A 71,569-nucleotide genomic window follows, 5' to 3' on the forward strand; every position below is an offset into this window, starting at 1 on the left:
ATATTGAACACAGGAGAATGAGCTCGAATTGGGGCAGAGATAAGCGTGAGTGAGCATCGTAAACTGCTATTGTATCGCGGTGTTCTGGGTCTGAGTTTTAACCCTGCAGTTAATAGTCAGGGATACAGTATAATAAACCCTGAACAAAGAAAATGTGTGTGTGAGAAGCATCTGAAGCACCAGGAACCAGCTGAACCAGCAGAGCTGAATGTTTTCCAGTGCAGCCACAGTACTGAACATATTCCAGCTTCCAAGTCCACCTGAGAACCAACCTCCTGGCGATTCATCTACAGAAAGCTTCAGAGCCTCGTGAGAATTATTCGTTTCTAAAAATGCTTCACTCCAACTAAAGGATTAGTTCAACACGAAGACAACAGACCTGCAGCGATATGAAGATTGCAGTCTACATTCCATTTCCATCATTACAGCTTCAACTTGATCTGTACCTAAATTCTGTGTATGTGTCAGTGAGTGTGAAAGAGATGAGGAGCTGAGATGTTCAAACATCCAGGGAAATAGTGTGATAATAAATAAACTTTATTCCTTTAAAAATCACCAGTCAGCCTGCTGCTGAAATGTATTTTAAATAAAGAAATATCACTCTGAGGGGAAGAAAATATCACATAAACATCCTGATAGTGAACTGGAAAGGACCACTAAGTGTAATCAAACACTGTATAACCCCCTTCAGGTAGCTAGATAGAGGCTGAACCCTCTCACACTGAATGTCTACGTGATCCACAGACACCTCCAGGCGAAAAAACATCAGCTTCAGCCTGGGAGTGGGTGAAACATTAAAAAAACCTGTTGCCGTTTAACAGTTCGCCGGGCACTAGGACCCGGCTGGGAACAGAAACCTTCAGGCCCCGCCCACTAGCTGCAGCATCACCAAGACGCCTGCGCATGCGCCCTGCGTCCCCAAGATGGCGGCTGTGAACCAGGGCCTGGTTCTGGGAGAGAGCTGACCGGCGGTGATGTGACCTGAGGATCACCGCACCTCAGGCAAGGGGGCAGGTTGGGAAGGCGGTGCCTTCGGGAATAACTGGGAAGGTGATGTTTGGTCAGTTGCTGCAGTCTGTGTAGTGAAGGTGCTGTCACAGTGGTGTGAGGTGAGGAAGTACAGGATTATCACCCAGCAATGATCAATTAAGGGAATGTAAATCCAGCTCAGGCTGCTTTCAGATTGGAAAGGGAGCGAAGGTGTGTCCTCCGAGCTGGTGAATGTTGGGGCTTTGGCACTTTCTCTATAAATTAATTCCCTCCCTCCCTCTACCACCTCTACCTTTAAAGTCGTAGAATTGTACAGCACGGAAAGGGCCCCTTCGGCCCATTCACAATCTTTATTATTGTCACAAGAAGGCTTACATTAACACTGCAATGAAGTTACTATTAAAATCCCTGAGTTGCCACACTCCGACACCAGTTCGGATGCACTGAGGAATAATTCAGAATGTCCAATTCACCTAAGAAGCTGGTCTTTCGGTACTTGTGGGAGGAAACCCACGCAGACACGGGCAGAATGTGCAGACTCCGCACAGACAGTGACCCAAGCCAGGAATCGAACCCAGGTCACTGGCGCTGTGAAGCAGCAGTGCTAACCACTATACTACTGTGCCGCCCATAAGATTATTAGATTACTAGGTCTGCATGAATTGTGTCCCAGGATGCTGTGGGAGGCCAGGGAGGAGATTTCAGGGGCTCTGACCCAAACTTTTAATTTCTGGCCACGAGGGGAGTTGCCAGGTGACTTGAGAACAGCTAATGTGGTCCTATTATTTAAGAAAGGTTGTTGAGATAAGCCAGGGAACTGCAGTCCAGTGAGTCTTACATCAGTGGTAGGGAAACTATTGGAGAAAGTTCTGATGGACTCTATTTCCACTTGGAGAGGTTTGATCAGGAATAGTCAGCATGACTTTGTCAGAGGGAGGTCATGCCGAACAAATTTGATTGCATTTTTTGAGCATGTGACCAGGTGTGGATTTGGGGGTTGTGCAGTTGATGTAGTTTACATGGATTTCAATAAAGCTTTGGACAAGATCCCACATGGAAGACTTGCGGATAACTCAAAGATTGGCCAGATGGTTAACAGTGAGGTTGAGTGTCTTGGGTTACAGAAAGATATAGACGGAATGGGCAGAAAAGTGGCAAATGGAACTGGAACACTAAAAAGTGAGGTGACACACTTTGGAAGGGGTAATGTGACAAGGAAGTATTCAATGAACAGCATGACACTGGGAAGTTCTGAGCAACAAAGGGACCTTGGCGTGTTTGTCCAGAGATCTCTGAACGTGGAAGGGCAGGTTAATAGGGTGGTGAAAAAGACATATGGGACATTACTGTGAGCATTTCTGGTTGCTACATTATAAGAACTAGAACTACAAGCAGGAGTAGGCCATCTGGCCCCTCGAGCCTGCTCCACCATTCAATGAGATCATGGCTGATCTTTTGTGGACTCCGCTCCACTTTCCAGCCCGAACACCATAACCCTTAATCCCTTTATTCTTCAAAAAACGATCTTTATCTTAAAACCATTTAATGAAGGAGCATCTACTGCTTCACTGGGTAAGGAATTCCATAGATTCACAACCCTTTGGGTGAAGACGTTCCTCCTAAACTCAGTCCAAAATCTACTTCCCCTTATTTTGAGGCTATGCCCCCTAGTTCTGCTTTCACCCACCAGTGGAAACAACCTGCCTGCATCTATCCTATCTATTCCCTTCATAATTTTATATGTTTCTATAAGAGCCCCCCTCATCCTTCTAAATTCCAACGAATACAGTCCCAGTCTACTCAACCTCTCCTCATAATCCAACCCCTTCAGCTCTGGGATTAACCTCTTGAATCTCCTCTGCACACCCTCCAGTGCCAGTACGTCCTTTATCAAGTAAGGAGACCACAACTGAACACAATACTCCAGCTGTGGCCTCACTAACACCTTGTACAATTGCAGCAGAACCTCCCTAGTCTTAAACTCCATCCGTCTAGCAATGAAGGACAAAATTCCATTTGCCTTCTTAATCACCTGTAAACCAACTTTTTGCGACTCATGCACTAGCACACCCAGGGCTCTTTGCACAGCAGCATGTTTTAATATTTTATCATTTAAATAATAATCCCTTTTGCTGTTATTCCTACCAAAATGGATAACCTCACATTTGTCAACATTGTATTCCATCTGCCAGACCCTAGCCCATTCACTTAGCCTATCCAAATCCCTATACAGACTTCCAGTATCCTCTGCACTTTTTGTTTTACCACTTATCTTAGTGTCGTCTGCAAACATGGACACATTGCCCTTGGTCCCCAACTCCAAATCATCTATGTAAATTGTGAACAGTTGTGGGCCCAACACTGATCCCTGAGGGACACCACTAGCTACCGATTGCCAACCAGAGAAACACCCATTAATCCCCACTCTTTTCTTTCTATTAATTAACCAATCCTCTATCCATGCTACTACTTTCCCTTTAATGCCATGCATCTTTATCTTATGCAGCAAACCTTTGTGTGGCACCTTGTCAAAGGCTTTCTGGAAATCCAGATATACCACATCCATTGGCTCCCCGTTATCTACGGCACTGGTAATGTCCTGAACAAATTCCACTAAATTAGTTCGGCACGACCTGCCCTTTATGAACCCATGCTGCGTCTGCCCAATGGGACAATTATAGGAAGGATATGATTGGAGACAGTGCAGAGGAGATTTACCAGGATGTTGCACGGGATGGAACATTTATGAAGAGAGGTTGGATAGAACAAACAAAGAACAAAGAAAGTTACAGCACAGGAACAGGCCCTTCGGCCTTCTCAAACCTGCACTGATCATGCTGCCCGTCTAATCTAAAACCTTCTACTCGTCTGGGGTCCCCCATTCTATTCATCTATTTGTCAAGGCGTCCTTAAATGCCACTATTATACCTGCTTCCACCACCACCTCTGGCAGTGAGTTCAAGGCACGCCCTACCCTCTGTGTTAAAGAATTTCCCTCGTACATCTCCTCTAAACTTTGCCCCTCTCACCTTAAACCTGTGTCCCCTAGTAATTGACTCTTCCACCCTGGAAAAATGTTTCTGACCATCCTCTCTGTCCATGCCCCTCATAATTTTGTCGACTTCTGTCAGGTCACCCCTCAACCTCCGTCGTTCCAGTGAGATCAAACCAAGTTTCTCCAACCTCTCTTCACAGCTAATGCCCTCCATACAAGGCAACATCCTGGTAAATCTTTTCTGTACTCTCTCCAAAGCCTCCACAGCCTTCTGGTAGTGTGGCGACCAGAATTGAACACTATGTTCCAAGTGTGGCCGAACTAAGGTTCTGTAAAGCTGCAACATGACTTTTCAATTTTTAAACTCAATGCCCCGGCTGATGAAGGCAAGCATGCCGTATGCCTTCTTGACTACCTTCTCCACTTGCGATGCCATACTCTTAATGGTTCTGCCATTTGCTGTATATTTCCCCACTGTATTAGACCTTCCAGAATGCGTTACCTCACATTTGGCTGGATTAAACTCCATCTGCCATCTCTCTGCCCAAGTCTCCGACCGATTTCTATCTTGCAGCATCCTCTGACGGTCCACATCACTATCCGCAATTCCACTAACCTTTGTGTTGTCTGCAAACTTACCAATCAAACCAGTTACATTTTCCTCCAAATCACTTACATATACTACAAATAGCACAAGTCACAGCAGTGATCCCCACGAAACACCACTAGTCACAGCCTTCCATTGCTACCCTCAGTCTTCTATGACCGAGCCAATTCTGTATCTATCTTACCAGTTCAGCTCTGATCCTGTGTGACTTCACCTTCTGTACCAGTCTGCCAAGGGGCTTACGACCTTCATCAATCATCTCCGTCACTTCCTCAAAAAACACTATCAAGTTAATGAGACACTACCTCCTCTTCACAAAACCGTGCTGCCTATCACTAATACGTCCACTTGCTTCGAAATGGCAGCAAATCCTGTCTCGAAGAATCCTCTCCAACAATTTCCCTACCACTGACGTAAAGTTCACCGGCTTGTAATTTTCTGGATTATCCTGCATTTTCCTTTAAATTTTCTGGGTTATCCTTAGGTTTGGGTTGTTTTCATTGGAGCCGAGAAGGGGGCCGGTGCATGTGTGTGTGTGTGTGTGGGGGGGGGGGGGGGGGTGGGGGGGTGGCGGGGGTGTGTGACCTGATCGAGGTGTACAAGATTATTAGGGGCTTGGACAGGGTGGAAAGGGAGCAGCTGTTCCCCTCAGTTGACGATCAGTCACGAGGGACACAAGTTCAAGATGAGGGGAGAAGGTTTAGGGGGGTTTTGAGGAAAAACCTTGTTACCCAGAGGGTGGTGACAGTTTGGAACCCACTGCCTGGGAGGGTGGGAGAAGCGGGTTGCCTCACATCCTTTAAACACTAGGCACGTCATAACATTCAAGGCTATGGGCCAAGTGCCGGCAAATGGAATCAGGTAGGTCAGGTGCTTTTCATGTGTCGGTGCAGACTCAATGGGCCGAGGGGCCTCTTCACTGTTGCTGTTGATACAAAGTTCGGTGGCATCGCAGACAGACTAGATGATGGCATAAAATTGCAAGAAGATATTGACAGACTCGGTGAATAGGCAAATTTGTGGCAAATGGAATTCAAAGTAAACAAGTGTGAGGTTATACATTTTGGACCAAAAAAGAATAGAAAAGAGTACTTTCTAAATGGAAAGAGGTTCGGTCCAGTGGATGTCCAAGCTGCAAACCATTCCTCCCAATCCTGGCCCTTCAAGAATTTAATGAAGGCCAAGGCAATCATTGGATTATTGAAAGACTTGACGGAGTTGTTGGATACCATTTTTCGGGTTGCAGGATAAAGCATAACGTAATTCACTCCCCACAGCCTTGAGCTGCATTTAAACTTCAACAAAGTCTCGAAGTTTCGTTTGTGTTGCTGCTGAAAAGTCCTGAATCCTCACTCCCTCCTGGGGCCAGGTGCCATCTCACCGTACCCGTCTCCAGGACCTTCTTTCAAGTTGTGGAAATGAAAATGAAATGAAAATCGCTTATTGTCACAAGTAGGTTTCAATGAAGTTACTGTGAAAAGCCCCGAGTCGCCACATTCCGGCGCCTGTTCGGGGAGGCTGTTACGGGAAGCGAATGTTTACAGGCCTGGGATGAAAACTATCCCTCAGCCTCAGAGACAGGATACGATGAACCCTTTCTAATTTGAAACGCCCAGGCTTCAAATCCAGCTGAGAAAACGTGGCAGTCGGTCCTTAAAGAACCTCACGGGAGCCTTACCCTCCACACTAAATGGACAGAAAATAACAGAATTTATGGGCAGCATGGTAGCACAGTGGTTAGAACAGCTGCTTCACAGCACCAGGGTCCCAGGTTCGATTCCCGGCTTGGGTCAGTATCTGTGCGGAGTCTGCACGTTCTCCCCGTGTCTGTGTGGGTTTCCTCTGGGCTCTCCAGTTTCCTCCCACAGTCCAAAGATGTGCAGGTTAGGTGGATTGGCCACGATAAATTGCCCTTAGTGTCCAAATAAAAGGTTAGGTGGGGTTACTGGGTTCCGGGGATGGGGGGGAGGTATGGGCTTGGCTGGGGTGCTGTTTCCAAGGTGCAGACTCGATGGGCCGATTGGCCTCCTTCTGCCCTGTAAATTCTATGATGAGCATCTGACAGACCAATGACTCGGATGTTCTTTCTCTGACCCTCAGTTCTCCATATCCTCCAGGACCTCCGCCACGCCACTCGGCTGGTTTTCAAAGGATTGAATTCTTGTCTCCGTCGAGGAGGCATCTTGCTGAACGTTCAGGATTCTCTCCTCTGGATCATCGAGCCTCTTCATGGAGCTTTGCAGGTGGTGCTCACAAGCTCACAGATATTGAGTCAGCACACTCCGCCTCTGGTCAGTAACACGGATAATGTCGGCAGCCATAATTTTCGCCGCCTCCCAGAGCCCCGGAGAGCGCGGGGTCGAGAGACCTCCTGAGGGTCAGGCCGCCATGTTGAAAAGGCAGCTCCATTCCCGCTGAATCCACCTGCGCTGTTTTATCGACGCATTTCTTGATTCCTTTTGGCAGAATCCTACCAAACTAAACCCTGACATCTTCCAGGGACACGATCACAATATTAATTCAAGGATTAGGTAGATGGGAGCCGGGCAATCAGGTAAGTGACAGATTATAGGTGAGTGGTGCCAGAACCTGCGGAAAAACAGCTACTCCAGCTCCCATCTCACAAACCCGACATCCCCCCCCCTCACACAGACTTCTAATTGATGAGGGTGTCGAGGGTTATGGGGAACTGGCAGGTAAATGGAGAGAAAGCTGAAATGAGGAGGGATCTCTACTCGAAGATGTGGTGAAGCTTTGGAAATCTGTACCCCAGAGGATTTACAGTGCAGAACGACACCATTAGGCCCATTGACTCTGCATCACCCTTGGAAAGAGCACCCTACTTAAGCCCACACCTCCACCTAGCCCCGTAACCCAATAACCCCATCTAACCTTTTTGGACACTAAGAGCAATTTAGTATGGCCAATCCACCTAACCTGCACATCTTTGGACCATGGGAGGAAACCGGAGCACCCGGAGGAAACCCACGCAGACACACCGAGAACGTGCAGACAGTGACCCAAGCCGGGAATCGAACCTGGGACCCTGGAGCTGTGAAGCAACAGTGCTAACCACTGTGCTGACCATTGTGATAGGGGGATAGTGCAGGAAAACAGTGCTGAGGTTGGTCAGCCAATGATCCCATTGAATGGTTCAGGTTCGATGGGCCGAATGGCCGCCTGCAGTTCATATTTGTTGTGATCTCCTGGACAGGAAGCTGTGAGCTTGGATCTGTCAATCAACATGAATCAGCACCTTCAGGAGAATTGGGAGGGTGAATATTAGATACAGCAGAGTGAGAATGGAGGGAGATTGTGTGCGATGGAGATTTACAGCTTTCGCGGAATAAGAGAGAGGAAAAATGTTCCATAGAAACGAGAATTGTCTTTTCTAAGTTTCGATCCTGTACTAACAATGATGAATTTTGTAAATTGTTTTTACAGGATATTAGATGAGGAAGAATTACAGACAGAAATCTCAAACATTACGTCTCGATCTGACAGAGTCACTCGATTCCCTGGAGCCTGAACATCATCGGCCTTTGAATCTAGAAGGAGAAATGTTTACCCGAACTGTCACCTAAAGATTTCAAACATCAGTGTGACTGGAAAAGCACCGAGACCCACACAACACACACCCGGGTGAGAGAGTTCATAGACTCCCAGAATTTACAGTGCAGAAGGAGGCCGTTTGGCCCATCGAGTCTGCACCGGCCCTTCAAAAGATCACCCTGCCTAAGCCCACACCTCCACCCTATCACAGTAACCCAATAACTCCACCCAACCTTTTTCGACACTGAGGGCAATTTAGCATTGTCAATCCACCTTACCTGCACATCTTTGGACTGTGGGAGGAAACCGGAGCACCCGGAGGAAACCCACGCAGACACGGGAGAAAGTGCAGACTCCGCACAGACAGTTCCAGCGAACCTACTGTGGAAAGAGCTTTAACCAGTTCCACAGCCTGAATAAACATAACGTTCACAGCAGGGAGAGACCATACCCGTGTTGTGTCTGTGGAAGAGGCTTCAATTGATCATCCAACCTGGAGAGACACGAGGAGACCCAAATCATGGGGAATCCGTGGAAATGTGGGGACTGTGGGAAGGGATTCCGAGCCCCATCTGAGCTGGAGACTCATCGACGCATTCACACTGGGGAGAGGCCATTCACCTGCTCTCAGTGTGGGAAGGCATTCAGTCAGTTATCTAACCTTCAGGCACACCAGCGAGTTCACACTGGGGAGAGGCCATTTACCTGCTCTCAGTGTGGGAAAGGATTCTGTGATTCGTCCCACCTATTGAGACACCAGCGAGTTCACACTGGGGAGAAGCCATTCACCTGCTCTCAGTGTGGAAAGGGATTCACTCAGTTATCCCACCTGCGCATTCACCAGCGAGTTCACGCTGGAGAGAAGCCATTCGCCTGCTCTCAGTGTGGGAAAGGATTTACTGAGTTATCCACCCTGCGGAGACACCAGCGAGTTCACACTGGGGAGAGGCCATTCACCTGCTCTCAGTGTGAGCAGAGATTCATTGATTTATCCGCCCTGCGGCAACATCAGCGAATACACACTGGGGAGAGGCCATTCACCTGCTCTCAGTGTGGGAAGGGATTCAGTGATTCATTCACCCTGCTGAAACATCAGCGAGTTCACACTGGGGAGAGGCCATTCACCTGCTCTCAGTGTGGGAAGGGATTCACTCAGCCATCCAACCTGCAGACACACCAGCGAATTCACACTGGGGAGACGCCGTTCACCTGCTCTCAGTGTGGGAAGGGATTCACTCAGTTATCCACCCTGAAGACACACCAGCAAATTCATACTGGGGAGACACTGTTCACCTGCTCTCAGTGTGGGAAGGGACTCACTCGGTTATCTCACCTGCAGAGACACCAGCGAGTTCACACTGGGGAGAGACCATTCACCTGCTCTCAGTGTGGAAAGGGATTCACTCAGTTATCTCACCTGCAGACACACCAACGAGTTCACACTGGGGAGAGGCCATTCACCTGCTGTCAGTGTGGGAAGGGATTCACTCAGTTATCCGACCTGCGGACACACCAGCGAATTCACACTGGGGAGAGGCCATTCACCTGCTCTCAGTGTGGGAAGGGATTCACTCAGTTATCCACCCTGCAGTCACACCAGCGAGTTCACTCTGGGGAGAGACCGTCCACCTCTCAATGTGCGATGGGATTCCTTGCTTCAGCGCACCTGCTGTGACACCAACAATTTCACAATTGATTACAGGGGTTGGATTCTGCTGTTATTGTTTCTGCTCTACATCCAGGACTGCATTTTGTTCATTCTGACAGGTGGTCAGTGGGGATGGTTGGAGAGTTTCTTTCTGCTGGACTGGCCGGTCTCACCACTTTGCCTCCAGTGGGCTGATGCTCATTAAGCCTTGTTGCTAATACCTGGCTTCAAATTGCACAAGGATCACAGTGTGAAAGGATGTTTGGAAGTTTGAAGATATTTAGTTCCTATTTCTGTTTGGAACCCCCCAAAGCATGCCACACTGCCATGGAGATGAGCCCTGGTAGTTACATGATTCTTTTGTTTAATTTATCTGGGTGTTCCTCACAGAAGAAAACTATCAGGGTGTGAGGGGCAAGTTGTCTGAGGTTGACTGGAATCTGATTGGTACAGGGAATACCTAATGTTTAAGGAATTATATATTTATCAGGGGTCGGTTAGGTTAGTTGGCAGGATGACTGGTTTGTGATGCAGAGCAAGGCCAACAGTGAGGATTCAACTCCCGTACTGGCTGAGTTTATTCATGAAGGCCCCACCTTCTCAACCAGGCCCCTTGCCTGAGGTGTGCTGACACTCAGGTTAAATCACCTCCAGTCAACTTTCTCTCTGTCAAAGGGGAGAGCAGCCTGTGGTCCTCTGGGATTTTTGCAACTTTTATTTTGCATATATACAACAAATATAGATTCCTTTAAGGAACAAAAATCTAACAGGAAAAGTGATGTAACCGGGGTGAACAAGAAAAGTTAAAGATTCCACGAGATCCATTCGAATTCAGCAAATGAGGATCAAGAAACTGATGAGAGCAAACCGGCGAGAAACGTAAAAACCGACTGGAAAAGCTTCTACAGGAATGTGAAAAGGAAAAGATTAGCAAAGACCAATGTGGGTCCATTCCAGGCAGAGACAGGAGAGTTTATAATGGGGAGTAAGGAAATGGCAGAGAAACTAAACAATGTGTGTCTGACTTCACAGAGGAAGATGCAGAAATTGTCCCCAAAACACCAGAGAACCAAGGGACTGGCAGAGATTAGTATTGGTGAAAAAGTCGTACTGGAGAAATTACTGGGCTTGAAAGTGAATAAATCCCCAAAAGCTGATGATCAACATCCCAGAGTGTTGAACGAGGTGGCTGTAGAGATCTCTATTCCTCATTCTAAATTCTCCTGACTCTATCTGGAACGGACAAAACTTTGCCTGAGCCAAATGTTTCCTTTTTACGTAGCCAGAAAACCTTTTACAGTCTATTTTTATGTATTTTGCCGGTTCACATTCTATTCTCCCTTTTCTTTTTCCTCGGTGCCTTGGTCGAAGAACGGAAGTAAATCCTCGAAAATGAATCCTCACTTGGACAAATTCTGAGACAATTAAGTTTCGACTTCCAGGACAGAGTAACTATAATCGTGGAGTGTGATTTTAGATTGTGTAACAGGACAAAGTTCTAGTTTATAGTTTACTGTGTAGGTTTCCAAGTTAAAGTAGCTTCTAGTTTGTTTGTTGTATTAAAAGTCATAAAACTTGAAGTGCTGTCGTCTGATCCTTTCATTTGTTGACTGGGAGTTTGATTTTTTAATAAGAAGTTGGTGACCTTTATGGGGGTCCAAATCCACAAGTTTTGTCTTCCTATTTGAGCCTCGGGCACCTTTCTGTCTCTATTGCTCGCGTCAATGACAGCCAGGTGATGGAGCTGAGGGCTGACTTTCGCTGAATTTAGCTGAGAATAACGGGGCCTGTTCCCCAGTAGGGGAACTGCCATGGGCGTCGCTACTAGAGCCAGAAAGGTGCTGGAGGCTTGACTGAAATGAAATGAAATGAAAATCGCTTATTGTCACAAGTAGGCTTCAAATGAAGTTACTGTGAAAAGCCCCTTGTCGCCACATTCCGGCGCCTGTTCGGGGAGGCTGGTACGGGAATTGAATCGTGCTGCTGGCCTGCCTTGGTCTGCTTTAAAAGCCAGCGATTTATCCCTGTGCTAAACTGGGAACTGGACCTCCAACCAATCAGGTTTTGGGAGGGGGGTGACAGGGGATGACGATGATGTGACCCCCAAGGTTCAGTACTCCCGTGTCCCAAGCGGGAAGTCACGGGAACAGGGTACAGAGGAGCTGAAGGGAATCCATGTGTGACCAGAACATTGTGAACATCCTGTTACTCTGGTTGTCTTTGATCCTCAAGTAATTTTCAGTTAGTTTTTTTAACCATGTTTCTGTTTCATCAATAAACCTTTAACAGGAAAATATTTGAATTTGTTGGACTTTTCCTGATTAAATTTGTTCACTTTCGGGTAAGTGGGTGAGAGGGCTTGGCAGGCTCTTGAACAGAAAGTGAGTCCCTCTAAGGTAATTGGCAAAGGAGCCAGAGGGGTAGAGCAGATTTTATTTTTCTTTTGACACAGTGTTTGAAAATGCAGTTCAGAGAATCGATCGTGACTGACTAATTTATCAAGTTTCTCTGAGGAAGTAACAAGGGATGTCAATAAAGGGGAACCTGTAGATGTGCTTTATCTGGATTTCCAGAAGGTATTTCCCATTGTGCCACATCAAAGGTTATTACACAAAATAAGAGCTCATGGTTTGGGGGCAACATATCAGCATGGATAGAGGATTGGTTAGCGAACAGGAAGCAGCCAGTAGGTATCAATGGGTCATTTCTGGGTGGGTAAGATGTGACAAGTGGAATGTCACCAGGATCAGTGCTGGGCTCTCACCCATTTACAATCGGTATGAATGTGGTGGATGACGGGATTCAATGGCGGCTAAATTTTCTGATCCCTCAAAGACAGGTCGGAAAGTAATTTGTGAAGTGGATTGAAGGAGTCTGCAAGTCAACACCATAATCCCAGCCAAGCTCATATCAAAGCTCCAAAACCTAGGACTTGGCTCCCCACTCTGCAACTGGATCCTCGATTTTCTGACCAACAGACCACAGTCAGTAAGAATGAACAACAACACCTCCTCCACAATAGTCCTCAACACCGGCGCCCCGCAAGGCTGCGTACTTAGCCCCCTACTCTACTCCCTGTACACACACGACTGCATGGCAAAACTTGGTTCCAACTCCATCCACAAGTTTGCTGATGATACGACCATAGTGGGCCGGATCTCGAATAACGATGAGTCCGAATACAGGAGGGAGATAGAGAACCGAGTGGAGTGGTGTAGCGACAACAATCTCTCCCTCAATGCCAGCAAAACTAAAGAGCTGGTAATTGACTTCAGGAAACAAAGTACTGTGCACACCCCTGTCAGCATCAACGGGGCTGAGGTGGAGATGGTTAGCAGTTTCAAATTCCTCGGGGTGCACATCTACAAAAATCTGTCCTGGTCCACCCACGTTGATGCTACCACCAAGAAAGCACAACAATGCCTATACTTCCTCAGGAAACTAAGGAAATTCGGCATGTCCACATTGACTCTTACCAACCTTTACAGATGCACAATAGAAAGCATCCAATCAGGCTGCATCACAGCCTGGTATGGCAACTGCTCTGAAGCAAGAAACTTCAGAGAGTCGTGAACACCGCCCAGTCCATCACACAAACCTGCCTCCCGTCCATTGACTCCATCTACACCTCCCGCTGCCTGGGGAAAGCGGGCAGTATAATCAAGGTTTAGAGTAGGGAATATACAGTGAATGGTAGAACCCTCAAGAGTATTGAAAGTCAAAGAGATCTAGGAGTACAGGTCCACAGGTCATTGAAAGGGGCAACACAGGTGGAGAAGGTAGTCAAGAAGGCATACGGCATGCTTGCCTTCATTGGCCGGGGCATTGAGTATAAGAATTGGCAAGTCATGTTGCAGCTGTATAGAACCTTAGTTAGGCCACACTTGGAGTATAGTGTTCAATTCTGGTCTCCACACTACCAGAAGGATGTGGAGGCTTTAGAGAGGGTGCAGAAGAGATTTACTAGAATGTTGCCTGGTATGGAGGGCATTAGCTATGAGGAGCGGTTGAATAAACTCGGTTTGTTCTCACTGGAATGAAGGAGGTTGAGGGGAGACCTGATAGAGGTCTACAAAATTATGAGGGGCATAGACAGAGTGGATAGTCAGAGGCTTTTCCCCAGGGTAGAGGGGTCAATTACTAGGGGGCATAGGTTTAAGGTGAGGGGCAAGGTTTAGAGTAGATGTACGAGGCAAGTTTTTTACGCAGAGGGTAGTGGGTGCCTAGAACTTGCTACCGGAGGAGGTGATGGAAGTAGGGACGATAGTGACATTTAAGGGGCATCTTGACAAATACATGAATAGCATGGGAATAGAGGGATACGGACCCAGGAAGTGTAGAAGATTGTAGTTTAGTCGGGCAGCATGGTCGGCACGGGCTTGGAGGGCCTAAGGGCCTGTTCCTGTGCTGTACATTTCTTTGTTCTTTGTATCCCTCCCACCCGGCTTACTCACTCTTCCAACTTCTTCCATCGGGCAGGAGATACAGAAGTCTAAGAACACGCACGAACAGACTCAAAAACAGCTTCTTCCCCACTGTCACCAGACTCATAAATGACCCTCTTATGGACTGATTTCATTAACAATACACCCTGTATGCTTCATCCGATGCCAGTGCTTTTGTAGTTACATTGTATATGTTGTGTTGCCCTATTATGTATTTTCTTTTATTCCCTTTTCTTCTCATGTACTTAATGATCTGTTGAGCTGCTCGCAGAAAGATACTTTTCACTGTACCTCGGTACAGTGACAATAAACAAATCCAATCCAATCCAAAGGACTACAAATAGGTTAAGTGTCTGGGCAAAAAACTGACAGATGGAGCACAACTTGGGAAAATGTGAATTGTCCACTTTGTCAGGAAGTATTAATAAAACAATGTTATTTAAATGGAGAGAGATTGCAGAACTCTGAGGTACAGAGGGATCGGGGTGCCCGATCCCAAGTTAGTCTGCAGGTACAGCAAGTGATTGGGAAGGTCCATGGAATATTATTGTTTATTGCAAAGGAAATCTAATATAAATGTAGGGATGCTTTGCTGCAGTTGTATAATCATAGAGGTTTACAGCATGAAAACAGGCCCTCCGGCCCAAATTGTCCATGCCACCCAGTTTTTACCACTAAGCTCATCCCAATTGCCTACATTTGGCCCATACCCCACTATACCAGCATTCCCACATAACTGTCTAAATGCTTGTACCCACCTCTACTACTGCCTCTGGCAGTTCGTTCCAGATACTCGCCACCCTCTGTGTGAAAAAAATTTCCCCTCTGGTCTCTTTCATATCTCTCTCCTCTCACCTTAAACCTATGCCCTCTAGTTTTAGACACCCCTTCCTTTGGGAAAAGATGTTGACTATCTACCTCATCTATGCCCCTCATTATTTTACAGACCTCTATAAGATCACGCCTAAGCCCTCTATGCTCCAGGGTAATAAGTCCTGGCCGCATCCGAGTAAATCTCTTATGCACTCTTTCTAGTTTAATAATATCCTTTCTATAATAGCACCAGAACTGTACACAATACTCCAAGTGTGGTCTTATTAATGTCTTGTACAAATTCAGCAAGACGTTCCAACTCCTGTATTCAATGTTCTGACCAATGAAATCAAGTATGCCAAATACCTTCTTCTTCACCCTGTCCATCTGTGACTCCACTTTCAAGGAGCTATGAACCGGTACTCCTCGATCTCTTTGTTCTATAACTCTCCCCAACTCCCTACCACTCACTGAGTAGGTTCTGCCCTGATTCAATCTACCAAAATGCATCACACTCACATTTATCTAAACTGGTACTAACGACATAGGCAGGAAGGGGCATGAGGTCCTGCAGCAGGAGTTCAGGGAGCTAGGCAGAAAGATAAAAGACAGGACCTCTAGGGTTGTAAACTCAGGATTACCCCCTGTGCCACGTGCCAGGAGGCTAGAAATAGGAAGATAGAGCAGCAAAACACGTGGCTAAACAGCTGGTGTAGTAGGGAGGGTTTCCGATATCTGGACCACTGGGAGGTCTTCCGGGGCAGGTGTGACCTATATAAGAAGGACGGGTTGCATCTAAACCGGAGAGGCATAAATATCCTGGCCGCGAGGTTTGCTAGTGTCACACGGGAGGGTTTAAACTAGTATGGCAGGGGGGTGGGCACAGGAGCAATAGGTCAGAAGGTGAGAGCATTGAGGGAGAACTAGGGAATAGGGACAGTGTGGCTCTGAGGCAGAGCAGACAGGGAGATGTTGCTGAACACAGCAGGTCTGGTGGCCTGAAGTGCATATGTTTTAATGCAAGAAGTATTACGGGTAAGGCAGATGAACTTAGAACTTGGTTTAGTACTTGGAACTATGATGTTGTTGCCATTACAGAGACCTGGTTGAGGGAAGGGCAGGATTGGCAGCTAAACGTTCCAGGATTTAGATGTTTCAGGCGGGATAGAGGGGGATGTAAAAGGGATGGCGGAGTTGCGCTACTGGTTAGGGAGGATATCACAGCTGTACTAGGGGAGGACACCTCAGAGGGCAGTGAGGCTATATGGGTAGAGATCAGGAATAAGAAGGGTGCAGTCACAATGTTGGGGGTTTACTACAGGCCTCCAAACAGCCAGCGGGAGATAGAGGAGCACATAGGTAGACAGATTTTGGAAAAGAGTAAAAACAACAGGGTTGTGGTGATGGGAGACTTCAACTTCCCCAATATTGACTGGGACTCACTTAGTGCCAGGGGCTTAGACGGGGCAGAGTTTGTAAGGAGCATCCAGGAGGGCTTATTAAAACAATATGTAGACAGTCCAACTAGGGAAGGGACGGTATTGGACCTGGTATTGGGGAATGAGCCCGTCCAGGTGGTAGAAGTTTCAGTAGGGGAGCATTTCGGGAACAGTGACCACAATTCAGTAAGTTTTAAAGTGCTGGTGGACAAGGGTAAGAGTGGTCCTAGGGTGAATGTGCTAAATTGGGGGAAGGCTAATTATAACAATACTAGGCGGGAACTGAAGAACCTAGATTGGGGGCGGATGATTGAGGGCAAATCAACATCTGACATGTGGGAGGCTTTCAAGTGTCAGTTGAAAGGAATTCCAGTGACGAAGAAGGATAAATACGGCAATTTTCGGGAATCTTGGATAACGAGAGATATTGTAGGCCTCGTCAAAAAGAAAACGGAGGCATTTGTCAGGGCTAAAAGGCTGGGAACAGACGAAGCCTGTGTGGAATATAAGTAAAGTAGGAAGGAACTTAAGCAAGGAGTCAGGATGGCTAGAAGGGGTCACAAAAAGTCATTGGCAAATAGGATTAAGGAAAATCCCAAGGCTTTTTACACGTACATAAAAAGCAAGAGGGTAGCCAGGGAAAGGGTTGGCCCACTGAAGGATAGGCAAGGGAATCTATGTGTGGAGCCAGAGGAAATGGGCGAGGTACTAAATGAATACTTTGCATCAGTATTCACCAAAGGGAAGGAATTGGTAGATGTTGAGTCTGGAGAAGGGTGTGTACATAGCCTGGGTCACATTGAGATCCAAAAAGACGTGGTGTTGGGCGTCTTAAAAAATATTAAAGTAGATAAGTCCCCAGGGCCTGATGGGATCTACCCCAGAATACTGAAGGAGGCTGGAGAGGAAATTGCTGAGGCCTTGACAGAAATCTGGATCCTCACTGTCTTCAGGTGATGTCCCGGAGGACTGGAGAATAGCCAATGTTGTTCCTCTGTTTAAGAAGGGTTGCAAGGGTAATCCAGGGAACTACAGGCCGGTGAGCCTTTCTTCAGTGGTAGGGAAATTACTGGAGAGAATTCTTCGAGACAGGGTCTACTCCCATTTGGAAGTAAATAGACATATTAGTGAGAGACAGCATGGTTTTGTGAAGGGGAGGTAGTGTCTCACTAACTTGATAGAGTTTTTCGAGGATGTCACAAAGATGATTGATGCACGTAGGGCAGTGGATGTTGTCTATATGGACTTCAGTAAGGCCTTTGACAAGGTACCTCATGGTAGACTAGTACAAAAGGTGAAGTCACACAGAGTCAGGGGTGAGCTGGCAAGGTGGATACAGAACTGGCTAGGTCATAGAAGGCAGAGAGTAGCAATGGAAGGATGCTTTTCTAATTGGAGGGCTGTGACCAGTGGTGTTCCGCAGGGATCAGTGCTGGGACCTTTGCTGTTTGTAGTATATATAAATGATTTGGAGGAAAATGTAACTGGTCTGATTAGTAAGTTTGTAGACGACACAAAGATTAGTGGAATTGCGGATAGCGATGAGGACTGTCAGAGGATACAGCAGGATTTAGATTGTTTGGAGACTTGGGCGGAGAGATGGCAGATGGAGTTTAATCCGGACAAATGTGAGGTAATGCATTTTGGAAGGTCTAATGCAGGTAGGGAATATACAGTGAATGGTAGAACCCTCAAGAGTATTGAATTTCAGAGAGATCTAGGTGTACAGGTCCACAGGTCACTGAAAGGGGCAACACAGGTGGAGAAGGTAGTCAAGAAGGCATACGGCATGCTTGCCTTCATTGGCCGGGGCATTGAGTATAAGAATTGGCAAGTCATGTTGCAGCTGTATAGAACCTTAGTTAGGCCACACTTGGAGTATCGTGTTCAATTCTGGTCGCCACACTACCAGAAGGATGTGGAGGCTTTAGAGAGGGTGCAGAAGAGATTTACCAGAATGTTGCCTGGTATGGAGGGCATTAGCTATGAGGAGCGGTTGAATAAACTCGTTTTGTTCTTACTGGAACGACGGAGGTTGAGGGGCGACCTGATAGAGGTCTACAAAATTATGAGGGGCATAAACAGAGTGGATAGTCAGAGGCTTTTCCCCATCGTAGAGGGGTTAATTACTAGGGGGCATAGGTTTAAGTTGAGAGGGGCAAGGTTTAGTGTAGATGTCCGAGGCAAGTTTTTTACACAGAGGGTAGTGGGTGCCTGGAACTCGCTACTGGAGGAGGTGGTGGAAGCAGGGACGATAGTGACATTTAAGGGGCATCTTGACAAATACATGAATAGGATGGGAATAGAGGGATACGGACCCAGGAAGTGTAGAAGATTGTAGTTTAGTCGGGCAGCATGGTCGGCACGGGCTTGGAGGGCCGAAGGGCCTGTTCCTGTGCTGTACATTTCTTTGTTCTTGTTGTTCGAAACTCCATCTGCCATTCATTTGTCCGCTGGCCCAATTGATCAAGTTCCGTTGCAATCCTTAATAACCTTCTTCACTCGTCATTATGCCACCAACCTTGGTGTCATTTGCAAACTTACTAACCATGCCCCCTACATTCTCATCCAAATCATTAATATAAATAACAAATAAAGTGGACCCATAATTGATCCCTGAGGCACACCGCTGGTCCCAGGCCTCCAGTTTGAAAAACAATCTTCTACAACCACCCTTTGTCTTCTGTCATCAAGCCAATTTTGCATGCAATTGGCTACCTGAAAATGAAATGAAAATCGCTTATTATCACAAGTAGGCTTCAAATGAAGTTACTGTGAAAAGCCGCTCGTCGCCACAGTCCGGCGCCTGTTCGGGGAGGCTGGTACGGGAATTGAACCTGCGCTGCTGGCCAGCATTGGTCTGTTTTAATTGTCAGCTATTTAGCCCTGTGTGAACCAGCCCCTGAACCTACCTCACCCTGGATCCGTGAGAATTAACTTGTGCAACAACCTACCATGCGGTACCTTGACAAAGGCTGTGCAAAGTCCATGTTGACAACATCGACTGCACTACCCTCATCTACCTTCAAAAAACTCAAATCAAATTCGTGAGACATGATTTTCCACTCAAAGCCATGCTGACTGTCCCTAATCAGTCCTTGCCTCTCTAAATGCCTGTAGATCCTGCCTCTCAGAATACCTTCTAACAACTTACCCCCCACAGACGTTAGGTTCACCGGTCTGTAGTTCCCAGGCTTTTCCCTCTGGCCTTTCTTAAACAAAGGCACAACATTTGCTACCCTCCAATCTTCAGGCACCTCACCTGTGGCTGTCGGCGATTCAAATATCTCTGCTAGGGAACCTGCAATTTTCCCCCGAACCTCCCGCAATATCCTGGGATACATTTCATCAGGTCCCGGGGATTTATCTACCTGGATGTGCTCTCCGCTTTGTGGGTAATCTGCGATCCCAAAACCAAATTTTAACAGTCCCAGCTCTCCATACCTTCCATACTGTCTCTCCTAGCCTTGGCATCTAGGGATGGTTTTGCGAACCTGCCTGTGTATCTGCACCTAGCAGTGTTTGGTGATAGAGAGGAACTGGAGCTTTACTCTGTATCTAACCCCGTGCTGCACCTGGCCTGGGAGTGTTTGATGGGGACAGTGCCGAGGAGGATATACTTTGTATCTAACCTTGTGCTATACCTATCGTGGGAGTGTTTGATGGGGACAGCATCGAGGGAGATTTACTCTGTATCTAACACCATACTTTATCAGCCTTGGGAATGTTTCATGGGACAATGTAGGGGGAGCTGTGCTGTAACTGATTGGAGAATGGTTCAAGCTGGCACTTGGTACTCATCCATCTAACCTGTGCATCTTTGGACTGTGGGAGGAAACTGGAGCACCCGGAGGAAACCCACGTAGACACGGGGAGGAAGTGCAAACTCGACACTGTCACCCAAGGCCGGAATCGAACTCCCTCCCTCTGATCTCCAGTCAGCCTCTGTTCGAATGAAAAGAGCCCCAGTTTCTCTAATCTCACCTGATAACTAAAGCCTCTCTTCCCTGGGATCATCTCAGTGAATCTCTTCTGCACCCTCTCCATGGCCTTGACATCCTTCCTGATGTGAGATCCCCAAAAGCTGATCTAATATTCTAACTGCAGCCGAACCAATGATTTGTACAGGTTTACATGACCTCTGTCCTTTTGTACTCCACACCCAGAATTATAAAACGTTGGATCCCATGTGTTTTTTAAACACTTTATCAACTTGTCCTCCCACATTTCAAAGTTTATGTATCTGAACTCGTTTTAGGGTTTTGGAGACATTAACATAACATGGCTGAAATACATTGACATCAAATGTCTGATATAATATGTGTTATGGGAGAGAGAAGTTTAGTCTGAGTTAGAAACTCAAGCAGGTGCTTCACTGCAGACAGATCACCATGGAAACGCTGATCAGACATTCTATTCCACAGAATCGTCCCATTGGAAACTCTAATCGGATCGGGGAGAGGACAGAGTTTGTTTGTTATTAACCTCAACATAAACTTAAACCAGAGTGCATAATGGAACAGATTAAATTCTAATGTGTGATGTTTATAGCTACAGTAATGGAATTATCAGAAATAATAGAATTAATAGGCAGGGTAGTTTAGGGAAAATGAGGAAATTACCGAAGAAACTTAACTGCTGGGAACCAAGAATGTGTCCTTGTAAATCACAGATTAGAGAAATTCCTGCATGAACTGTGTTCCGTACTGGGCACCAAACCTCAGGAAAGATACATTGCACTTGATAACAGTCCAGTACAGATTGACCATGAAGAAGTGAGGCTGGTGAACTGAGTGAATCCCTTCCCACACACAGAGAACATTAACGGTCACTCCTCAGTGTGAACAGGTCGATGAATCTCCAGGTCTGATTAAATCTATTCCATAATCCCCAGATTTCCAAGGTTTCTTCCAGCGTGACTACATATCGTTCGAAAGGTCAGACCATCGGCTAAAACGTCATCCACATTCCGAACACGTGAACTGTTTCTCCCACATTGAACAGGGTCTTTGAACAAAGAACAATACAGCACAGGAACTGGCCCTTCGCCCCTCCAAGCCTGTACGGGTCATAATGCCAACCTTTGCCGAAACCCTCAGCGCTTCCTTGTGTCGTATCCCTCTATACCCATCCTATCCATGACTTTGTCAAGATGCATTTTGAACGCCGTTAATGTACCTGCTTCCACAACCACCCCGTGGCAATGCGTTCCAGGCACTCACCACCCTCTGCGTAAAATAAACTGCCTTGCACATCTCCTCTAAACTTTGCCCCAGGGACCTTAAACCTACGTCCCCTGCTGATTGACCCCTCCACCCTAGGAAAGAGTGCCTGCCCATCCATTCTGTCTATGCCCCTCTTAATCTTGTCGACCTCTATCAGGTCACCACTTAACCTCCGCCGTTCTAATGAAAACAGTCCGCGTCTATTCAGCCTCTCCACATCGCTAACACCCTCCAGTCTAGGCAACATCCTGGTAAACCTCCTCTGCACCCTCTCCAAAGCCTCCACATCCTTCTGGTACTGTGGCGACCAGAATTGTGGACAATATTCCAAGTGCAACCTTAACAAGGTTCTATACAACTGTAGCATGACTTGCCAGTTTTTATATTTGATGCCCTGTCCAATGAAGGCAAGCATTCCGTATGCTTTCTTGAGCACCTTGTCCATTTGTGCTGTGAACTTCAAAGATCTGTGCACATGCACACACAGATCTCTCTGGCTTTCTATATTCCTAGGAGTCTTGCCATTTACGGAATATTTCACATCATAATATAATAATATTCTCCTTAACCAGTAATGCTACTCCCCCACCCCTTTTACATCCCCCTCTATCTCTCCTGGAGCATCTCTATCCTCCAATGTTCAGCTGCAAATCTTACCTTTCCTTTAAACATGTTTCTGTGATAGCCACAACATCGTAATTCCAAGTACTAATAAATGCTCTAAGTACCTCGATCTCCCCGCTATACTTCTGGCGTTGAAACAAATACTCTTCAAACCACTATGTTTGAGCAGACAGGGTGATGTGGTTCTCTTATTTTTGTTCTCCAATTCCCCTTCAGTTATTACACCTTCTACGCTAGCGCTCTGGTTCCCATCCCCCTGCGATACCAGTTTAAATCCTCCCGAATGACTCTAGCAAACCTCCCAACCAGGATATTGGTGCCCCTCCAGTTTAGATGCAACACGTCCTTCTTGTGCAGGTCACACCTGCCCCGAGGAGATCCCAGTGGCTGTTCACCCTCCCCCTTCAGGATGTCCTGTGTTCGCTCAGAGACATCCTGGACCCTGGCACCAGGGAGGCAACATACCATCCTGGAGTCTCTTTCCTGCCACATAAGCGCCTGTCTGTGCCCCTTCCTCTCGAGTCCCCTATAGCTATCGATCTCCTGCACTTTGCCCTCCCCTGCTGAGCAGCAGAGCCACTGTTCAGGCTGCTGTTGTTGTTTTCCCCACTGGGCTATCCCTCCCCAACAGTATCCAAAACGGTATACCTGTTAGAGAGGGGAACAGCCATAGGGGATTCCTGCACTCCCTGCCTGCCCTTTATAGCAGTCACCCATCTGTCTGATCCAGTGAACAGACTGTGGAAATAACTAACCAGTTATACAGCCTAAAAAAGAATCACACCATTCACAGCAGGGAGACACCATGCACGTGTCCTGTGTGGACAAGGTTTCAACTGATCATCCAACCTGGAGAGACACAAGGACACCGGCACCATGGAGAAAGTGTGGAAATGTGGGGACTGTGGGAAACGGTTCAAATGTTCATCTCAGCTGGAAAATCATTGACGCAGTCACACTGGGACATAACGCTCACCGGCCTGCAGTTCCCTGGATTATCATTGCTACCCTTCGTAAACAAAGGAACAACATTGGCTATTCTCCAGTCCTCCGGGACATCACCTGAAGACTGTGAGGATCCAAACATTTCTGTCAAGGCCTCAGCAATTTCCTCTCTAGCCTCCTTCAGTATTCTGCGGTAGATCCCATCTGGCCCTGGGGACTTATCTACCTCAATATTTTTCAAGACGCCCAACACCTCGTCTTTTTGGATCTCAATGTGACCCAGGCTATCGACACACCCTTCTCCAAACTCAACATCCACTAATTCCTTCTCTTTGGTGAATACTGATGCAAAGTATTCACTTAGTACCTCGCCCATTTCCTCCGGCTCCACACATAGATTCCCTTGCCTATCCTTCAGTGGGCCAACCCTTTTCCTGGCCACCCTCTTGCTTTTTATGTACTTGGGATTTTCCTTAACCTCTTTGCCAATGACTTTTCGTGCCCCCTTCTAGCCCTCCTGACTTATTGCTTAAGTTCCTTCCTACTTTACTTATATTCCACACAGGCTTTGTCTGTTCCCAGCCTTCTAGTCCTGACAAATGCCTCCTTTTTCTTTTTGACGAAGCCTATAATATCTCTCGTTATCCAAGATTCCCGAAATATGCCATATTTATCCTTCTTCCTCATAGGAACATGCCAGTCCTGAATTCCTTTCAACTGACACTTGAAAGCCTCCCACATGTCAGATGTTGATTTGCCCTCAAACATCCGCCCCCAATCTATGTTCTTCAGTTCCCGCCTAATATTGTTATAATTAGCCTTCCCCCAATTTAGCACATTCATCCTAGGACCACTCTTATCCTTGTCCACCAGCACTTTAAAACTTCCTGAATTGTGGTCACTGTTCCCGAAATGCTCCCCTACTGAAACATCTACCACATGGCCGGGCTCATTCCCCAATACCAGGTCCAGTACCGCCCCTTCCCTAGTTGGACTGTCCACATATTGTTTTAAGAAGCCCTCCTGGATTAGCAAGATCCTTCGCCAGTCTACTAGGGACGCAAAGGCCAGAATGCCGGCCTCTTTCGCCTCCTGCACTCCCTGCCCATCCACTACTCCAAATAGTGCTAACCACCAGCTTGGCTTGACCCGGACTTTCACCACCTTAGATAATGTTCCGACAACTCCCGTCCAGAACCCCTCCAGTGCCGGACATGACCAAAACATAGGGACATGGTTCGCCGGACTTACTGAGCACCTCCCACATCTGTCCTCCAACCCAAGGAACCTGCCGATCCTGAATCCCTTTCAACTGACACTTGAAAGCCTCCCTCATGTCAGATGTTGATTGACCCTGAAACATCCACTCCCAATCTAGGTTCTTCAGTTCCCGCCTAATATTGGTATAATTAGCCTTTCCCCAATTTAGCACATTCATCCTCGGACCACTCTTATCCTTGTCCACCAGCACTTTTAAACTTACTGAATGGTGGTCACTGTTCCCTAAATGCTCCTGGGTGCTCCTTACAAACTCTGCCCCGTCTAAGCCCCTGGCACTAAGTGAGTCCCAGTCAATATTGGGGAAGTTGAAGTCTCCCATCGCAACAACCCTGTTGTTTTTACTCTTTTCCAAAATCTGTCTACCTATCTGCTCCTCTATCTCCTGCTAGCTGTTGGGAGGCCTGTAGTAAACCCCCAACATTGTGACTGCACCCTTCTTATTCCTGATCTCTACCCATATAGCCTCACTGCCCTCTGAGGTGTCCTCCCGCAGTTCAGCTGTGATATGCTTCCTAACCAGTAGCGCAACTGCACCACCCCTTTTACATCCCTCTCTATCCCACCTGAAACATCTAAATCCTGAACATTTAGCTGCCAATCCTCCCCTTCCCTCAACCAGGTCTCTGTAATGGCAACAACATCATAGTTCCAAGTACTAATCCAAGCTCTAAATTCATCTGCCTTACCCGTAATACTTCTTGCATTAAAACATATGCACTTCAGGCCACCAGACCCGCTGTGTTCAGCAACATCTCCCTGTCTGCTCTGCCTCAGAGCCACACTGTCCCTATTCCCTAGTTCTCCCTCGATGCTTTCACCTTCTGACCTATTGCTCCGGTGCCCACCCCCTTGCCATACTAGTTAAAACCCTCCTGTGTGACACCAGCAAACCCCGTGGCCAGGATATTTATGCCTCTCCAGTTTAGATGCAACCCGTCCTTCTTATCCAGGTCACACCTGCCCCGGAAGAGCTCCCAGTGGTCCAGATAATGGAAACCCTCCCTCCTACACCAGCTGTTTAGCCACGTGTTTAGCTGCTCTATCTTCCTATTTCTAGCCTCACTGGCACGTGGCACAGGGAGTAATCCCGAGATTACAACCCGAGAGGTCCTGTCTTTTAACTTTCTGCTGAGCTCCCTGAAAACCTGCTGCAAGACATCATGCCCCTTCCTGCCTATGTTGTTAGTACCAATATGTACAACGACCTCTGCCTGTTTGCCCTCCCCATTCAGGATGCCTGCTACCCGTTCGGAGACATCCTAGACCCTGGCACCAGGTAGGCAACATACCATCCTGGAGTCTCTTTCACATCCACAAAAGCGCCTATCTGTGCCCGTGACTATGGAGTCCCCTTTGACTATTGCTCTTCTGTGCTTTGACCCTCCCTTCTGAACAGCAGAGCCAGCCGTGCTGCCACTGCTCTGGCTGCTGCTGTTTTCCCCTGATAGGCTATCCCCCCCCGACAGTATCCAAAGAGGGTTCGAGAGGGGGACAACCACAGGGGATCCCTGCACTGACTGCCTGCCCTTTCTGGTGGTCACCCATTTCTCTCCCTGCACCTTGGGTGTGACCACATTTATATAACTGCTATCTATGACGCTTTCAGTCACCTGCACGCTCCTAAGTGCATCCAACTGCTGCTCCAACCGAACGATGCAGTCTGTGAGGAGCTCCAGTTGGGTGCACTTTCTGCAGATGAAGCCATCCGGGACACTGGACGCCTCCTGGACCTGCCACATCTCACAGTCAGAGCACTGCACCCCTCTAATTGACATTGCATCAATTAATTAGTAACTTAAATTTAAAAGTTTTTTAAAAACGTTACTGTTAACTATATGTTTCCTAGCACTAGATTTCTACTATAAATGTGAAAGCTAAATACAGTACTCTCCGATCTCTGGCTTAGATACTCCTCTAAATTATAATTAAGTAATTAAGTAATTATGTTTAATTGGTTTAACAATGCGTAATTTTTAAATTTAGTTTAGCTTCCCTGCTGTTATTGCTGCTGTTAATCACATACAAGATTGATGGTCTTACAATATTTGGTTATTTCTGCTGATGTCAACAACCCGTATAACTGGCTGCAGTTTAACATTCTGGATTCGTCACTGATTTTTGGGGCTGCAGTGTCTCTTTTTAAAAACATCTTTCCTCTTTATTCAAGATATTTCCCAGGAACACACTTGCAATAGCGTTATGAACTTTTACTTTCATCTTAAATAGTTTTTGGTGCAAAATCTATAATTCAGTTTCTGAAACATTCTACTGTTCTCCAATTGGAAAATGCTGATTAATCATTGCTGACAATTCTTTCTGACTTACACATTCTTCCCTGTGACACCAGCATTATGAAACTAAATTATCAACATGAAATCAAACCGTAAAATATTTTACAGGCTCATCAATAGAAACGTAATCAATCAACATTGTTACCGATGAAGTTTGGAAGTCACTGAGTTGAATCATTTCTGACACAGCAGCAGCAACATTTGGTAAAGGTGGAACCCACAACAAAGACTGGTTTGAGACCCACTCAGCAGCGATGACATCTGTTGTTGAAGCAAAAAGCAAAGCCTACCCGATGCCCAACATAAACCCAAGAGCTAGAACAGTGCATCACTTGGGACTTGAACATTGCCAAGACCATTGTGTAAAAGATGGAGATGCTGTGCAAATAAACACTGGAGCAGCCCACATCAAGGAATCTGAAACAAAAGATGGTTTCATGTTTCTTTTGGTTTCAGATTCCAGCATCCGCAGTAATTTGCTTTTATCAAGAAATATTTGATTATGGATTATTTTTTTAAAATTTATTTAATAACTGGGTGCTGCCTTCTCTGTCTCTGAATTTACTCCACTCTTGTTCACTCCCCACTTATGTAATAAGCATTGCCATTAGGATGGCACGGTAGCACAGTGGTTAGCACTGTTGCTTCACAGCGCCAGGGTCCCAGGTTTGATTCCCGCTTGGGTTACAGCCTGTGCAGTCTGCACAATCTCCCTGAAAGACTTGCTTGTTGAAAGACACCTTCATGACCTGCTCCTCCTCTGTTGTTAGGTTGTCGGCTGTACCTCATTTCGAGGGTGACATCTACTCAGGGTCATGTGTTTTCTTGTGTGGTCTTTCTGAGATTGGCGAAGGTGTTTCTCGACCCGCAGATCTTTGGCAGAGATCCCTCTCTGCCTCTTCATTGAGGCATTGGAATTCAAAAGTAATAATAATAATAATATTTATTATTGTCACAAGTAGGCTTACATTATCACTGCAATGAAGTTACTGTGAATATCCCCTAGACGCCAGTCTCCGGCGCCTGTTCGGGTGAATTCAGAATGACCAATTCACCTAACAAGCAAGTCTTTCGGGGAGAACGTACAGACTCTGCACAGACAGTGACCAAAGCGGGAATCAAACCTGGGACACTGGAGCTGTGAAGCAACAGTGCTAACCACTGTGCTATTGTGCCATCCTAGTGATGCAGTTTGATGGGCACGCTGTCATGATAGTGACTGATTGGCAGCAAACTCTTGCCAGTCATTACGGTCAATGTTTATTACATAAGTGGGGAGTGAAGAGGCAGGAGTGGAGTACATTCAGAGACAGGCAAGGCAGCACCCAGTTATTAGTCTTGGCCAGAACACCAGCTTTTACAGCATTGTTTCTCCAGAGTTATTAAAGCTTTTGATTGTCTCACAGGAAGGAAACACAGGTTCAGGTGTTGATGGAGACCTCGTGCATCCTCAGCCATCAATCGTAATTATATATAAAATCGAGGATTTGAAATATGTGAAGGTACAATCGATAAGTTTGCAGATAGAAAATTGTTGGTGTGGAAACTAGCGAGGCAAAAGCCTTAAATTATGTGATGATACAGATGGGCTGGTTATATGGGCAGAACAGTGGCAAATTGAATTTAACCAGGAAAAGTGGTAGCTCTTGTACAGAGTCAGTACAGACATGGTGTGCGGGTGACTTCCATCAGTGCTGGATCATTTTAGATAACACTAAACATTCAGTATCACGAGCAAGAGGGAAGAATATGGAGGAATTACTGATTCTGGGATTGAAACCAACAAGAATTTGCATCTTCTGGGGAGGAGAAAAAGGACCCATTGGGGAAAAAAACCTTAAGTTCTGCACTGTTCCACAGGAGAGCAGCATTTAATCATTTTGAGAAATGAAGAATAGCAGAATATGCATTGATAATTTGTTTGATTATTTTATTGGTAATCACGTTATTTTGTATTAACTGCTTGCGATGTCAATGGTGCGGCTATTACCCAACATTCCCTGCGACTGTGAATGTGCCCGAGTCACTCCACAGGAGCCCAGTGCGCAGTCGCAATGCTGGGCGTATCTGGAGCATGCGCAGTGTCACTTTGCTCGGAGGTCCGCGAGTGCGGGAGCGGTCGTTTCGGGCGATGAGAGTTGGTGAGGCGGAGGGAGGAATGGAGCCGGGAGTCGGGGTGGGGAGGGAGTGAAGGCTTCATAAACACCTCCTGCTGGTCACAAGGCCGGAATAAGACCCTGCAAATCCCGCGTTTGCAGCTGCGGAGCTTTTATTCGGTATCAGGCCCAGTTACACGGCCGCCATCTTTGTTTAGCGGCGCGGCTGAGGGGCCACCTTGATGACGTAACAGAGGCGGTGCTTCCGGATCCTGGTGACCAGGAGAGAAAATCATTGTCTCGATGATTGACAGGCCCCTCCAGAGGGGAAAGGTGCTGCTGCCATGTGGCAATCTGAAAAACAAGAATAATAACATCAGAATTAGCAGCAGGAGTAGGCTATTCACCCTGCTCTGCCATTCAATAAAGGCATGGCTGATCCCAATGTACCCTGAATTACATTTTCCTGCCTTCCCCAAAAAACCTTGTCAACCCAGTGTATAAAAAAGGACTAACTTAACTTTGAGTTTATTCAGTGACCCAGTGCCACTACTCTCTGGGAAAGAAAATTCCACAAACTCAGCTTTGACAAAGCGTCATCCAGACTCACTGATACTGTCAGACCTGCTGAGATTGTCCAGTATTTTCTGTTTTTGTTTCAGATTCCAGCATCTGCTTTAAAGCAGTAATTTGCTTTTATCCACAGACTGATGACCCTCTGAAAGAAGACATTTGAAAAATGAAATGAAATGAAAATCGCTTATTGTCACAAGTAGGCTTCAAATGAAGTTACTGTGAAAAGCCCCTAGTCGCCACATTCTGGCACCTGTTCTAGGAGGCTGGTTCGGGAATTGAACCGTGCTGCTGGCCTGCTTTAAAAGCCAGTGATTTAGCCCAGTGTGGTAAACCAGCCCCTTTCTCCTTATCTCAGTGTCAAATTGGATAATTCTTATCTTTAAACTGCCCCCCTTAGTTCTTGAATCCCCATGTGGGAAAATATTCTTTCATCAAAAGCCCTCAGAATCTTAGATGTTTCAATAAGATCACCTCTCATTCTTCTAAACTCCACCGGGTACAGACCAAACAGGCTCAATCTTGCTCCATAAAACAAACTCTCCTATCCCAGGAATCAGACTAGTGAAACTTCACTGAACTGCCTCCAATGCATGTATAGCCCACATTATATAATCCTGGGACTGGCAACAGGGGGAAAGAATGTTTGGAACTTCTATCCTGGACTCGAAGAGTGATGGATTTTGGAAACTCCTTTTACCGGGGGTTAGGAGAGGATTTACACCCAGTAAACTCAAACTAAGATAAATGTTTGTCTGATCTTAATTTCTAACCTCAACTAACATTTCTGACCATTGTAATTTCCTTTTACAGCTGCTTCCAAAGCTTCCGATATCTCTCCAGCCGAAGGTTGCAGCAGGAGATTGTAAACTTGGAAACACTGAAATTGTGACAGAGGTGAGTATTATTATTATTTATTATAAATTTAGAGGACCCAATTATTTGTTTCCAATTGAGGGGCAATTTAGCATGGCCAGTCTGAAGCTGGCACTCCCAGTGCAAACTTTGGTGTTGTGAGGTTGTTGCTGTGGTGAAAAGTGGCTGCTGCTCTCTCTCTCTCTCTGTTGCTGCTGCCGTTGCTCAGTTTGCTGCCTGTTTCCAGTGCTGAATGCTGCTGAGCTGCCTGGAGGAAGGAGAGGTGAGAGAAGGAAGGCGAGGGGAGAGAAGGACAACAAGAAGGAGGCAACTTCAAAAACAAGATGTGAGTAAAGCCCTTTGGACTGCTTGTTTGCTGGGCCCCTCCCGGGATGAGGGCCCGGCTCTGCCCAGTTCTCCCAACTGATAAGATCTGCCTTCAGCAAGGACAAAACCCTCCATATTCTATCTGGTGTGCTTGTTCCAGCGCAGGGAGGATCGAGTGGGCTGTGTGTTTGCTGAGCCCCCTCCCGGACTGAAGACCACACACACCAGCCGGGAGGAGGTGGATTCCATTGGGTGGGTGTTCCAGGGTGGGAGCACGGACTGTTTTGCTGAGTCCTACTTGGGCCGAAGACCTCGCGAACCAGCGCCACTTATCTCCTTGTGAACCTGCTTCTGGGCCTGGTGAAGCATGTCAGTTATGGGTCCAGGCAGCGGGCGACCGAGGGGGTCACCTGACCAGATTGTTTGCCCCTTTTCCGCGACTACACTCACAGCTGGGTGTCCCTAGAAAGGGAGCATGCAGTGTCCATGGGCACCATCATAGCCTCACATGCCCTGTGGGTACCGCAGGGGTTGGGGTGCTTTATTCACCCCTTTAAATGCACTCTCATTAGATTTTTTAAGTTTCTGCTGATCTTTGTCACATTCAGGCAGTGCCCCTAACTGGAGCTGCCCTTTTTGCTTTGTCCCTAAGTTTGTTTCCTTGGTTCTATTTTGTTGGTGGACCTCAAAAGAGTGGCCAATCCACCTAGCCTGCACATCTTTGGGTTGTGGGGGTGAGACACAGGGAGAATGTGCAAACTCCACATGGCGGTGACCCGGGGCCGGGATCGAATCTGTGAGGCAGCTGTGCTAGCCACTGCCACCGTGCCACCCTTTGTCATGATGTTTCCATTCCTATTTTATCACACACCTCCCAGTGACACTCACTATAACACAGAAACCTCAAAATATCAATGCTACCTTGCATCTTGCCCTCCTATTATTGTCTAATGATAACAGTAACAGAGTAACACACACCAGAATTGGAATATCAGATAGGTTGTTGTCTAATAATAATAGTGACAGACTTCCGGTGACGGCGGGCGGGAGGTGGCCGCACAATGGAGAGCCCCCGCTCGGGAACGGCAATTTCGGGGCTTTAAGCCCGGTCCCAGGGTCCGCGGAGGCGGCAGAAGAAGGGAGAAGGCACGGAGGAGGCACTGAGAAGACACAGGAGGAAAAAAAAGAACAAAGAAAAATGTCGAAGGTGAGCAGAAAAACGGCCGAAAAAAACCCAGCTGGAGGTCCGTCGGGGAGTGGAAAGGTCACCGTGGGGTCACCAGGAAAAATGGAGGCTGGAGCACCAGGGAAGGCCGCACTGCTTACGGCTGAAGAAATAACCAAGGTGATGGCTGCGGAATTTGAAAAGCAGTTGGCGCAGATTGCGAAATGCATGGAGACGGTGAGGAAGGAGATGAGGGAGGCTTTGAGTGTGCTGGTGGAGGAGGCGGTTTCCCCGGTGAGGACGGAGGTGGCGAGCGCAGTGGCGGAGGTGCGAGAGCAAGGGGAGGCGCTGAAGGATGTGGAGGAGACGGTATTGCAGCACGGTGATCAACTTGCCTCGATGGGGACGGAGATGCGGAAGGTGATGGACACGAACAAGAATCTGCGAGGAAAAATGGAAGACCTGGAAAACAGATCAAGGCGACAGAATTTGAGGATTGTGGGGCTGCCCGAAGGAGTTGAAGGCCGAAGCCGACTGAGTATTTTGCCGCGATGCTGGCAAAACTATTGGGGGAGGGGGAGGACCCCTCCCGATATGAACTGGATCGGGCTCATCGGTCGTGGAGGCCTGTACCAAAGGCGAGTGAGCCGCCAAGGGCAGTGACTCTGTGCTTCCGTAGGTACAGAGTGAAGGAGAAGGTCCTGAGCTGGGCCAAGCAGAAGCGGGTGGTGCAGTGGGCTGGAACTGGTATACGTGTATACCAGGACTTTACGGTGGAGCTGGCAAGGAGGCGGGCTGCCTTCAACCGGGTGAAGATGGCACTGTACATTAGCAAGGTGCGGTGCGGCATTGTATATCCAGCGAAGCTGAGGGTGACTTACAAGCTCAGGGACTTTTATTTTGGAACGGCGGAAGCAGCGGAGGAGTTTGCGAAAGCAGAAGGACTATGGCAGAACTGACAAACTGAGGAATGGCCATGTGCCGATGTAACCTCATGACTGTAGTTTCTTCTTTTTTTGTATCACTGCGCGCGGGTGTAGAGATTAAAGGAGCCAAGGTGGTATATATTTGGACGAGGGAAGGGATGGGACTCTCACTCGAAATGAGAGTTCTTTGGGGATAGGCGGGGTTTGTGAGCTAAAAGGGGATCTTTGGGCTTTCCTGGGGAAGGGCAAGTGGGAAAGGGACCCAGGCGGGGGCCTCCACGCTGGCCGGTGTGTGCCGGCCAGTGAACGGGAGTGAGGTGGGGGGAGAGGCTGCGGCCATCAGAGCCTGGCAGAACAGGGTCCGAGTGGTCTAGCCAGGGTGGAAAGTTGGGGGGTAAGGAACCGAGGGTAGGGGGAGGAGTTTTACAAGAGGCAGTGGACGGGAGGAGCTGGAGGCCTGGGGTGGGGGGGTGGGAGCTGTGTAAGATTAAGGGTGATTACGGGTAATCCCTGATTTATTTTTGTCATTTGTTTATGCAAACATGCGGGTTGAGGTTTGGGGGTTGGTGGGTAGATGGGATCATTGTTGTTATTATGGGGACTGACATATCTTGCTGATTATTGTTTATTGTTGATGGATGTAAATGTGGGAGAAAATGTGAAAATGGAGGAGAATAAAAAAAAAATAATAATAATAGTGACAGAGTAACGTACACCAGAATTGGAATAACAGGCAGATTATTGCCTAATCATGACAGAGTTACGGGGGTGGCTCGGTAGTTAGCATGTGTTGCCTCAAGCACTAGGTACCTGGGTTCGATTCCGACCTTGGGTCACTGTCTTTGTGGAGTTTGCACATTCTCCCCGTGGCTGCGAAGATTTCCTCCCACAGTCCAATGATGTGCAGGTTAGGTGAATTGTCAGTGCTAAATTGTCCCTGGGTGGGGTTACGGGGTTAGGGTGGGGGTTTGGCCAAGGTAGGGTGATCTTTCAGAGGGTCGGTGTAAACTCACTGGGCCAAATGGCCTCTTTCAGCACTGTAGGGATTCTATGATTCTACACTGGATCCAATGATGTGTTCACTCACACACTGCAGCCTGACCTATTGGAACTAACAATGTGTTTCTTACACTCAAAGTAAGTGAATCCTTTGCTGTTTCCCCTCTGGGTCCCATCTCCATTATTATTGTCTGATTGTCCCACTGAGACTCTCACTGTTATTATTGGACAGTCAGCGAGTCAGCCTGAGCCTGTGGCCGCTCTCACCATCTGGAACCGTCACAATGCCCAGGTGATTGACGGCAGCTCAGGACCAATAGGAAGAGGAGGGGTGGGACTGGGAGCAGCTGGTCCTCCAACTAATCGGTGTGAATGAAGGGCGGGGCCCGCTGTGATTGAAGCATGCGCAGTGTGGGTAATAGCGAAGGAGAAGAGCGTCTTCTTCAGATCCGAAATTGGTGAGAGGCGTTTAACAATATGGAGGGAGCGAGAGATCGCGGGGGTGGGCGGAAATGTTGTGTAAAGTTGTTGTAAGCTGCAAACCTCGGAAAAGAGTTTCCGGGACCCCATTTGTACTGAGCGGAGCTGCAGCTCCTCATGTTCGGCTCGGGTTAACAGCCGCCATCTTTATTGGATGTGCGTCAGGGCGCATGCGCGTTTGTCATCTTTGTCGGGGCGATGTTTCAATGAGTGGGAGGAGCTTGTTCCCCATTGTTCAGAATGGAGACAACCTGTCCATCAACCTGGATTAGTCTTTGAGTCCCAATGTCTTATTGATGATGGAAAGCGGTGGCAGAGATGGAAAGGAAAGGAAGCCAATCCTGCTCTCCGGATTTCACTGTCTTATTAGACATTCTGTCCCATGTATTCAAAGCTCTGCGGCTCTGTTCAGCCACATGTAGACCCAGAATAGAAATTCACAACTCTGAGTAGACGTCACCTCAAATCGAGGGACAGCTGATGACAAAAGGGTCAGTGTGCAGCGGGGGGCATGAGTGATCATCCTGGACCAGGGAGCAGGAGGAGAGAATGGTGTGAATTTCTATCCTGGACTGGCGGTGATTAATTTTGGAAACTCCTTTTACAGGGGATTAGTAGGGGAGGATTTACACACAGCAAACTCAAACCGGGAGACATGTTTATCTTGCCTGAATTTTATTTCTGGACTGACAGTGATGCCTTTGTAAACCTCTTTCACCGATCTCTGGATCTGTAAAGACTTAATTAACTGCAAATGCTCACATTCTAAGCATTGTCTTGCATCTTTGAATTTGTCTACATATATGTTTCTGGAACATACCTCTTAATTCATCTGAGGAACGAGCAGTGCTCCGAAAGCTAGTGTTTGAAACAAACCTGTTGGACTTCAACCTGGTGTTGTAAGACTTGTTACTGTTCATTCACAGGGGCTTGGAAAGAGATTCGTAGACAGGAAACTCACAACCAGTCCTCACATCAAATTCTTCTAACACCACTGTTCAAGTTACCAGGACCTGAAGATTATCGACCTTTGTGTGTAAGCATTGAGTTCTATATCATTATCACTCACTGTATAAAAGTCTACCTCCTATCTCCCCTGTAGATCTTGTTCACAATCTTAAATCTGTGAACCGTAATCCTTATACAATCGACTGATGGGAACAGTTTTTAAAACTCTTTTGCTGGGTTTGCTGTTGTCGTTTCTGGTGCCTGGGTCGATGCCGGGTGGTCTGTCCGGCTTCATTTCTTTCTCATGTTTTTGTTGTGGTTGAATCAGCTTGGACCAGTCCATTTAGGATCCAGAACACAATTGAAGTCTCCGCCAAGAATCAATTGATCTGTATCCAGGTCTGGGATGGATTCCAATAATTATTTTTTACAAATGTTTCTATGAGATCCCCTCATTAAAAAAAAAGATAGAGAAGCAGAATTAGCCCATCGAGTTTGCTCTGCCATTCGATCATGGCTGATATGTTTCTCATCCCCGTTCATCTTGTACCTCTCTTGAAATGAATGCGAACGTTGCATTTGCCTTTCTAACTGCCAACTTTCCTTTATTTGTTCTTAGGGTGTGGGTGTTGCCTTGGCCCAATGTTGCTAATCGTAATAATGTTGCTAACTTTGGTTGGCTCTTAATTTGTTGCCCGTTGTGTCTTTACTTCATTTGCTCTGTTTCTATAACCTTTGCTCTAGACTCGCCAGGTATCTTTATGATACCGCCACGAGGTTCAAGTTCAAGTGCTGATCAATAACTCAATACACCAGTTAGTAAGTTTCAAATCAAAACACATTTATTACACACAGTCAATCACTACTCATGCATAAACTCTACATACTAGACTATCTCTAACACTATAAGGCCTATACTTAGCTTTGGAACTGGCCCACCAGGTCAGGGGAACAAATGGCCTTTTGTTCGATTCTGAGTCTGCAGGATTCAAAGCTGGTATAGACTGGTAGCTAGGAGCGCCTATCTCGTAGCGTGCGTTGACTGGAGACTTACTTGGTTGATGCGGCAGCTCGGCAGGTCACTGTCAAGGGTTGTTTCGAGCTGCTGAGTGACCCTGCCAAGAAGGACGAATTGAACTTGGGGACCCTACTTTATAGTCCCCAGGGGCTTCGCGCCAATCGGGGGGGACCCCGTACCTGGTTCCAAGTGATTGGACTACGTTCCGATCACTTGGATCGATTTCTCCAATACTGGAGCTGTTCCCTGATCGCTAGGCGGTTCCTGAGTGTCCGTTGACCTTCCTTTGTCTTTGCTCCTGCTGGCGCCGAGGAGTCTGGCTTGGCCTTATTTCCCTTAAATGTTTCCAATTGTTCCCGGGGATCGCTCATTAATATGCAGATGGATGCTGGTTTCAGTGCTGTCTGGGTTTCTGTAAGCTCTAATACACAGGAAACTTTGCACCTGCTAGTTTTTTTTCCTGGCTTGACTGAATTTCCCTGCATTCTTTGCGGATCTCCAATTTAAGTTGGGATGTGGCCAACCCAGGTGGCTACATAATCAGTTCGCAAAGCATAATTTATATCAAAAATATCCATTTCAATGGCGGGTTTATTACCCAACATGTGTAGCAGTTGAGAATGTGCTCTATCCACATGACAGAAGCTCCTCGCACATGCACAGAGTCCGGCTGTGACTGGAGCATGCGGCGTTCGGGCTGTGACCAGCGCATGTGCAGTGCAGGTTGTCGCTGACGGTGCGAGGAGCGGGAAACAATCGAGCGACTTCCAGGATTGGAGCCGGTGGGTGACTGGGGAGCAATTGAAGCTGCGGAGTGAGCTGGGAGGCTTCATAAATACCCCTTGGAGGCTTCATCTCCCGAGTAAAATGTTAATGGTCCGCGGAGTGAGCTGGGAGGCTTCATAAAGCCCCGTGGAGGCTTCAACTCCCGAGTAAAATGTTAATGGTCCTGTCTTAAACAGCACCGAACAGAGTGAGAGCTGAGTGGTGACAGGCCCGGGTTACCGACCGCCATCTCTACAGAGGACAATGCGCCGCAGGGAAGGGGCTGGTATAGCACAGTGGGCTAAGACAGCTGGCCTGTAATGCAGAACAAGACCAGCAGCGCGGGTTCAATTCCCGTTCCAGCCTCCCCGAACAAGCGCCGGAATGTGGCGACCAGGGGCTTTTCGCAGTAACTTCATTGAAGCCGACTTGTGACAATACGTGATTATTAATATTATTGTGCGCTGCGAGCCTAGACCGGATGCCAACTCTCCCAGATTGACTGGCTGGAGTCTCCAGGATTTTATTTGTGGGAGTCACTGGCTGGGCCAACATTTATTGCCCGTCCCTAATTTCCCTTATACCGAGTGGCATCTCGGAGGGCATTTAAAGAGTCAACCACATTGCTGTGGTTTGGAATCATGTCGGCCAGACCAGGTAAGGATGGCAGATTTTCTTTTCTATTCATTCACGGGATGTGGGTTTTGCTGCCTGGGCCAGCATTCACTGCCCAGCACTAATTGCCCTAGAACTGAGGGCATCTCAGAGAGCATTTTAAGGGTCAACCAGCTGACTGTGGATCTGGAGTCACATGTAGGCCAGACCAGGTAAGGATAGAAGATTTCCTTCACTGAAGGACAGGAGTGAACCAGATGGGTCTTTGCAACAATTGACAATGGTTTCATGGTCATCAGTAAACTTTCAATGAATTCAAATTTTACCTTCTGCCTTGGTGATATTCATGTCTGGGTGTCTGGAAAATCATTGGGACAGTAAAGATTTTTGAACATTTCCCTTCAGTGGATATAAAAATATTGAAAATGGGATAAAGGTTGTTTGGCTGACAGTCAATCACTGTCTTGTGAGGAAATGCTCCTTTTGCTTCCCAATTGGCCGAGGGAGGCAGTGTGTCACAAGGATGGATGTGTTGACCGATTAATGGCTGGAGGATGGGGGCAGGTCATGTGATCAAACCTCCAGGAATACATTTAATCAAAGTTGGTGAGGAGAGAATGTTGTGAATTTCGATCCTAAACTGACAGTGAGGTTTCTGTAAATTTACAGGATAATGGAAGTGGAGGTTTAACAGACGGGATACTCAAACCAAACGTCACATCGCAATCTGACAGAGTCACTCGATTCATCAGAACCTGAATATCAGCAGCATCTGGGTGTGGAAGGTAAAAGGTTTGTCTGTTCTGTCTGTGACGGAAGATTTCAGGTCTCAGTGTGACTGGAAAAGCCACGAGATTCACAAACCCTGGTTAGGCCAAACCTGGAGAACTGTGTTCAGTTCTGGGCAACAAACCTGAGGAAGGAGAGAATGGCCTTGGAGCGAGTGTAGCACAGATTTACCTGAGTGATATCTGAACACCCCGGGGTTAAATTACAAGGCGAGATTGGACAAAAATGTCAGAGTCAGCTGCCTCACAGCGCCGAGGTCCCAGGTTCGATCCTGGCTCTGGATCACTGTCCATGTGGAGTTTGCACGTTCTCCCCGTCTTTGCGTGGGTTTCGCTCCCAAAACCCAAAGATGTGCAGGCTCGGTGGATTGACCACGCTAAATTGCCCCTTAATTGGAAAAAAAGAATTGGGTACTCTAAATTTATTTTTAAAAATAAAAAAAAAACATTATGGGCAGAGAAGGGCATTCGGTCCATTGAGTCCATGCTAGCTCTCTAATCGGCACGGTGGTTAGCACTGTTGCTTCCCAGCGCCAGGGACCCGGGTTCGATTCCCGGCTTGGGTCACTGTCTGTGCGGAGTCTGCACGTTCTCCCCGTGTCTGCTGTGGGTTTCCTCCGGGTGCTGCGGTTTCCTCCCACAAATCCCGAAAGACGTGCTTGTTAGGTGAATTGGACATTCTGAATTCTTCCTCTATATACCCGAACAGGCGCCGGAGTGTGGTGACTTGGGGATTTTCACAGTAATTTCAGTGCAGTGTTAATGTAAGCGTACTTGTGACACTAATAAAGATTATTATTATCTGGAGCAATCCAGTCAGAGTCATTCTCCTGCTCTGTCTCTGTATCCTCACAGGTTTATTTCTCTCAGGTTTCTATCCAATTAAAAAAAAAAGATTTATTGTGTCTGTTTCGAAACTCCATCATCGGCAGCAAGTTTAAGGTCATTGCCACTGGCTGTGTAAAAACATTATTATTATACCTCCTGGACCATTCACATGCATAGATACAGAGCAACGTAGAAAATAGGAGCAGGAGGAGACCATTCGGCCCTTCGAGCCTGCTCCACCATTCATTACGATCAGAGCTGATTAGGCTCAATAGCCTAATCCCGCTTTCCCCCCATATCCTTTGATCTCCTTCGCCCCCAGTGCTGTATCTAACTGCTTCTTGAAAACATGCAATGTTTTGGCCTTCATTAGTTCCTGTGGCAACGAATTCCACAGGCTCACCACTCGCTGGGTGAAGAAATTTCTCCTGATCTCTGTCCGAAATGGTCTACCCCGTATCCTCAGACTGCGACCCCTATTTCTGGACACACACACTATTGGGAACATCCTTCCTGAATCTACTCTGTCTCGCCCTGTTTTTTAAAAAAATATAAATTTAGAGTGCCCAATTCTATTTTTGCAATTAAGGGGCAGTTTTAGCGTGGCCAATCTACCTACCCTGCACATCTTTGGATTTGTAGAGGTGAGACTCACGCAAAACAGGGAGAATGCGCAAACTCCACACAGACAGTGGGCCGGGATCGAACCCGGGTCCTTGGCGACATGAGGCAGCAGTGCTAACCACTGCGCCACCACTTTTTATAGGTTTCTGTGAGAACCCCCCTCATTCTTCTGATGAACTCTAGCGAATACAATCCTAACCGATTCAACCTAATCTGCACATCTTTGAACTGGGAGGAAACCGGAGCACCCGGAGGAAACCCACACAGACACGGGGAGAAAGTGCAAACTCCACACAGTCAGGGTGGGAATTGAACCCTGGTGCTGTGAGGCAGCAGTGCTAAGCACTATGCCACCCTCTGTCTTGCAATCCTCAAGAGGAAAACAAATCCTTATCCCCATCTGAAATGGGTGCCCCCTTATTTTGCAACAGTGACCCCCTTGTTCCAGAGTCTCCCACAAGAGGAAACATCCTCTCCACATCCACCCTGTCAAGACCCCTCAGGATCTTATATAGTTCAATCCAGGTTTTCCCCCAAACTTTAAATCTGTGTCCAGACTGCTTGTACGACCAGTGAATGTAAACAGAGTTTCTTTGTCCACCCGATTGAAACCTGGCATAATCTTGTGTACCTGAATCAAATCTTCCCTCAACCTCCTTTGCTGGAACCATTCTGGTAAATCTCCTCTGCACATTCTCAAGAACCTTGAGATCCTTCCTGAAGAGTTGTAACCAGAGCTTTATAAAGATTCATAGAATAGAATTAGAGCCATAGAATTCCTACAGTGCAGAGGGGGGCCATTCGGCCCATCGGGTCTACACCTATTCTCTGAAAGGACACCATGCCTAGGCCCACACTCCTACCCTGTCCCTGTAACCCCATAGCCCCACCTAACCTGCACATACCCTGACACTAACGGGCAATTTATCAAGGCCAATCCACCTAACTTGCTCTTCTTTGAACTGTGGGAGGAAACCTGAGCACCGGGTGGAAACCCACGCAGACACGGGAAGAAAGTGCAAACTCCACACAGACAGTCGCCAAGTCAGGAATTGAACCCTGGTCTTTGGTGCTGTGAGGCAGTCGTGCTAATCACCACCAGAAGCATAGTTTTGGTGTCAATATTACTGTTTATGAAGCTCAAGATCGAATTTGCTTTGCCAACTACTCTCTTAATATGTCTTGTAGATACACAAAACCCCTCTTCACCTCTTTCTCTCTCCTCCCAAAGAGGTCAGTTGGGTTTTTATGACAATCCAGCAGTTTTCATGGTCACTTTTTCCCAGTGCCGGCCCCACAAATGACCAGATTCATTCAGGTAAATTTCACAACCTCACCAACCTCTCACTCCCTATTTTCTGTTTTCAATCCATTTCACAGGGTGGTCGAAGGGGAGGCTTCAAAGTCTGGAGAATCAAACCAAGCTCACATCAAGATCTGACAGAGTTCTCAATTTATCATACCCTGAACATCATCGGAATATCATTGAACATGGAAGGAGAAAGCATTGTTCACAGTGCGGGGAAACCGTACACGTGTTGTGTGTGTGGACGAGGATTCAGCCGATCATCAGGCCTCACAAGCCACAAATGCAGTTGCACTGAGGAGAAACCGTGGAAATGTGCAGACTGTGGGAAAGGATTCACTGTCCCATCCAAGCTGGAAATTCATCGACGCAGTCACACTGGGGAGAGACCATTCACCTGCTCCAAGTGTGGGAAGGGATTTACTAAGTCATCCCACCTGCTGAGTCACCAGCGAATTCACACGGATGAGAGACCGTTTCAATGTCCAGACTGTGGGAAGTGCTATAAAGGTTCTGCGGAACTGATGCGCCATCAACGTGTTCACACTGACGAGAGACCGTTCAGGTGCTCTCATTGCGGGACTGGGTTCAGACGATCATCTGACCTCACTGTACATCAGCGAAGTCACACTGGCGAGAGGCCATTCACCTGCTCCAAGTGTGGGAAGGGATTTACTATTTCAGCCCACCTGCTGAATCACCAGCGCGTTCACACTGATGAGAGACCGTTTCAATGTCCAGACTGTGGGAAGTGCTATAAAAGTTCTGGGAATCTGACAAGCCATCAACGTGTTCACACTGACGAGAGACCGTTCAGGTGCTCTCACTGTGGGACTGGGTTCAGACGATCATTTCACCTTACTGCACATCAGCAAATTCACACTGGGGAGAGGCCATTCACCTGCTCCAAGTGTGGGAAGGGATTCACTCAGTCATCCGCTCTCTCCACACACCAGCGAATTCACACTGGGGAGAGACCATTCGCCTGCTCCGAGTGTGGGAAGGGATTCACTCAGTCATCCACCCTGCAGAACCATTATCGAATTCACACTGGGGAGAGACCATTCGCCTGCTCCAAGTGTGGGAAGGGATTCACTCAGTTATCCCACCTGCTGAGACACCAACGAGGCCACAAGTAACCATAGTGATTGGATTTTGCTGTTACTCACATTCAGGACTGAACCATGTTCATTTGGGTCTCTTTCTGCTGATAACAAACTCCAGCCTATTTACAGGGGCTAATATTCTGGCTAAAAGTCAAATAAATTAGATTTGTGAGAAATACGCAGTGTGTTGAAACTTTTTAATATCTCTGACACAATGAAATGAAAAATGAAAATCGCTTATTGTCACAAGTAGGCTTCAAATGAAGTTACTGTGTAAAGCCCCTAGTCGCCACATTCCGGCGCCTGTTCGGGGAGGCTGTTACGGGAATTGAACCGTGCTGCTGGCCTGCCTTGGTCTGCTTTCAAAGCCAGCGATTTAGCCCTGTGCTAAACAGCCCCTGTTAGTTAGTTCCTTTTGAAATACCCTCGCTCTCCCCCGAGTCTTCCATCCTCACCTCCAACAAGAAGTGTGAGGAGCTTGTGGAGCATCTTTGTGACTGAGATGGAGTAAATCCGATCAGCTGTCTCTGCTGCTTCCCTACCTTCCATGAGCCCACCGGACCAAATTGTCTCTAAATTTCATCCTTTCCCGAGCCCTGAACCCACATCTTTCTCTAGTTTCTCTCCCATCTCCCCTCATGCCCTCACAGAGCTCATCTTGTCCATGAGACCCAGCTGCTGCTCCATCGACCCTATTCCCACTGAGCTACTGATCAGCCAACTACCCTGTGTCCATGGATGTTGTCAACATTTCTCTCTCTTCAGGTACTGTCCCTCTGTCCTTCAAATCTGCCATCATCACCCCCTCCTCAATAAAACAAACCCTTGACCCTGCCATCCTTACAAATTACTGCCCCATCTTCAACCTCTCTCCAAACTCTTTGAACATGTTGTCACCTCCCAAATCCTTGCCTATCTTTCCCAGAACTCCCATGTCTGAATCCCTTCAATCTGGTCTCTGCCCTGTCACAGTCGTGAAATACAAGAAACAATCAGAACCTCACCCGGAGAGAAAGACAGACAATCCGGGAACTTGGCTCCAATACGGATATGTTCATAACCAGAAGACAAGGGTAGGAGCACAGTCATTATCGAGAGACAACAATACCTGCTGGAGACAGACAGACAATAGAACAACACAAATCACAACACCAAGCTACCTAGACCCATATGCCCGAGACAGGAAGGAGAATTGGAGACAGACTGGAAGAACACAGACTCCAGACACATTAACCAAAAACAGATGGGAATATCTGAGGGGACAACAGATAGGACCAAGGAGGTTCTACCTGCTCCTTAAAATATCCAAACACAGAATAATAATTTTTATTACTGTCACAAGTAGGCTTATATTAACACTACGTGAAGTTACTGTGAAAAGCCCCCAGTCAACATACTCCGGCGCCTGTTTGGGTACACCGAGGGAGAATTCACAATGTCCAATTCACCTAACAAGCGCATCTTTCGGGACTTGTGGGAGGAAACCTGTGCAGACACTGGGAGAAAGTGCAGACTCCGCACAGACAGTGACTCAAGCGAGAATTGAACTCGGAACCCTGGCACTGTGAAGCACAGTGCTAACCACTGTGCCGCCATCAGGGAAGTACCACCAGGCAGACCCATCGGATCAGACAGTGAGAGAGAAAATCCTGCCGAATCATTCAATTTACAGTGCAGAAGGAGGCCATTCGGCCCATCCAGCCTCCACCGGACCTTGGAAAGATAACCTTACTTAAGCGCATGCCTCCACCCTATTAAGGGGCATCTTGACAAAATACATGAAAGGATGGGAATAGAGGGATACCGACCCCGGAAGCATAGAATATTTTAGTTCAGATGGGCAGCATGATCGATGCAGGCTTGGAGGGCCGAAGGGCCTTTTCCTGTGCTGTACGTTTAGCTATTCTTTGTTCTTTGTTTATCCCCGTAACCCAGTAACGTCACCTAACCTTTCTTTGGACACTAAGGGGCAATTTCGCGGGGCCAATCCACCTAACCTGCACATCTTTGGACAGTGGGAGAAAACTGGAGCACCCGGAGGGAACCCACACAGACACAGGGAGAATGTCCAAACTCCACACAGTCACCCAAGGCCAGAATAGCTGAAACATCAACACACTGCTCCTGGTAGTTGATGGTGTAGTGGTTCAATAAATATAATTAGTGGATTGAAAAGGTGTGCAATATAGAGTAAAAACTGAATATGCTAGATGCTAGATTAACTCAACAGGTCTGGCAGCATCATAGAATCCCTAAAGTGCAGAAGGAGGCCATTCGGCCCATCGAGTTTGCACCAACACTACACAAGAGCTCCCCACCCAGGCGCACTTCCCCCAACCTCTCCCCATAACCCCACTTCACCATTGGACTCTAAGGAACTGTTATAACCTGCCTACTTACCATTGGCTGGGGACTAATGACTATCCGACAATCCTGTGGGAGTATGAGCTTCCCCAATGAGGGGGGCGGAGAAACCACTAGTAAACTCCGAGTGTAAATAAAGCTGGCCAGTTCAGGAATCAGCAGGAAGGAGTATGTAGCAAGGGAAGTTACTGCTACTGTTATGTATATATGTTATAGTAAATAAATGTTATTACTTTGTATCCTTAAAACTCGTGCTGGATTCTTCGTGGCCCTTACAAAACTGGCGACGAGGGTTAAACTGAATAGCTGTCTACACTGCTGAAGCCACCTCCCTGGATTTTTGTTGGATACAGGTTGGAAGTTGTTTTCTATTGTACCAAGCCTCTGTACGGACGTTTGGATGCTGCGCTGGAAAGCTGGAACCAGTACACACAACGGATGCGTTACTATTTCCGGGCAAACATCACCGAAAACGAGCGGCAGGTGGTCATATTGCTCACTGCCTGCGACCCGCATACGTTTGGGGTGATTAGGAGCCTTACGTACCCAGCTGCGCCGGACACCAAAACGTTTGATGAACTTGTGAATATAGTGGGGCAACATTTTAACCCAACCCCGTCCACGATAGTCCAGCGTTACTGGTTTAATACCGCTGAGAGGACCCCTGGAGAATCCCTTGCCGATTTTCTATCCAGGCTACGCAGGATTGCGGAGTACTGTGACTATGGTGAGACCATGTCAGAAATGTTACTCGACCGTTTGGTTTGCGGTATAAACAATGCGGCCACCCAGAGAAAGTTGTTAGCGGAGCCAACATTGACTTTTCAACAGGCCATTCAAATAATATTGTCCCGAGAGAGCGCAGAGCGAGGAGTACAGGAGCTACAGGGATTGGAAGTACATGCCTTGGGGCGCAACCCTTTCCATCCGAAAAAGTCTCCCCCGCACTCCTGCGGTACCTTGGGCGAGGCAACGTCCGGACCGACGCCAGTGGCCGTCGGACATTCCTCCCCGAAGGGAGCCTTCTCCAGAGCCAATGGATGAGGAGCCATGTTCGTGTCAGACTTGTAGGCGCCGACCCCGTCACGGACGGCGGTCCTGGGGACGCCAGAGGCACCGTCGTTCCGACCGAAACTGGGATCAGCCCAGGGGCCGTAACTGGGACCAGCCCAGAGGCCGTACCTTCCATGTGGATGAACCTGCGGCAACTACTCCTGAGGACGTGGAGACGGAGGACGGCTGCCTGCAGCTGCATTGTGTGGCAGCTCCCCGTGTGGCCCCCATTAAGGTGACAGTACGGGTCAATGGTCACCCGCTTGAGATGGAGTTGGATACTGGCGCAGCGGTCTCCGTGATCGCCCAGAGGACATTCAACCGCATCAAGCAGGGTATACAGACCCTTACATTAACCGACCCACAGGCCAGGTTGGCCACCTACACGGGGGAACCACTGGACATTGCAGGAACTACAATGACCCCTGTTGTCTATGGACGCCAGGAGGGGCGTTTCCCACTTATCGTGGTGCGCGGCCATGGGCCCAGCCTGTTGGGTCGGGACTGGTTGCGCCATTTGCGGTTGCAATGGCAGCACATCCTCCAAACAGTTTCTGAAGGGTTGACTGAGGTGCTAGGACAATACCCAGATGTATTCCAGCCTGGTTTGGGGAAAATAAAAGGGGCCGTAGCCCATATCCAAGTTGAACCAGGAGCCACGCCGCACTATTTCCGGGCGCGCCCAGTGCCTTACGCCTTGCTCGAGGAGGTAGAAGGGGAGCTCACTCATTTGGAGAGTTTGGGTATTATCAGGCCCGTCCGTTTTGCTGACTGGGCAGCACCAATTGTACCTGTAATGAAGCCAGATGCCACAGTTCGCTTGTGTGGCGACTATAAACTTACAGTGAATACGGTTTCCCGACTCGACCGATATCCAATGCCTCGCATAGAGGATCTCTACGCGAAACTTGCAGGTGGACTCTCGTTCACAAAATTAGATATGAGTCACGCCTACCTGCAGTTGGAGCTGGACCCTGCCTCCTGACCATATGTAACGATTAATACACACCGGGGCCTGTATGAATATACACAGTTGCCATTTGGAGTATCCTCTGCCTGCGCAATTTTTCAACGTGTTATGGAGGGCATTTTGAGAGGTTTACCACGTGTGGCTGTCTACGTTTTGATTACAGGGACGTCAGAGCAAGAACATTTGGAAAATCTGGAGGCTGTCCTTAGACGCCTTTCGGAGGCTGGAGTCCGTTTACGTCGCACAAAGTGCGTATTTCAGGCAAAGGAAGTAGTCTACCTAGGTTATCGGGTGGACCGCGAAGGTCTGCACCCCGTCGCAGAGAAGGTGCGTGCGATTCAACATGCCCCCCGCCCCGACTGACACTTCGCATCTTCGTTCTTTTCTCGGTCTCGTAAACTATTACGGGAAGTTCCTCCTCAATCTGGCAACTACGCTGGCCCCTTTGCACCTTCTGCTAAAGAAAAATCACACCTGGGTTTGGGGTCAGCCGCAAGAAACTGCTTTCCGGCGGGTAAAGCAACAATTGACGTCGTCTGGGTTACTAACCCACTATGATCCTGGAAAGCCTTTGCTCGTCACATGTGATGCATCCCTGTATGGTATTGGGGCCGTCCTGTCCCACAAGATGGAGAATGGGGCCGAGCGACCGATAGCTTTCGCCTCCCGCACATTGACTGCAGCGGAGAAAAAGTACGCGCAGATCGAGAAGGTGGGCCTGGCGGTGGTTTTTGCGGTGAAACGCTTCCACCAGTACGTGTATGGCCGCCATTTCACTATCGTGACTGATCATAAGCCCCTGCTGGGACTTTTCAGAGAGGATAAGCCAATACCGCCCATTGCTTCTGCACGGATCCAGCGCTGGGCTTGGTTGCTTGCTGCATACGAGTATTCTCTGGAGCACAAACCAGGTACGCAGATAGCAAATGCCGACGCACTGAGCCGATTGCCTTTATCGACCGGCCCCATGTCGACCCCCACGACCGGTGAGGTTGTTGCAACCCTAAATTTTATGGACACCTTGCCTGTCACGGCATCACAAATCCGTGAGTGGACCCAGACGGAGCCAGTCCTGTCAAAGGTTCGGCACATAGTCCTGTATGGTGGGCAGCATAGACAGCTCCCAGGCGAGTTGCGGGCATTTTCCTCCAAGCTGTCAGAATTCAGCGTGGAAGACGGTATCCTCTTGTGGGGGACGCGTGTGATTGTCCCGGAAAAAGGCCAGGAGCTGAGACTATCAGACTTGCACAATGGGCATCCAGGCGTGACCAAAATGAAAATGTTTGCCCGGAGTTATGTCTGGTGGCCAGGCCTCGACACCGACATTGAGAAGGTGGCCCAAAACTGCTCCATTTGCCAGGAGCATCAGAAGCTTCCGCCGGCCGCGCCCCTACATCACTGGGAATGGCCAGGGCGGCCTTGGGCATGCTTACATGCAGATTTCGCAGGCCCTTTTCAAGGATCCACGTTCCTTCTACTAATTGACGCCCAGTCCAAATGGCTAGAGGTGCATAAGATGCAGGGGACAACGTCCTGCGCAACAATTGAAAAGATGCGTTTATCGTTTAGTACGCATGGCCTCCCCGAGGTGCTGGTCACGGATAACGGCAATCCATTCACGAGTGAGGAGTTTGCGAGGTTCACGAAGATGAACGGCGTCCGCCATATCCGCACTGCCCCTTACCACCCGGCTTCAAATGGGTTGGCAGAGCGCGCAGTGCAGACATTCAAAAGAGGCCTAAAGAAGCAGTCTTCCGGATCAATGGACACGAGACTGGCTCGCTTTTTGTTTACGTACAGGACCACCCCCCATGCAGTGACTGGGGTAGCTCCCGCAGTACTCCTAATGGGCCGGAGACTTCGCACCCGCCTTAGTATGGTTTTCCCGGACATTGGCGCAAAAGTACGCCGCACACAAGAACGGCAGGGACAGGGATTTTCTCGGCATCGGCTGATTCGGCAGTTTGCGCCCGGTGACCCTGTGTTTGTTCGGAATTTTGCTGGTGGTGCCCAATGGGTTCCTGGTGTAATCTTTCGCCAAACGGGCCCTATATCTTACCAAGTGCAAGCCCAGGGTCGTCTCCAGCGAAAACATGTAGACCACGTTCAGTCCAGAAGACCATCCCCTCAAAAGATTCCCCGCCCCCGGAGCTCATTTCAACAGCCGCAGAGACCAGAGACAAGGGAAGGTAGTCCTCACAATCTTCCACTGGTGCCTCACTCGAAGCCTGCGCAGGTCGTTACGGCACCGAATGGAGATAGAGACGCTGACATGACGGAGGCAGCAGACTCTGACTCCGAGATGGAGACACAGGATGCATCAGAGGGGGAATCCTCGGGTCCACGGGCCGTGGATGTACAACCGCGCCGTTCATCACGGAAGCGCCGGTCTCCGTCTCGTTACACGCCGCCTGATCCAGCGCCACGTGCAAATGGTGTCCGGCCTGTGGCCAAACGAGTCTGACGCCCTCCTTCGCCAGGAACCTCGGTGGATTCCTTGGACTTTGGGGGGGAGGGATGTTATAGCCTGCCTACTTACCATTGGCTGGGGAGTAATGACTATCCGACAATCCTGTGGGAGTATGAGCTTCCCCAATGAGGGGGCGGAGAAACCACTAGTAAACTCCTAGTATAAATAAAGCTGGCCAGTTCAGGAACCAGCAGGAAGGAGTATGTAGCAAGGGAAGTTACTGCTACTGTTATGTATATATGTTATAGTAAATAAATGTTATTACTTTGTATCCTTAAAACTCGTGCTGGATTCTTCGTGGCCCTTACAAAAGGAACAATTTAGCAAAGCCAATCCACCAAACCGGCACATATTTGGACTGTGAGAAAACTGGAGCACCCGGAGGGAACCCACACAGACACGGGGAGAATGTACAAACTGCACACAGTCACCCAAGGCCGGAATTGAACCCAGGTCGCTGGCGCTATGTGGCAGCAGTGCTAACCACTGTGCCACATCTGTTGCGAGAGAAACAGAGTTAACGTTTGTTGTTCCTTGTTGTAACAGTTCTGTAGAAGGGTGAATGGACTCTAATTTAAAGTCCATTGAAGTGGAAAGTGTTTTACTCAGAGGTTTGACACAGGAAGAACTTTTAGTCTGTGTGAAGCTCAATCTTCACTTACACAAAGCCCGCAGTCTGATTGGCTGGAGGACCAGAGTACATCCGGTCTTCCAAATCCTCCCATTGGTCGACATCGCTCAGGCAGGAAATAAGGTTTTGGAACCCGGGTCCATGTGGCCAATGGGAAGAACTCAAAATGATACAGATTCTCAGCCAATGAGGGAGATCTGGGATCAGCCCCGCCCCTCATTCACTCCGATTGGTTAGAAGACCAGCTCGACCTTTACGAAATGAGTGTTTATCAAATAGCTGCAGTGATATCAGAGTGTGGGTGGAGCTGGGCTGTCTGTCTTCACTGCAGCTATTTGATAAACACCCATTTCTTAAAGGTACATTCACTACAGCTATTTGATAAACACACAGTTCTTAAAGGTACTCTCACATAACAATTCTGAATTCTCCCTGTGTACCTGAACAGGCACCGGAATGTGCTGACTAGGGGCTTTTCACGGTAACTTCATTGCAGCGTTAATGTAAGACTACTTGTGACAAAGATTAGGATTGTAAAAAAAAATATTCCGGCAAATTTCCATCCCGCCCGTGATGATTTGCACGGGAATATGACCCCGACAAATGGGATGAAGCCAAATCTTTAAAAGTCAAAGTCTTTATTTCAAATTATTGCCGTGCTGTCAGGGGAAAGGGTTAACTTCTCTGCTTGTTTACAAAAGGGAGGAGGGAAACATTTGCAAATTTCCCACAGCTTGTGAGCTCCAAAACATAACTTCAAGGCTGAAGTTTATCTTCAGAGATTGAAACGTTTTGGTGCCTTTTCCAATTGTACCAGTAAATTGTGATTCACACTGAAAGGTTCACTTTCATTCAGTAATTAGAACATTTCACTTTCTCAGCACTGACACTTTAGATCAAATCCCAATTGTTCTCTTCCCTTGTAGCTGGTGTGTGGAGAAGATCATGTTCACTGTAGATCTGTCAGCACAGAAACCGCACTGTGCTTCTGGATACACTCAGTCTGCAAGTAGATGAATCTTTTAAACATCACCCAAGTGAAGGTCTTCCCCTGACTCTAAGGAGTGAGATGTCCCTGTAGTTGATGCTGTCTCCTCTGTCACTGCAGTTTTTATTGCATCACACATGTTCCGTGGACCAGTCTCACAGCCCAAAAGAGGAGGGCAGGAAGGTGTGACAGTCGATGGGACTTTGTGTGTGAGCAGTTCAGCTGGAATTCCATCCTTGCCGGGCACCTTTCTGCTTGCTCAGCAATCAATGGCCTTTTCCAGCTCAAATGATGAGGGTTCCTTGTCCAACTCAACCAGGACAGGAAGCTGCAGGAGAGTCAAACAGAGACTGGGCGATGCCCTTCTCACAGGGGTGCAGCTCACTGTTGTGTTCAACCCAGCTCCTCCTCACTCTCTCACCATGACTGACACTGAGCATGCTCAGAGCACACACCCACACTGCACCTGTGGACTGGCCTCGTACACTCACTGATCGGGAATTTTCTGCAGCACGGGGGATTCTGGGTAACGCAGCCGCCATAGAGCCATTAGTAAACAGGAAGATTCTATTTCCCAGTTAGCAAAAACAGAGGATCCACAGTTAGGCAAGATGCTGGGCATGAAGCACAATGAGAGGTTTGGATACTTTATTTAATACAGAAGCACATTATTCTGACATCACTTAGACATGGGCAGCAAGCAGGCTGATCTACAGTATGTACAGTATATACAACACCTGGGACACGGTAAATAATCTCATCAAATCAGTGATAGGTTTGTTTACTGTTCATAATTGTGACTGGGTCACACTCACGATTCATGCAAAATGCAACTCCCCAGGTTTTTTGACCCACTCCCTCCTGACCAGTTTTCACTCCATCTGCCTTAGTTTTTATCCAGCCATGTATGTTCAGCTCACACTGCCCAACAACCAGCCTCTCCTGCACAGGGTTTCCATCACCAAAAATCTGTCCTGATCCACCCACATCGACGCTACCACCAAGAAAGCACAACAGTGCCTATACTTCCTCAGGAAACTAAGGAAATTTGACATGTCCACACTGACTCTTACCAACTTTTACAGATGCACCATAGAAAGCATCCTATCTGGCTGCATCACAGCCTGTTATGGCAACTGCTCGGCCCAAGACCGCAAGAAACTTCAGAGAGTAGTGAACACAGCTGAGTCCATCACACAAACCTGCCTCCCATCCATTGACTCTATCCACACCTCCTGCTGCCTTGGGAAAGCGGGCAGCATAATTAAAGACCCCTCCCACCAAGCTTACTCACTCTTCCAACTTCTCCCATCGGGCAGGAGATACAAAAGTCTCAGAACACGCACAAACAGATTGAAAACAGCTTCTTCCTCGCTATTACCAGACTCCTAAACAACCCTCTTATGGACTGACCTGATTAATACTACACTCCTGTATGCGGCACTCAATGCCTTTGTTTATATATTTACATTGTGTACCTTGGGTTGCCCTATTATGTATTTTCTTTTTAGTTTACTTTCTTTTCATGTACAAAATGATCTGTTTGAGCTGCTCGCAGAATAATACTTTTCACTGTACCTCGGTGCACGTGACAATAAACAAATCCAGTCCATATCGAAGGAGCAATCTGCCTCTCTTGCATTGGTGCACTGCATTTCCCTCATAACACAGTGGCAAAGAAAGATGACAGAACAGAATGAAGGTACTCAACAAACTGTATCTGTGCCAACTTTCTGCAACTGTCACAATCCCCTGTCATTGGCCCTGAACTCTGCAGATATTTTTCTCCTCAAAAGATACGAACAGATGAGCAAGGAGCTGGAGTTGGCTATTCAGCCCCGTCTGCTCCACCATTTAATAAGCTCATGGCTGATCTGATAGTAAGATAGTTGTCCAATTCTCTTTTCAAGGCATCAATTGAATCTGCCTCCATCATATTTTCGAGCAGTGCATTCATGATCCCACATGCAGCACAGAATGTTTTTCTTCACATCCTGTAAGACATAGGAACAGAATTAGGCCACTCGGCCCATCAAATCTGCTCCGCCATTCATTCATGGCTGATATTTTTCTCATTTCCATTCTCCTGCCTTCTCCCCATAACCCCTGATCCCCTTATTCATCAAGAACCTATCTATCTCTATCTTAAAGACACTCAGTGATTTGGCCTCCACGGCATTCTGGGGCAAAGACTTCCACAGATTCACCACCCTCTGGCTGAAGAAATTCCTCCTCATCTGTTTTAATTCCTCCTCATGACCTGAGGAAGGAACTGTGCCCCTAAAGCTGGTGAGTCGAAACAAACCTGTTGGACTTTAACTTGGTGTTGTAAGACTTCTTATTCTGTTTTAAAGGATCGCCTCTTTGGTCTGAGATTGTCTTCTGCTTCTAGTTTTTTATACAAGTGGAAACATCTTCTCCATGTCCACTCTACCCAGGCCTCGCAGTATCCTGTAGGTTTTAATAAGATCCCCCCATATCCTTCTAAACTCCAACGAGTACAGACCCAGAGTCCTCAACCACTCCTCATATGACAAGCTCCATTCCAGGGATCATTCTTGTAAACCTCCTCTGGACCCTTTCGAAGGCCAACACGTCATTTCTTAGAAATCGGGACCAAAACTGCTCTTAATACTCCAAATGGGGTCTGATCAGAGCCTTATACAGCCTCAGAAATACATCCCTGGTCTTGTATTCTAGCCCTCTCGACATGAATACATTGCATTTGCCTTCCTAACTGCCGATGAACCTGCACATTAACCTTTTTTAAAAACATTTTAAAAAATAATTTAGAGTACCCAATTCATTTTTTCCAATTAAGGGGCAATTTAGCGTGGCCAATCCACCTACCCTGCACATCTTTGGGTTGTGGGGGCGAAACCCACGAAAACACGGGGAGAATGTGCAAACTCCACACGGACTGACCCAGAGCTGGGATCGAACCTGGGACCTCGACGCCGTGAGGCTGCAGTGCACCTGCACATTAACCTTTTTTTTCTTTTTAAATTTAGAGTACCCAATTATTTTTTCCAATTAAGGGGTAATTTAGCATGGCCAATCCATCTAACTTGCACATCTTTGGGTTGTGGGGGTGAAACCCACGCAGACACGGGGAGAGCATGCAAACTCCACATGGACAGTGACCCAGGGCCGGGATTCAAACCTGGGTCCTCAGCGCTGTAAGCAGCAATGCTAACCACTTGCACGTTAACCTGAAGAGAATCGTGAACAAGGTCTCCCAAGTCCCTCTGTGCTTGATTTCCTCAGCATTTTCCCATTTAGAAAATAGACTATGCTTCCATTTCTCCTTCCAAAGTGCATAACCTCACACGTTTCCACATTGTATTCCATCTGCCACTTCTTTGCCCACTCTCCTAGCCTTGCTCAGCATTGCTTGTTTTTCTAATCACTTTAAATGACTGCCCTCTGTTTGTAACCTTCCCCTAAATATGACTTGATAAATCGAACGTCTATTGCAGATCCTTAGTTTTAATGTGGTCAAATGCCTTTCCATTTGAGAACTGTTCGATAAAGTTATTAGAATTATTTGTAGCTGGGGCAGGACGTGGAGCAGTGGTTAGCACTGGGACTACAGCGCTGAGGACCCGGGTTTGAATCCCGGCCCTGGGTCACTGTCCGTGTGGAGTTTGCACATTCTCCACGTGTCTGCATGGGTTTCACCCCCACAACCCAAAGATGTGCAGGTCAGTTGGATTGGCCAGGCTAAATTGCCCCTTAATTGGAAAAAACAATAATAATTGGGTACTCTGAATTTTTTTTTTTTTTTTAAAGGATTATTTGAAGCTTCCCCACCAATCAGCTTTTTCCATGATCCTGAAGTGACCTTATTTTTATCGGGAGTTAACTGAAGTGTTTTCCTAACCTCTCATTATCTAAATTTCCATTCACCATTTTTCTGTCCACCTGACCCAGTCCGTGGCTTTCTCCCTCATTGTCTAAAACACATGAGCAACTTTTGTATAATCCTGATGCATATTTAAGTCTAAATCATTGATGTAAAACGGAATATTGTGGAGCCCCACTGGAAACAGACGTCCAGGCATCATTCAGTCCTGGATGTGGCTAACAGCAGCAACAACAGCTGAATCCAAACCCTGCTGTTGCCTGTGAACTTGCTGATGTTTGACTGAGTGAATCTCCTCCCACACACGGAGCAGTTAAACAGCCTCTCCCCAGTATCGCTCCCACAGTAGTACAGTGGCTAGCACTGTTGCCTCACAGCTCCAGGGTCCCAGGTTTGATTCCCGGCTTGGGTCACTGTGCAGAGTCTACGCGTTGTCCCAGTGTCTGTGTGGGTTTCCTCCGGGTCCTCCGGTTTCCCTCCACAGTTCAAAGATGTGCAGGTTAGATGGGTTGGCCATGCTAAATTGCCCTTAGTGTCCAAAAAGGTGAGGTGGGGTTATGGGTTAGGTTGGAGGTATGGGCTTAAGTCGGGTGCTCTTTGTAAGGGCCGGTGCACTCGATGGGCCAAATGCCCTCCTTTTGCACTGTAAATGCTATGATTCTGTTTCAGTGTGAACTCGCTGGTGTTTCTGCAGATTTGATTTACTTTTAAATCTGTTTTCACAGTCAGAACTTTTAAAAGATTTCTGATCAGTGTGAACAAGTTGGTGTGAAGTCACTTGGGATGACTTGAGTAAATTTCTTGTCACACACGGGGCAAGTGAATGGTCTCTGTCCAGTGTGAACTCGCTGGTGTTGCAGAAGCTGCAATGAACATGGGAATCTCTTCTCACACACGGAGCAGGTGAATGGCCTCTCCCCAGTGTGAGTGCGTTGATGTACCAGTAAATTCTTTCTACTTTTAAAGCTCTTCTCACAGTCAGCATATTTAAAAGGTCTCTGATCATTACGAACAAGTTGGTGGTCAGGAGGTGTGATGACCGAGTGAATCCCTTCCCATACACGGAGCAGGCGAACGGCCTTTCCCCAGTGTGAATACGTCGATGAGTTTCCAATTCAGACGGGTAATTGAATCCCATCTCACAGTCCCCACATTTCCACGGTTTCTCCATGGTTATCGACAAGTTATCAGGTGTAGGTGGGATGCAGATTTTAAGTCATTTTCAGATCAGCCGTGAAGTTATTAAATGGTGGAACAGGCTCACGGGGCTGAATGTCCAATTGCTGCTTCTTGATTCCTTTTGTGCGAATGTCCTTATGTCTCTCCAACTTGGATCATCAGTTGAAGCCGGAGTACGGTGTCTCCCTGTTGTAAATGCTGCAATTTAATTTCAGGCTGTGTGATTGGTTAAAGCTGGTCTCTCTCTCAAATCGCTCCTCTCGAATCTACTGATAATTTAAAAGATTTCTATCAGGCTACTGTTTAATTTGTTGTTTTTGATAGAAAAAAGGCCCCACCCCATTAAATATTTCCTGAGAGTTGTCATCTCTCATTTTACAAAGTCATCACTGTCAATGCAGCATAGAATTTGCAAAGAAACAAACCTTTCTGTTGGGTTCAGTTTGTTGTGTGTAAATTCTCCAATTCTAACCCCCTGTCAAAGGAGTTTACAAAAGCCATCACTGGCAGTCCAGGATAGAAATTCTGAAGAAACAATTCTAGTTTCTCTGGAACATTTTTTCCTCTGTTGTTCCCCCAAAGCTGTAAATCCCCGTCCCACACACTCTCCCTCCTCCCTGGGCTGAAATCCGAACCCATCTCACCATCTTTCCTCCACTCCGTTTTCTCCCTCCCTCTCCTCTGCCTGGGTTCAGTTCTCCAGCTCCCGTCTGCAGACTAACAATAAAATCAATGGGTCTTATTGGGGGTTTGGGTCCTCCAGCAAGTGTTTGTGAATCCTCCCCGCCCACGTGCCAGGGTTTCCTTCCTTGCCAGAGATCAGAGTCCTCATTGATTTGAGTGCAAAGTGTAAGCTCTTATTTATTGTTTACCCTCCCCCATCCTCTGATGTGAACCATCCTCCAGTGTCTGAAGCAGGATGGTGCCCGTTAACCTGGGCCTGTTCCCGGGAGGGAGAAGCCCCGCAGCTGCAAACCAGGGAGCTGACAATGATTGTGAACACAGTAAGACGTCTTACAACACCAGGTTAAAGTCCAACAGGTTTGTTTCGATGTCACTAGCTTTCGGAGCGCTGCTCCTTCCTCAGGTGAATGGAGACATATGTTCCAGAAACATACATGTAGACAGATTCAAAGATGCCGGACAATGCTTGGAATGTGAGCATTAGTAGGTGATTACATTTTTACAGATCCAGAGATGGGGTAACCCCAGGTTAAAGAGGTGTGAATTGTGTCAAGCCAGGACAGTTGGTAGGATTTCGCAGGCCAGATGGTGGGGGATGAATGTAATGCGACATGAATCCCAGGTCACGGTTGAGGCCGCACTCATGTGTGCGGAACTTGGCTATAAGCTTCTGCTCGGCGATTCTGCGTTGTCGCGCGTCCTGAAGAACGCTTACCCGTAGATCAGAGGCTGAATGCCCTTGACTGCTGAAGTGTTCCCCGACTGGAAGGGAACATTCCTGCCTGGTGATTGTCGCGTGATGTCCAGTCATTCGTTGTCGCAGCGTCTGCATGGTCTCGTCAATGTACCTTGACTGAAGCTCCAGAACCCTCAGGGGTAGTGGTCCAAAGCTGCAACGCATCCTCGAGTAAAGAAATCCCTCCTCATCTCAGCTATCTCTCCATTTTCCTGCCAATTCCCCATAACTCTCGACACTTATTGAAATTCATTCATTCCTTTGTCACCTCAAACCTTAGCTACACAATGTTCCCCTTGCTAGCCTCTCAGATTCAACTCCACACAAGGTCATGTCAAAATCTGCTGCTTGTGAGCGCATTCACACTAATACCTGTTCGCCCCAAACCAGGAGTGACCAAATTCACTGGAGAAAACGGGACATCTTGGGGTGGGAGGTGCTGATGACAAAACCATTGATGGGGGAATGGGAGAAACCTGTTGAGACTGAAGATTGTGGAAATTGGAGACATGTGGGTTTATCAGGGGTATCAAGTGCACACCATTTACATGGTAAAGGAGGCCCAAGAGCTGTCCTGTATTTTCTGTAAATTAGTAATTTAAACAAGTAGTAATAATAAAGGCATGATGCATAGAAAGGGTATACAGTGTTCCTTAAAAGAATACAGTACTACCACTATTATCTGACATAATTAGATCAAAAATGCACAAATGTTAGCCTTGCTTTTATGGTAAAGCGTTTGCCTAGATACAGAAAGAAGGCAAGTACAAAATAAATAACATTTAATTTAATGATTTTAGGTCTGGCAAACTTATATTATCTCCAACAGAATGAGATTCATGTTTGTCAACCGTGCAATGAGGTGACATGTTGTGCAGGGCTTCACCTCATGAGAGATCTGGCTGATAAACAAGATGCCAGGTAGTACTGACTGTCCCAACATGTCATGCAAAATCTATTAAGATAAAGTAAACAATGATAGGGCGTGCAATACTGTGAGTGAACCCCCATGTGGTTTCCACAATTGTCAAAGTCATTATTGCATTCATAAACATCCAGGTTACCTGTCATGTTATATAAAAAAATACATGGCAAATAATAATGGCTGGTAGCTTTTTGCAGCCACCAGTAGTATCACAATTTAATATTTTTTTGCCTTCAAATATAAATGAACAAATTATATAATACTTGAATAAAAGTAGTGTTGGGTGGGGTTACTGGGTTATGGGGATAGGGTGGCGGTGTTGACCTTAGGTAGGGTGCTCTTTCCAAGAACCGGTGCAGACTCGATGGGCCGAATGGCCTCCTTCTGCACTGTAAATTCTATGAAAATTCTATGAGAAGTTGTTGAACTAGTTCAGCCAGGTTGAGAATGGTGGTGGATGGGAATTGTCCAGGCTTCTTTTATTCAAGTATTATATCATTTTTTTATTCAAATATTTATATCAAGTATTCCATATTCGTTTTTTAACCACCCTATCTACCTGTCTACCAATGGTTATGCACACCAAGGGCCCTCTGATCCTCTGTAGTTCCTCGTGTCCTACCATTAATTGTTTAGTCTCTTGCCTTGTTTGCAGATTCTTTATCCAGCGTGAAACCACAGGCTTACGGTGTGCTGTGTAAAACCTGACATTCCACGGGCCCCACTTTCCTGGAACAACATGAAGAATCTGCTGCTTTCCAGATCCCTTCATTTCCTCTCATCTGTTTAAAGCCACAAACAGAAAGGTCCAGTTTTCTCCTGGAGTTTGAGACAAATCAGCTTTCGAAATGATGCAGGGTTTCAGCCAATGAGGGAGGTCCAGGTTTAGTTTCGTTTATCATTAACTCTGATTGGTTGGAGGTTCAGCTGCTCCGGCTGGGTCCCTCAGTCCCTGGGTCCTCCAGTCCCTCACTCTCTTCCTATTGGTCCGGAGCTGCCGTCAATCACTCCCCGGGCCTGGTGAGCTGGAGCATGCGCAGTATTGAGATTAACTCCGGTTCAGGCGATCGTTTGGAAATTCTCAGCTGGTCAAATACCGCCGATTAAGTCGGGAGGGAGCCGGCGGGTGTGTCGGGAGGCTTCATAAACACACCGTGCAGGTCCCAAGTCCTGAATATGAACCTCAGATACGACATTTGACGGCGAAAGTTGCTCGGGCTTTGATCCCAGACAGGCCCAGATTAACCGCCCACTGAGGCTCTGCCCCGCCTCCCATTCACTCTGATTGGTTGGATGACCACCTGCTCTCGTTCGGTCCTCCAACTTCCTATTGGTCCGAACCCGCCGTCAATCAGTCCCCGGGCATTGTGAGCTGGAGCAAACCCTTCACCATCATTGTCAGCTCCCTGGTTTGCAGCTGCGGAGCTTCTCCCTCCCGGGAACAGGCCCAGGTTAACGGGCACCATCCTGCTTCAGACACTGGAGGATGGTTCACATCAGAGGATGAGGGAGGGGGACAAGAAATAAGAGCTTCCACTTTTTACTCAAATCAACGAGGACTGATCTCTGGCAAGGAAGGAAACCCTGGCAGGTGGGCGGGGAGGATTCACAAACACCCGCTGGAGGCCCCAAACCCCCAATAAGACCCATTGGTTTTATTGTCAGTCTGCAGACAGGAGCTGGAGAACTGAACCCAGGCAGAGGAGAGGGAGGGAGAAAACTGGGAGTGGAGGAAAGAAATGGTGCAGATTGTGAGATGGGTTTGGATTTCAGCCCAGGGAGGAGGGAGAGTGTGTGGGACGGGGATTTACAGCTTTGGAGGAACAACAGAGGAAAAAATGTTCCACAGAAACTAGAATTGCCTGTTCAGAATTTCTATCCTGGACTGACAGTGATGGCTTTTGTAGACTCCTTTTACAGGGGGTTAGAATTGGAGAATTTACACACAACAAACTGAATCCAAGCGGAAGAGACAAAAGGACATCTCCACAATAAGAATCATGAAGCAACAATTGGACATTTAGCCCCGTGAGCCTGTTCCACCATTTAATAATATCATGGCTGATCTGATAGTGACCTCAAATCTGCATCTCACCTACACCTGATAACCTGTCGATAACCATGGAGAAACAGTGGAAATGTGGGTACTGTGGGATGGGATTCAATTACCAGCCTGAATTAGAAACTCATTGACGTATTCACACTGGGGAAAGGCCATTCACCTGCTCCATGTGTGGGAAGGGATTCACTCGATATCACATCTCATCACACACCAGCATGTTCACACAGGTAAAAGGCCATTCACCTGTCTGGATTGTGGGAAAGAATGTCATACTTTGTCAAACCTCCAGACTCACCATCAGGTCCACTCTGACCAGAGACTATTTAAATGTGCTGACTGTGAAAAGAACTTTGAAAGCAGAAATAATTTACTGTTACACCAACGCACTCACCTGCTCCATGTGTGGGAAAGGATTCACTCAGCCATCGAGCCTCCAGACACACCAACGTGTTCACATTGATCAGAGAACATTTAATTGTTCTGAGTGTGAGAAGAGCTTTAAAAGTAAAAATTATTTTACACTCACAGAGGAGATGACATACACCTGCTCCGTGTGTGGGAAGAGATTCACTTGTGGATCGAACCTCCAGACACACCAATTTGTTCACACTGATCAGAGACCTTTTAATTGTTCTGAATGTGAGAAAACATTTAAAAGTAAAAGGGATCTTCTGAAACACCAATGCATTCACACTTGGGAGAGGCCATTCACCTGTTCCGATTGTGGGAAGGGATTCACCCGATTAGCCCACCTTCCGAGACACAATCGAGTTCACACTGGGGAGAGACCGTTCTCCTGCCGTCTGTGTAGGCAGCAATTAATTGATTCATCCGACCTTCTGATACACCAGTGGGTTCACACTGGACAGAGACCGTACACTTGCCCCGTGTGTGACAAGAAATTCACTCAGTCATCCCACCTGACTACACACCAACTTATTCATATTGATCAGAGACCTTTCAAATGCTCTGATTGCGAGAAGGGATTTAAAAGTAAATGGAATTTGCTGAAGCACCAGCGAGTTCACAGTGGGGAGAGGCCGTACACCTGCTGTGTGTGTGGGAGGGGATTTGCTCAGTCAAACAACCTGCTGCGACACCAGCAAGTTCACAGGCGACAGCAGGGGATGGATTCTGCTGTTATTGCTGCTGTTAATGACATCCAGGATTGAATGATGTCTCGATGCCTGTTTCCAGTGGGGCTTCACAGTTTTCTGGTACAACAATTGTATGTATGGTTGACATTGAGGGAGAAAGCCGTGGACAGCAGGAAGATATCAGTGGACTGGTCACATTACAAATGGAATTCAATCTTTAAAAACATTTTCCAATTAAGCGGCAATTTAGCGTGGCCAATCCACCTACCCTGCACATCTTTTAACTTGGGGTGAGACCCACGCAGACATGGGGAGAATGTGCAAACTCCACATGGACAGTGACCCAGGGCCAGCATCAAACCTGGGACCTCAGCGCCATGAGACAGCAGTGCTAACCACTGCGCCACCCTGCCACCCCGGAATTCAATTTAATAATAATCTTTATTATTTTCATAAGTAGGCTTACATTAACACTGCAATGAGGTGACTGTGAAAATCCCTTAGTCGCCACATTCCGGCGCCTGTTCAGGTACACGGAGAGTTCAGAATGTTCAATTCACCAAAAAAGCATGTCTTTCAGGAATTGTGGCAGGAAACCGGAGCACCCGGAGGAAACCCAGGCAGGCATGGAGAGAATGTGCAGACTCCGCACAGACCAGTGACCGAAGCTGGGAATCGAACCTGGGACCCTGGCACTGCGAACAGTGTTAACCTCTGTGCTACAAACAGTGAGAGATAATGAATTTCAGAGGGAAAACAAGACAAGGAAATGAACTATTAGTCGGATGATACTGAGAACGTAGAGCAAAGAGAGGCATTGGAGTTCCTATCCACAGGTAGCTGGATAGATCGATCAGGCAGCCAAGAATCCTTTCTTGGATGAGGCCTGGAATATAAGAGCAAGGAGATTATGCGAGAAGCGTTCTGGTAATTGCATTCATAGATCATAGAATTTACAGTGCAGAAGGAGGCCATTCGGCCCATCATGTCTGCACCGGCTCTTTGAAAGAGCACCCTACCCAATCCCACACCTCCACCCTATCCCCACAACCCAGCAATCCGACCCAACACTAAAGGCAATTTTGGACATTAAGGGCAATTTTAGCATGACCAATCCACCTAACCTGCACATCTTTGGACTGTGGGAGGAAACCGGAGCACCCGGAGGAAACCCACGTACACACGGGGAGAACGTGCAGACTCCGCACAGACAGTGAACCAAGCCGGGATCCTGGGACCCAGGAGCTGTGAAGCAATTGTGCTAACCACCATGCTACCGTGCTGCCGTGCATTAATGAACTATAAGTCATTATTCATTAATTAGTATAAACCTGAAGTCAATTTGATCATTTATATAATTACAGTCAGTGTTCTGCTGATCAAATCGTGAGGATAAAGTTGAAGCTGAATGACAAGCGATTGTAACAGTGAAAAAGTCTTAATTCTTCAGTAAGTTAAAATCCGAACTGTTTAGGTAATAAGAATGAAGAAAATCATTTCAGTTAATTCCTGATAAAAATAACATGACTTCAGGCAAATGGAACGAGCTGATTGTTGAGTGGCTGATGAATCTTTATTTATTTTAACCTTAAGTTTATTGTTGCTTCAGTCAGTTAATAATGGAATAAATAAAGGCAATGACAGGGCATCCCAGTCCTGTGGAGGGCACATCCTGGTCACTGCATTCATCAATTATAAAGTGAGACGATTCATTAATTATCACAAAACTGAAATCAATCTGATCATCGTTCACAGAATCGTGGTCCATTCATCAAATCCAGGGGATAAAGATGAAGTTGACATTGTAAGAGTAAAGATGTCTGAATTTCTCAGTCAATTAATCATTTGAGAGGTTTAGATATTAACAATTAACAAAAACGGATGGTGCGATGGCACACTGGTTAGCACTGCTGCCTGAAGGCGCTGAAGACCTGGTTTCGATCCTGGCCCCGGATCGCTGTCCGTGTGGAGATTGCACATTCTCCCTGTGTCTGTGTGTCTTACCCGCACACCTAAAGATGCGCAGGGTAGGTGAATTGGGCACGCTAAATTATCCCTTAATTGGAAAAATAAGAATTGGGAACTTTACATTTATTTTAACAAAACAATTATCAAAAACATTTCAGTTAATTCTTGATAAAAGGTGACTTCAGCTCAATGGAAGAAGCTGATTGGTGAACATAAGAACTAGGAGCAGGAGTAGGCCATCTGGCCCCTCGAGCCTGCTCCGCCATTCAATGAGATCATGGCTGATCTTTTGTGGACTCAGCTCCATTTTCCGACCCGAACACCATAACCCTTAATCCCTTTATTCTTCAAAAAACTATCTATCTTTATCTTAAAAACATTTAATGAAGGAGCCTCTACTGCTTCACTGGGCAAGGAATTCCATAGATTCACAACCCTTTGGGTGAAGAAGTTCCTCCTAAACTCAGTTCTAAATCTACTTCCCCTTATTTTGAGGCTATGCCCCCTAGTTCTGCTTTCACCCGCCAGTGGAAACAACCTGCCCGCATCTATCCTATCTATTCCCTTCATAATCTTATATGTTTCTATAAGATCCCCCCTCATCCTTCTAAATTCCAACGAGTACAGTCCCAGTCTACTCAACCTCTCCTCGTAATCCAACCCCTTCAGCTCTGGGATTAACCTAGTGAATCTCCTCTGCACACCCTCCAGTGCCAGTACGTCCTTTTTCAAGTAAGGAGACCAAAACTGAACACAAAACTCCAGGTGTGGCCTCACTAACACCTTATACAATTGCAGCAGAACCTCCCTAGTCTTAAACTCCATCCCTCTAGCAATGAAGGACAAAATTCCATTTGCCTTCTTAATCACCTGTTGCACCTGAAAACCAACTTTTTGCGACTCATGCACTAGCACATCCAGGTCTCTCTGCACAGCAGCATGTTTTAATATTGAGAAGCTGATGAATCTTTATTTATTTTAATCTTAAGTTTATTTTGCTTAAGTCAACGAATCAAATAACTAAAGGCCTGGCCGGGGATTCCAGTCCTGCTCCACGTGGGAAAACCAGGAAACTTCTCATGTCCAGAACAATCACAAGTGCAGAAAGTGACATCAGCTGGAGCAGCAAGAAGCAAAGGGCAGTGGGAGAGAGGTATGTTTGTGATTGGTGGAGTATTTCCAGTGGGACTCTAGATTTCCCAAGACACGATTCCATGCTTCTTGAGTTCTCTATCAATGCTTTAAAATTTAACATGGGGACAGGATTAAGTCATTTGCGGTCCTCTTTTTGACAGTAAGAAAGAAAGCTGCAGACTTTTATTATTAATTCATGGGATGTGGGCTTCACTGGTTAGGCCAGCATTTATTGCCCATCCCTCGATACCCTTCAGAACGTGGCTGGGAGTTTCCTTCTTGAACCGCTGCAATTCTTCAGATGTAGGTACACCCACTGTGCTATTAGGGAGAGTTCCAGGAATTTCTCCCAGCGACAGCGAAGGAACGGTGATATATTTCCCAGTCAGGGTGGTGCGTAACTTGGAGGGGAGCCACCAGGTGGTGAGATTCCCAGTGATCTGCTGCTCTTGGCCTTCTAGATGGTCATGGGTTTGGAAGGTGCTGACTAAGGAACATTAGTGAGTTACTGCAGTGCATCTTGTAGATGGTACACACGGCTGCCACTGTTCGTCAATGATGGATGGTTTGAATATTTGTGGAAGGGGGAGCAATCAAGCGGACTGCTTTGTCCTGGATGGTGTTGAGCTTCGAGTGTTGTTGGAGCTGCACTCATCCAGGCAAGTGGAGAGCATTCCATTACACTCCTGACTTGTGCATTGCAGATGGTGGACAGTCTTTGGTGGGGGGGGTCAGGAGATGAGTTACCCTTCATAGGATTCGACCTCCCCTGGTAGCCGCAGTATTAATGTGGCTCGTCCAGTTCCGTTTTTGATCAATGGCACCCCCCAGGATGTTGATTATGGGGGATTCAGCGATGGTAATGTCATTAAATGTCACGGGGCGATGGTTAGATCCTCTCTTGGAGGAGATGGTCATTGCCTGACACTTGTGTGGCACGAATGTAACTTGCCACTTATCAGACCAAGCCTGGATATTGTCCAGGCCTTGCTGCATTTGTACATGGACTGCTTCATTATCCGAGGCGTTGCGAATGATTCTGAACATCGTGCAGTCATCCACAAACCTCCCCACTTCTGACCTTATGATGAAGGCAGGTCATTGATGAAGCAGCTGAAGATGTTTGGGCCGAGGACACTACCCTGAGGAACTCCTGCAGTGATGTCCTGGAACTGATGGTTGGCCTCCAACCACCACAACCATCTTCCTTTGTGCCAGGTACGACTCCAACCAACAGAGAATTTTCACCGATTTCCATTGACTCCAGAATAGCTGGGACTCCTTGATGCCATACTCGGTCAAGTGCTGCCTTGATCTCAAGGGCAGACAGTCTCACCTCACCTCTGGCATTCAGCGCTTTTGTGCATGTTTGAACCAAGGCTGTAATGACTGCAGGAAGACATCAATAGACTGATCAGCGGGCCAGAAAACTGAGGTCAATCCAGAGAAACGCAGGGTAAGAAATACATTGGGGGAGGAAAAACACGACAAAGGGAAAGAATATGAATGGTATGATAGTGAGATGTAGAGGGACAGAGGGGCGTAAGAGTGCATGGCCACAGATCCCTGAAGGTGACAGGAGAGGTAGATACGGTGATAGTAAAGGCAGAGAGGATACTTTGTTATTCACGGAGACATAGAGTACTGGAGCAGGGAATATTCCCAGCAATTTCTATTGGAGGAAAGACCTGAAACCCCTCTCTCCACAGATGCTGCCAGAGCTGCTGAGTATTTCCAGCATTTTCTGCTTTTATTATAGGATCAGGGAGGTTATACTGGAGCTGTCTAAAACACTAGTTAAACCACAGCTGCATTACTGAGTACAGTTCTGGTCACATTACAGGAAGGATGTGTTCATACCAGAGAGGATGCAGAGGAGATTGACGAGGATGTTGACACAAATGGAGAATTTTAACAATGAGGAAAGATTGGAGAGGCCAAGATGGTTTTCTGTGGAACAGAGAACACTGAGGAGAGATTAACTGAGGTGTTTAACATTATGAGGGGCCCGGATAGAATGGATAAGAAGGATCTATTTCATTAACAGATCAATGACCAAGAGGTTTAGATTTAAAGTAATTAGCAGAGGGTTGGGAGTGGAAGGGGGAAATCATTTCAGTGGCAGGAGTCTAGAACTCGCTTTCTGATAGGGTCATAGAAGCAGAAATCCCAATCACTTTAAAATAAATGTCTTGGATATCCAATTGAAGGACTGGGACATACAGGACATAAGAACATAAGAACTAGGAGCAGGAGTAGGCCATCTGGCCCCTCGAGCCTGCTCCACCATTCAATGAGATCATGGCTGATCTTTTGTGGACTCAGCTCCACTTTCCGACCCGAACACCATAACCCTGAATCCCTTTATTCTTCAAAAAACTATCTATCTTTATCTTAAAAACATTTAATGAAGGAGCCTCTACTGCTTCACTGGGCAAGGAATTCCATAGATTCACAACCCTTTGGGTGAAGAAATTCCTCCTAAACTCAGTCCTAAATCTACTTCCCCTTATTTTGAGGCTATGCCCCCTAGTTCTGCTTTCACCCGCCAGTGGAAACAACCTGCCCGCATCTATCCTATCTATTCCCTTCATAATCTTATATGTTTCTATAAGATCCCCCCTCATCCTTCTAAATTCCAACGAGTAACAATCGACTGAGATCTGCAAAATGGGATTAAGCTGAATATCTCCACTGCAGCCAGTACTCACACGATGGGCCAAATGGCCTCTCTCTTTACCAGAACTTTTGAGGTTTTTACTCTGATAGTTGGAGTTTGTTTCTGATGATAATAGCCTCAAAGGGACTGGAGTGTAACATTCTAGATATTGGTGAAATAAATCAGCTGTTTTAAACACGTTGTAGATTTTTGTCCTTCCCGCCTGAGTGTTTAACATCACCTGGCTGGAGCTCAGAAAGGACAATCTCACCTCATAGAATCAGAGAATTTACAGTGCAGGAGGAGGCCATTCGGCCCATCAAGTCAGTACCAGCTCTTGGAAAGAGCATCCTACTTAAGCCCACACCTCCACCCTACCCCCATAACCCAGTAAACCCCACCTAATCTTTTGGACACGAAGGGCAATTTAGCATAGCCAATCCACCTAACCTGCACATCTTTGGAGAGTGGGAGGAAACCGGAGCACACGGAGGAAACCCACGCAGACACGGGTAGAACGTGCAGACTCTGCACAGACAGTGACCCAAGCCAGAAATCGAACCCGGGTCCCTGGCGCTGTGAAGCAACAGTGCTACCCACTGTGCTACCGTGCCGCCCTTGCATCCAAGCTCCCGGATTGTCTGTCTTTCTCTCTGGGTAAGATTCTGTTTGTCTCTTGTATTTCACTGTGACAGGACAGAGACCTGATTGAAGGGAGTTCATGGGAAGGAAACATGGGAGTTCTGGGAAAGATGGGCAAGGATTTGGGAGGTGACAACATGTTCAAAGAGTTTGGAGAGGAGATGGAGGTTGAAGATGGGGCAGTAATTTGTCAGGATGGCAGGGTCAAGGGTTTGTTTTATGGAGGGGCGATGATGGCAGATTTGAAGGAGAGCGGGACAGTACCTGAAGAGAGAGAAATGTTGACAATATCCTTGGACACAGGGTAGTTGGCTGATCAGTAGCTCAGTGGGAATAAGGTCAATGGAGCAGGAGCTGGGTCTCATGGACAAGATGAGCTCTGAGAGGGCAGGAGGGGAGATGGGAGAGAAACTAGAGAACGATGCGGGTTCAGGGATCGGGATAGGATGAAATTTAGAGACAGTTTGGTCCGGTGGGCTCGTGGAAGGGAGGGAAGCAGCAGAGGCAGCTGATCGGATTTACTCAATCTCAATCACAAAGAAGCTCCACAAGCTCCTCACACTTCTTGTTGGAGGTGAGGATGGAAGAGACAGGGGAGAGCGAGAGTACTTCAAAAAGGAACAAATTTGTATCAGAGATATTTAAAAGTTTCAACACACTGCGCATTTAACAAAAATCTAATTTATTTGACTTTTAGCTACAATATTAGCCCCTGTAAATGGGCTGGAGTTTGTTATCAGCAGAAAGAGACCCAAATGAACATTGTTCAGTCCTGAATGTGAGTTAACAGCAAAATCCATTCACTGTGGTTACTTGTGGCCTCGTTGATGCTGCTGCAGGTTGGATGACTGAGCGAATCCCTTCCCACACTTGGAGCAGGTGAATGGTCTCTCCCCAGTGTGAATCCGCTGGTGCCTCCGCAGGTCATATGATCGAGTGAATCTCTTCCCACACTGAGCGCAGGCAAATGGCCTCTCCCCAGTGTGAATTCGCTGGTGCTTCTGCAGGTTGGATGACTGAGTGAATCCCTTCCCACACTCTGAGCAGGTGAACGGTCTCTCATCAGTGTGAACTCGCTGGTGCCTCTGCAGGTCGGATGAGTGAGTGAATCCCTTCCCACACTTGATGCAGGCAAATGGCCTCTCCACTGTATGAATTCGCTGATGTACGGTGAGCTGAGATGATCGTCTGAACCCAGTCCCGCAGTGAGAGCACCTGAACGGTCTCTCGTCAGTGTGAACACGTTGATGGTACATCAGATTCCTAGAACGTTTATAGCAATTCCCGCAGTCTGGACATTGAAACGGTCTCTCATCAGTGTGAACTTGCTGGTGTGCGGACAGAATGGATGAGTGAGTGAATCCCTTCCCACACTTGGAGCAGGTGAACGGCCTCTCCCCAGTGTGAACTCGCTGGTGACTCAGCAGGGAGGATGAATCACTGAATCCCTTCCCGCACTTGGAGCAGGTGAATGGTCTCTCCCCAGTGTGAACTCGCTGGTGCTTCTGCAGGTTGGATGACAGAGTGAATCCCTTCCCACACTCTGAACAGGTGAACGGCCTCTCCCCAGTGTGAACTCGCTGGTGACTCAGCAGGTGGGATGACCGAGTGAATCCCTTCCCACACTTGGAGCAAGTGAATGGTCTCTCCCCAGTGTGAACACGCTCGTGTCTTAGCAGGTGGGATGACCGATTGAATCCCTTCCCACACTTGGAGCAGGTGAATAGCCTCTCCCCACTGTGAACTTGCTGGTGTGTGGACAGAGTGGACGACTGAGTGAATCCCTTCCCACACTTGGAGCAGGTGAACGGCCTCTCCCCAGTGTGAACTCGCTGGTGTCTCAGCAGGTTGGATGTATCACTGAATCCCTTCCCACACATGGAGCAGATGAATGGTCTCTGCCCAGTGTGAATTCGCTGGTGTGTGGACAGTGAGGATGACTGAGTGAATCTCTTCCCACACTTGGAGCAGGTGAATGGTCTCTCCCCAGTGTGACTGCGTCGATGAATTTCCAGCTTGGATGGGGAAGTGAATCCTTTCCCACAGTCCACACATTTCCATGGTTCCTCCTCCGTGTGACTGCATTTGTGGCTTGTGAGGCCTGATGATTGACTGAATCCTCGTCCACACACACAACACGTGTACGGTTTCTCCCCACTGTGAATGATGCTTTTTCCTTCCATGTTCAAAATCCAATGATATTCAGGATATGATAAATTGAGGACTCTGTCAGATTCTGATCTGATGTTTGGTTTGAGTTTCCGGACCTTCAAGACTCCCCTTCGAACACCCTGTGACACGGATTGAAAACAGAAAATAGGGATGAGTGAGAACCCATAAAAACACAAAGGCAGGTTGTGAAATTGAGCTGAATGAATCTGGTCATTTGTGGAGCCAACACTGGGAAAAAGTGACCATGAAAACTGCTGGATTGTCATAAAAACCCAACTGGCCTCTTTGGGAGGAGAGAGAAAGAGGTGAAGAGGGATTGTGTATCTCTACAAGACATAATAGAGAGGAGTTGGCAAAGCAAATTCGATCTTGAGCTTCATAAACAGTAATATTGATTCAGAAACAGGGAAGCCAGGCCTCCGGTGACACAGTGATTAGCACTGCTGCCTCACAGTGCCAGGGACCCGGGTACAATTCCGGCCTTGGCAATTGTGTGTGTGGAGCTTGCACTTTCTCCCAGTGTCTGCGTGGGTTTCCACGCGGTGCTCAGGTTTCCTCCCACAGTCTGAAGAATGGCAAGTTAGGTGGATTGGCTTTGATAAATACCGGTTAGTGTCCAGGAATGTGCAGGTTAGGTGGGGCTATGGGTTTACAGGGACAGGGTGGGGGTGTGGGCCTAGGCAGGGTGACCTTTCAGAGAGTCGCAGACTTGATGGGCCAAATGGCCTCCTTCTGCACTGTCGGAACTCTATGGTTCTAATTCTATTCTATGAATCTTTATAAAGCTCTGGTCACCACTCTTCAGGAAGAATGTGAAAATTCTTGGAGAAGGTGCAGAGGAGATTTACCAGAATGGTTCCAGCAAAGGAGGTTATGGGGAGATTTGATTCAGGTACACAAGATTATGCCAGATTTCCATTGGGTGGACAAAAAAACTCTGTTTCCATTCACTGGTCGTACAAGCAGTCTGGACACAGATTTAAAGGTTTGGGTAAAACCTGGATTGAACTATCAAAGACCCTGAGGGGTCTTGACAACGTGGATGTGGAGAGGATGTTTCCTCTTGTGGGAGAATTTGGAACAAGGGGGTCACTGTTGCAAAGTGAGGGGTCACCCATTTCAGATGGAGATATGGATTTTTATTCTCTTGAGGGTAGTAGGACAGGGTGTGGCACAGTGGTTAGCACTGCTTCCTCACAGCACCAGGGACCCAGGCTATGACTCATCTTTCATTCCCTCACCTACAGTATAAATATCGCCCACTTTCTCTGTCTTTTAAATGTGAGCTCCTTTCTCTCCCCACTGATGCTGCCAGACCTGCTGAGATTTTCCAGCATTTTCTCTTTTGGTCCCGGGTTCAATTCCGACCCTGGGTGATTGTGGAGTTTACATGTTCTCCCTGTATCTGTGTGGGTTTTCTCCGGGTGATCCGATTTCCTCCCACAAATTCAAAGGTCTGCAGGTTCGGTGGATTGGCCATGCTTAAATGGCCCTTAGTCTCCAACAATGTGCAAGTTGGGTGGGATTATGAGGGTGGAGTGGGGAGCTCTTTCGGAGGGTCGATGCGGACTCGATGGGCTGAATGGGGTCAATCTGCACTGTAGAGATTCTATGACTTTGGAACACATCTTTAAAAGGCAGTGGAAGCAGTGTCCTTGGATATTTTTAAGGCAGAGCTGGATAGATTCTTGAAGAG

The 71,569-nt window shown here is 47.3% G+C and overlaps 3 protein-coding genes and 1 long non-coding RNA gene across 10 annotated transcripts in view; 2 read left to right on the top strand and 2 right to left on the bottom strand.

Moving 5' to 3' along the window:
- Positions 1-940: 940 nt before the first annotated feature.
- LOC140419489 (uncharacterized) lies at positions 941-11,372 on the top strand. Of its 2 annotated transcripts, none has more exons than XM_072503364.1 (2): positions 941-1,109; positions 8,037-11,372. In XM_072503364.1, the coding sequence occupies exon 2, from the start codon at positions 8,665-8,667 to the stop codon at positions 9,817-9,819; it is 1,155 nt and encodes a 384-aa protein (XP_072359465.1). In that variant the 5' UTR covers positions 941-1,109; positions 8,037-8,664; the 3' UTR covers positions 9,820-11,372. The 2 variants fall into 2 exon arrangements, with proteins under 2 accessions (XP_072359465.1, XP_072359464.1); XM_072503363.1 differs by lacking the exon at positions 941-1,109 and adding an exon at positions 6,707-7,146.
- Positions 11,373-28,768: 17,396 nt separating this feature from the next.
- On the bottom strand, positions 28,769-59,631 carry LOC140419492 (uncharacterized). Its single transcript, XR_011945822.1, has 2 exons — positions 58,762-59,631; positions 28,769-29,305 (listed from the first exon to the last, which is right to left on the bottom strand). It is a non-coding gene; the product is annotated as an uncharacterized lncRNA (long non-coding RNA).
- On the top strand, positions 28,955-42,450 carry LOC140419491 (uncharacterized). 3 transcript variants are annotated; one of them, XM_072503370.1, is made up of 5 exons: positions 28,955-28,996; positions 30,338-30,421; positions 35,203-35,312; positions 38,292-38,407; positions 41,243-42,450. In XM_072503370.1, exon 5 carries the CDS (start codon positions 41,354-41,356, stop codon positions 42,305-42,307), a length of 954 nt encoding a protein of 317 aa, XP_072359471.1. In that variant the 5' UTR covers positions 28,955-28,996; positions 30,338-30,421; positions 35,203-35,312; positions 38,292-38,407; positions 41,243-41,353; the 3' UTR covers positions 42,308-42,450. The 3 variants fall into 3 exon arrangements, with proteins under 3 accessions (XP_072359471.1, XP_072359472.1, XP_072359470.1); XM_072503371.1 differs by lacking the exon at positions 28,955-28,996 and adding an exon at positions 29,807-30,229 and having other exon boundaries at positions 38,292-38,414; XM_072503369.1 differs by lacking the exon at positions 28,955-28,996 and adding an exon at positions 29,809-30,229.
- Positions 59,632-68,366: 8,735 nt separating the features above from the next.
- LOC140419490 (uncharacterized) overlaps positions 68,367-71,569 on the bottom strand; it is a 7,978-nt gene continuing 4,775 nt past the window's right edge. For all 4 annotated transcript variants that reach the window (XM_072503366.1, XM_072503367.1, XM_072503365.1 and 1 more), the window contains exon 2: positions 68,367-69,992. In XM_072503366.1, coding sequence (XP_072359467.1) covers positions 68,511-69,992 — 1,482 coding nt within the window. In that variant the 3' untranslated portion in view covers positions 68,367-68,510. The remainder of the gene's footprint in view (positions 69,993-71,569) is intronic.

Source organism: Scyliorhinus torazame, chromosome 5, assembly GCF_047496885.1.
Source record: "Scyliorhinus torazame isolate Kashiwa2021f chromosome 5, sScyTor2.1, whole genome shotgun sequence".
NCBI lineage: Eukaryota > Metazoa > Chordata > Chondrichthyes > Carcharhiniformes > Scyliorhinidae > Scyliorhinus > Scyliorhinus torazame.

Excerpts from the sequence above, each read along its gene's own strand:
- LOC140419491 (XM_072503370.1), top strand. The coding sequence starts at position 41,354 with ATGGAAGGAGAAAGCATTGTTCACAGTGCGGGGAAACCGTACACGTGT.
- LOC140419489 (XM_072503364.1), top strand. The coding sequence starts at position 8,665 with ATGGGGAATCCGTGGAAATGTGGGGACTGTGGGAAGGGATTCCGAGCC.